The sequence below is a fragment of the Poecilia latipinna genome, unplaced genomic scaffold (assembly GCF_001443285.1).
Source record: "Poecilia latipinna isolate Pla-1442-1.1 unplaced genomic scaffold, P_latipinna-1.0 Scaffold2037, whole genome shotgun sequence".
Classification (NCBI taxonomy): Eukaryota; Metazoa; Chordata; class Actinopteri; order Cyprinodontiformes; family Poeciliidae; genus Poecilia; species Poecilia latipinna.
Genome location: NW_015114653.1, coordinates 1 through 61,207, shown reverse-complemented (window position 1 = coordinate 61,207; position 61,207 = coordinate 1). Strand labels below are relative to the sequence as shown.

Below are 61,207 nucleotides of genomic sequence, written 5' to 3'. Positions count from 1 at the left end.
ATTCATGAAGGCTTATTCATGTTCATGACAGGTTTTTATGACAGTGTCATATCAGTCTTATTCAACCCCCTTCAAATAGTGTTACCCTGTTTTCTCATGATGAGAGAATTTTGACCTAAACTGTATGAATCAGAGGTAGAAACATTAAAATGATGTTTGTGTGACCAGAATGAACAGCAATATCCTTTTATCCTTTTTATAAAACATTTTAGACTCAAAAATAGGCAATCCAATCTTTATTATTTACTCATATAAAAAATGCAAGTGTAAATTTCAAATACAGATCATCTCTGATTTGCAGCTTTTGAGTTAAATACAACATAATACTATGAAATACAAAAAGAGAAAGGATACAAGCATTGCTAAATATTGCAAACTTTTGGAATTATAAATAATTTTACCGCTATATAAAATATATTGAAAGATGATGAACATCTTCACATTCTCTAATTTGGAGAAATTTTCAGCTCATCTCATTTACCAAAACTTAGTTAAACTTAAAACTGAGACTCAAATTAAGCCTGAAATGCTGAGCAAAAAACAAATGTAGTAAATTCATAGATGAACAAAAAGAAATTTCAACATGGAATAAATGATGGACTCATGTTCAATCAGCATACAGAACTATGGGTGAATCAGAATACAAGAATTAAAAAGATTTAAACAATGAAAAGCAGATTGGTTTATTACAGCTTATAGGATAGAAGTCACACAATAACAGCTAAAAGTAGTAAAGGAACACATGATACAACAATATCTACTACATTACGTTGCACATCTTAGCTGATATGCTTCTGTTTACATCTTTTACATCATTGGGTTTCCAATGAATTGCAGTCACTAGGGGAAAAAACACCAATATAGGAACCCCTGAAGTGATTCAGCTTCCCTTTCCTTAATTAAAGTAAGGGTTTGTCTGGCCTCGGGTCTGAGCGTAAGGGTTTGAGGCTCGGTTCTGGGAATAAGGGTTGCTCTTGGGTTGCATCTCCTCATAAGCGTGGTTTTTGGGTCGATTCTGGGAGAACGAGTACATGTCATCTTGGTTGTTGTTGAATCGCTGCAGCAGAGAAGAAGAGACATCATAATTTGTGAGTGAATAAAGCACAGATGTTTGTGTTGTCGAGCAGAGGTGTACCCACCGAGTTCATCCTTGAAGGAATCAAGTTTTGTCGACTGTTGCTTGGAGTCATCTCCAGGTTGGTCCTGCTTTCCCAGTTGCTGTTGGCTGTGGCTCGTGGGATTCGAGGGGCCCCAGAATTCGCCAGGCTGTTTGTTGGCTCTTTAACTGAAGCGGAAAAGTCGTTGCTGTTGCCATTGCTGTAGGATAGTGGGGCCTTGGCAACAGAATGACTTTGGTAGGGTTTCCCAATGTCTTCCTCATTTCTCTTGGAGCTTTTCTTCTTGGATCTGAAAGAAACAATAACACAGAAAACTGCAACAATGTCTCTCCTGTTGTGTTTAAAATTGCATATCTAGCATAGCTTGCAGTCTATTGCAAAAATATGAATGCAGTTTTAGAGAAAAAAGGTGATTGTAGAAGTCGCTAAGGTCGATAAATGAACAGAGTTCAAACTTACTTTTTTGCTACCAATGGCAAAGCGATCAATGTAGCGATCACCAGAGCGCCGAGGATACAGCAAACGATCACAACGATCAACAACGTGTCTAGCAAACAGAGAAGCAGTCACTAATTAGTCTCAGTCTTTTTACGATCTTGATACAACAGGATCACATTTTAGAGATCATTCTGTCTCAAAATTGAAAATTTGATTTTAAAGATTTTATTATAGCTTTAGAGGGAAAATTCACTGGGCTAAAATCTAATTTTCTTTAGTAGATGTTTTATGTGTCTCATAGTTTTTTAAATAAAGGCTTTTGTAGCTGCACTGTGGGGCTAAGACATGCAGCTAATGGCTGTGGTCCAGCATTAGAACCAGTGTTGAAGACTATTTTCTGTTTAACACTTAGAAAAATATTCCCCAGTTTCTCAGTCATTGACCCAATTCTGAATTGTTTTTCCACTTAAAATGACAGAAATAATTTGCTTTACACGTGACTTATTGCATGGTGAATTGTAATTGTATGCTTATTGTAATTCCTCCCCTCAAGCAAACATAAAAATTAACATCATCATGAACATGCTTTGGTTTTCACTACTGTATACTCACTGTCCTTGCAGTTGAAGCCAGTCAAACCAAAGCCACAACTGAAAAAAACAACAACATAGTTTAACTTAAAACCGTTGGACTTGCAGAAAACAGTAAACCAGACAGTTAGGTCGATGCACTTACTTTATACATTCATTGTTCACAGGTTTCTGACCACTGGGACATGCTAAAATACAGAAAATTACACTACAGTTAGAGCTCAGAAAAAACATTTAAACTTTCTTGATCGTTAAATGTCCTTACCCAAGCATAATCTGTCAGTGTAATCTGTGTCAATAAAGCCATCACCACAGGTGCACTGGAAAGTGCCCTCTGCAGAACTGCACTTTGAAGATGAAGTGTCACATGGATTGGAATCACAAAGGTTTTTGACTTTTGAATGAAATAGAAAAAAAGGTTGATGGCATCAGAAAACTTTATAACATAACATGCACATACATCAGATTTAAAATCTTGACAGAAATTATAACATGTATATTTTGTCCATGCAGTGGTGCCATGCTTGTCAAGAATATTAAAAATAAGTTTGTAGTAACAAAAAAAAATCTGACAAAACTAAACCATAATGATAGAAAATAAAATAATAGAAAAATAAAAAGAAGAATAAATTAAGTTGCAAAACAAAAATGGGAACTAGTCTTAACACCACATATTTCTGAATAATATAACACAGATATTCTGGAAGATAAGTGTAATGAATGTGCTACATATAGAATAAGAGAAAGGAGAAAGGTAAAGCCTAGAGCACCCAGAATAACAAGATATTTGTATAAAACCCACCGATAAAGGTTCCTTCCAGTGCACATCCTGTGCAGGCGACATCTTTCATGGTTTCTGTTACAGTTTCTTGCGTGATTTCAGCAGTTGGTTCATATATGATTTCTACTGATGCTTCAACGTTTCCTGACTGTCTCTGTGCCCTCGCATTAGCGTTTTGTTCCCTATTTGAAAAAATGTCATAATTAAGGAATATTGCACTAAGCAGAGAATTGGTGTCATACTGTAAATATTCACTATTGTATAGAAAATACTATTTTGACTCTGAAACTTACCTTAGCTCCAGCACTATAGCTCTAATGTATCCATTTTTTGCACCTGTGAACTGTCCGTCAATCTGTGTATTAAAAATATCATTTTAGTGAACAGTGTTCTGTTTGTTTTTGGGCTCAAAGAACAAATTGTCTTTTAAGTTAATCTTAAGTGCAATACAGGTGACATCAACATTACTCCCCAATATATTTTTTAAGTATGACATTTGGGCCAAAATGAAATATAGGGAAAGATAAATGAGTGCTTACCTCTTCAATAATTCTTTTGGCAGTCTCATTAAATATTTGTGATGTTTTGTCTGCCATTTTCTCATCATATGGTGTCCCCAACTGTAGCAGTCCAGGGAAAACCTTGGCTATTTGGAAAAACAAGATCACTGTGATGAAGTTTCACAAGAATCCCACAAACACAAGTAGAAATGTTCAAGCAGTTTGAATTTACAAATGAGAGCTTATCAATTAAATATAATAATAATAAAAAAACAGTTAAATTAACTGTTAGCCTAATGACTAGATGACAACAAAATTGTTTTAAGAAAAATAATTATATTACCTTTTAATGTCTTTGAATATAGTCCAAGTCAAACAATGCTACTACCACCACTGCTACGACTGAAACTAATAAATGAAATGCTGAAACTAAACCTGAAACTAAATATAACTTGAAACTATATAATTAAAAGGATTAACTTTACATTGATCAACATACTGCTAAATATTAGGGTTCGAAATGGTTAATTAGCATCTACATTGTTTTTGTGATGATATAAACAAAGACATTTAAAATGCTGAATTTGGTGGTTTATCTTTGTTTCAGATTTTGCTAAACCACAGAATAAATATACAAGGTACGTATTGAAGTTTTTAATGGAAGCAAATTTCCACCACTTGAAAAAAAAACTGAAGATAGCAATGTAGATGATGAAATTTTGATATTCAGGGTAATAATTATGCTTTCAAAAGTTTTAATTTTGAAATTTATAGGCAGGATTTTCTAAAATATTAGTTTCCATCGTGAGTTATAATTTTGAGCAAGGTTTAAAAATGATATTATTGACAATATTAGTGAAATCTTAAGTTTAAAAGTAACAATTTCAGATTTCCATGTTATACTTATGAGTTTAAAAGTCACCATTTTGGTGTAAAATGTACAGTCATATTTTTGAGGTTCATAGTCATTACTATGAGTTTAAAAGTCATATTTTTGACAGTTTTTTATGTTCAGTTTGAGAATTAAATTTGATTTGGGCTTTTAAAGACATAGTAATGACATTCAGTCATAAATATGAGATTAAATATTCAGTAAATTTGTCCTTATTAATAGTATCATTAATTGATCAGCTGACAGACCATATGATATTTCTTCTTTTTTTTCTCAAGTGAATGAAAACTCTGTTGAAAGGCTTTAAATATGGAGCTAAATTCATCTCATAAAGATTCACAACACATGCAATAATATTTGTACGCATACAATAAGATCCACAAGGCTTCAAGGAGATTTGTAAGAGTATCACATAATTCACAAATATATACACAATAATTAAATGTGTGCCTCAAAATTCGCATAAATAGTTTGTCAACTTAACGTTTCAAATTGCACAAGTAGTAAGAAAATACACATATAAATCTGAAAATATGCATGCACAAATTGCCAGCTGTGGACGGATCAGTCAACACAAGTGCATGGATCAGCCTTCCTCTGCTTTCGACTTTTGATACTTTCTAACAAAGTGAGAATGATGTGTTCAAGGCTGGTGAAAAGTTGGGATATTTAAGCATTAGAATTGTGATGTTCCGCTCAAAGCAGAAGAAAACCTCAGACATCTGAGCATTACCAGATTTACTGGAAATATATTTTTGACTTCACCCCGAAGTCCAAACGCATTATATTAAGGACATGCACTTTCATTAAAGTTACTGTATTATAAAAAAATATTCCAGACTGCACTGCTGAAATACAATAGTTTCTTCTTCTTTTCCTGGAAAAATAAAAAGTCCCTGGAGACTACCGAGAGGAGCAGCGAAATATTCTAGGGAAAAATCCTTCAGGGGCTTGTTCTCATTGTGAAGAAATAGAAAGGGCTATGTGAATGCATATTTTTCAGATTTGTAGTTTACTACCACTTGTGCAGTTTGAAACAAAATTTGACAAAATGTTTACACATATGTGAATACTGAGATACACAATTATGCATTGTGTTAAGCACATTTGTGAATTATGTGTATAACACATCTGGTACGCTTGTGGATCTCATTGTACACATACAAATATCGTAAACGTTGTGAATCTTTCTGAGACTAATTTAGCTCCATATATAAAAAGTCCTCAGATTGACCAGCAGGGGGCAGCTATTTGGCTATCAAAATTATGTCAATCTCTGAGTCTTTTTTTTATAACAGACAATAGAGCAAATCTAGATAATTACTTCTTTAACCTGTTTTTCAAAGTCAAATTAAACATATTCAAACATATTCAAATTTCTAATGATTTACTGAAAAGCCATTTTAGAAATACCATTAGTCCTTTTGGTGACATTCTGCATAAAGATTGTTCACCTTGTCTATCTGCACATATTTCTACACTTAGTTTAAAAAAAGCCCCATATTCCCATGTTGCTTTACTCTCATGTACTCACCTCTTTGACAGTCACCCTGATAAACGTCACCAGGCAGACACAAGCAAGTGAAAGTCTCGTCAAAACGTTCCTCACAGGTGCTTCCACCACCACATGGGTTTGAAGCACAAGCACCTTGATAATGTGACAAGAAACACAAACACACAATGGAGGTATTTTAATGTTTAGCTATGGTTTCTAAATTATTTATATTTTTGTAAAGTAGCTGAATTACTTGAAGGCTTTGGAGGTTCAGTCACTGGTGCTGTGGAGGGAGCGTTCGTTTGGGAAGATCCTGTATTCGGTGAAACACTCGAACCCTCTGTAGGTGGAGTTCCTGTTGGTGGAGTAGTTGTTGAAGATGGTGCAGGTGTTGGAGCTTTTGTTGTTGTGGTTGGAGTTATAGTTGTGGTTGGAGCTTTAGTTGTTGTGGTTGAAGTTATAGTTGTGGTTGGAGCTTTAGTTGTTGTAGTTGTAGTTTTCGTGGTTGTAGGTAGTGGTGTTGTGGTAGGTGGTGAATTGGTCGTTGTTGCTGCTGTGGAAACAAATGTTAGTTTTTCATTAGTTCTGAGTTATAAAACATATGCTGCCGTTGCTATCAATCTGTTATTATTTAAAGAAAATGCTTCAGTTTAACTAACGATGCATAATTTCTATGTTTCCTAACTAATTGATAACAAATTCAGCTGAATCATTTAGGAGGTTACTGGTTTTTTGTCTCTGTTATGTTTCTTCCACAGCAACTAAGTATAAAACTCTCAGTATTGCTTTTGGTAATAAAACATGTTCTGAATGAAAAATCCAAATACGATTATAGTCACTGAAATAACTGCAGCAGAAGCTGTATCATCTTTAAAGAGCAAACCCTTTCAGATTTTCAGACACTGTCTATTTTTAAAATAAATATAGTTGTTCGTACATTAAACCTGTAAATTGCTTTAACATAATTAGGCAAACTCAACTTATTGTTAATTTTTATCCTTAAATAAATTGAAATTCCTTCTGTTTGAGACCATTGCTTAAATAAAAAAATAACCATGGATGTGTTCGACATGTTTATAGGGGTTATTTCAGTTACAATCTTAAAAATGAGATAAATATTTTGTAATAGATATAATTTATCTGTTAAACTGTTGCTTCACCTGCTTTGCTGTCTTCATAGACTACAGCTGTTTCTGCTTTAATGAAAGAACAGACACTATTTTAACATCGTGAGCACAAAATAATCAAGCTAGTACAGAAAAAGATGTTTCCCTTGACAGCTACTTCTAACCAAAATAATTTAAGGATAGTTTATAAAAGAAGTACTACTTACCAACAGTGGCTACAGCAACACAAAGGAGGAATGTCACAATCAATGTTTTAGCCATTGTACTAAAAAAAGGCGATTTTTTTCCACAAAAATACTAAAAGCAGTACAACCTATGTGTGGATGACACCTTAAAGCTTAGGAGCCTAAGATGAATGAGAAATCATGCCTGAGAGTGAAGTTTTAATCTTTAGCCACGCCTCCTGGGGCGTCACCGGCCACTAAATGTCTTCCAGAAAAAACCCCAGAGGCAATGCTTTTTTCAAACTGTTATTTCCTTATTGCTATCCAATATCATAAACTGTCTCTGGCACAAATTTTCGGAAGAGCTGAAAGTGTGTCACAGGTCAAACACATGGGCTGTTAGGACAACAAAACAGCAACAAACAGTCCACCAAGTTCTTTATATTCACTTAAAAGTGGATGAAAATAAAATAAAAGTCTTCTCACTTTATTGATATCTTTTGTTGTTTATTTTTTGTCTTCAGGAGCTTCAAATAATGTTTCATTAAAGCCAAAACAGCTGCAGTTTGTAAGGATTTATACCTGAGGCAGGTGAAGGGACAGGAATCTGTAGTTGGGTTTTTATAGTTGAAAGAATTTTTAGAACCATATATTCTAAAAAATAAACCATAAAGTCATAGCTTACCGAAAATTACAAGATTCCTGGCTATAAATATGTGCTCTCATGAATTTATATTTAATAAAAATGAATATTCCTCTGACTGGCCATCTTACCTGAGAGTATGACTCAAAGTAGAGATTCAAAAATGTGCAATTTGTAATGAACCTCAGAGAAGAGATGATGCATCAGAATAACCGTTAAAAGACTCTATATATATATATATATATATATATATATATAAAATCCCAATTCAGCACAGGTAAAATGTTTCAACAAGTTTCTCTACATAAGTTTTGAAGGTGATCATCCAAGACATTCAAATATGTTTACATACATATTTTTGAACCACCTCTACTTTATTACACTAAAGAGAGCTCACTATTTTCCTTGGGTTTTTTTTTCCAAAATGCTACACAACCTCTAGTTTATTGCATGTGTAGTTTTGTTAGACATACTGTTAGGTACATATGTTCATCTACTTGTTAGCATAAATACAGAATCAGCTGAACTTCTTTCTTTTAGGAATCTGGATGTGGTAAAGACGACGAAGGGAAATTCAAAAAGAGGAAGAAGTAGAAGTTCTGCAGAAACATGTCAAACCTTCTAATGCAGAACAAATACCTTGATAGATTAGCTAAACCTGCCCTGTGACTATTTATCCCTCATTGATTGCCCTTGATGTTGCAAAGAGCTTGGAGAATGTTGTACAATCAAACCCAAAGAGACAATATAACAACACTGGTTACTAAAAACTCTGACTTTTGAGGGTAGTTTTGTTTTTCTTGCTGTTTCACTCCTTTTCACACACATATCTCTGACTTTGACTTTATAGGTTACAGAAAGACGTTAATAATAAACCAGAGGGACAAAGATTACATTCCTTGTCAGTTTAATGCTTTTATAACTCTCCCATCTGTCCTTCCTGAACACTCACATGTTTTGAAGCTTGATTTATTTAATAATCTACATCAGAAAACAATCACAAATCATCACTAATATATTTTTCTCACAAGTCTTAAAATATTGTCGCTGAAGGACATTTTGACCCACTTACTTCCTGTATCATCACAGACGTTTAGTTTACCAGTAAAACAGGGTGGGACTATGTACCACCTGACCTTAGATCTTAAGACGGGTTATATTGTGAAAGGAGGCAATCACAGGCATAAACAGATAAAAATATACTTAAATAAAATGTGTATGAAGTTAGAATGAACTCACTTAAACTATTGTTTACTGGGAATATGTGTGAACACAAAGTGGGAAATGAAGGTTTTAATGGAACCTGAAGAACGGCTGCATTGCTGCTCTTGAACAGAAATCGCTTTGCATTGACTTTGATTCTCTTTGCACTGATACAATCTTCAACTCACTGATACCATATTCAACTCTTACACCATTTCTACGTCATCTTGGGTGATGGTGGAAAAAGAGATGACTTTTTTTCCACCCATTCAGATACTCATTTACGTCATCATCACAAAATTACTTTTATAGTTGAAGGTATTTCACGTATCATGCTGACCACACTGAAGGTTTATCCTTGACAAGGTTGCCTGTCTGTTCCACGCAGCTTTCAAAAGGGGATGAATTGTAAACATCACAAACTGACAGGATTAAAATATGAAAATACGGAAAAATTAGGAGTATGAACTACTTAAAGGGAGTTTCTAGATTCTCATTAATTGCTAATTGTGTGAGGAACAAAAATTAGCAAACTAAACTCTACTTTGGTGTAAAGAACACCAATAAAGAACATTTGGTTTTACTGGTCATATATTATTTGATTTGCCTGTTTGTATAAATCATATTCTGGGTGTAATACGTCAGAAATATTTTTTGTAAAGCTAAGTAGTGGAGCTTTTACATGTTAAAAACAATAAATAACGGTAAACCATGGTGTCCTGCAAGGCTCTAATTTAGGTCCAAAGCACTTTAAACTCCCCCAAGGTACTGAAGGATGGATATGATTAATTATCACAGTTGTGTTGGGGGTAGACTGCTCTACCTTTCTGAGTCTCCTAAATATGCAAAACTGTCTGATGAACATTTTAATCCATAACTCTTGTCATGCTGGTATTGGCATATTTCTGTTGTTGCACAGTTTTATTGTGCATAGTTTTTTACTGTGCACATTTTGTACTTTTTTTTTTTAAACTAACCTTCTCTTTTGCATATTCCTTTGGACCGGTGTACGTTACTTTTAATAACTGCACAGTATTTATGTTGAAATTTTGCTCTTTATTTTAATCTTCATTCTGTTTTTTATATATATTCTTATCTTTGTATTAACTTACATGCTTTGGCTGCCTGTCACTTTGCTGCTGTTGCACTGGAATCTCCCCACTGAGGGACAATAAGGGATATTTATATTCTATTCTACTATGGCTTTTCTAAATATGTTAGAGAATCATTATGAGCTTAATCTGAACAAAACTGAAGTTTTATTTGTTATCATGGACTCAGCCACTGAATGAAGGAGTTAGATCCTTATCTTATCTTTTCATTTTATAACTTTAACAATTTTGTAAGTGTTTTATCTTTTGAAGGACACAGAGATTCACTGTTTCTCTGTCATGCCACTGTAGACACTTACACGGTACAAACCCGACCAAAAAGTGTTCTGATTTCTTTGAGATTAAGGAAATTCATTACTCTGATGTTCAAAAAGCCATTAACAGCTTAAGTAATTCTCTCGCAAAGGATATGTATAATTTAGATGCTATGTTTTTTTTTTTAAATACAGTAACATTTTAGTAGAACCTTTAACTCATATAGCTAACATTTCCATCAGAACAGGACAATTTCCTGATGCATGGAAAAAAGCTTTGGTGAAACCGATTTTTAAATCAGGAAGTCCACATGAAATCAGCAACTACAGGCCAATAAGTCTGGTTCCGGTTATGTCAAAAGTGCTGGAGAAAATTATTCTGGAACAACTATTACTGCATTTAGAAAGTAACAATCTTCTGCATCCGCTTCAGGTTGCTTTCAGATGTCAACATTCCACAGAGACCGCTGCTTGAAAAGGTTAAACAATCACTTGACAAGGGACAAATTACTGGTGCAGTTTTTCTTGATTTGAAAAAGGCCTTTGATACGGTGAATCACAATTTACTGATCTCAAGGCTTTCATAATTTATGACGTTCTGAGACAATGACCGTCTCAGAACGGTCATTGTCTTGGTTTAAATCATATTTGGAAGATCGTGAACAGTGTGTTGTCATTAATAACAGTAAATCTGTCTTCTGCAAAATTGTAACAGGGATTCCACAAGGAACCATCTTAGGTCTGGTCCTTTTTAGTTTGTATGTTAATAGTCTTCCTGAAATTTGTCCTGAAGTCAATCTGTAAATGTATGCTGATGACACCATTGTTTATACATCAGACAAAAGCGGTATTGTTGTTAATGAAATACTTCAGAACAGTCTGCAGAGATTATCAACATGGCTAAAGGATTCTTGCTTAACTCTCAATACAAAGAAAACAAAGTGCATTTGCTTTTCAATCAAGAAAACATCATTACAGTCCTTGAATATTCAGATCAATGGGGACCCTATTGAACAAGTATCACAAGAATAATTCTGGATGCTCAGTTAAATTTTAGGAGCCATGTTGATACAATCTGCAAAACTGTTAGATCGAATATAAATTGTTTTAAAATTATTAGACATTGTTTGACACTTCACTGTGCAGAGATGTTTTTGAACTCACTGATCCTCTCACATTTTACCTACGGAGCTACTGTCTGGTCTCAGACTAATCAAACTATACTCAAACCATTAGCAAGTCTCTATAATCGGGCCTTAAAGGTTATATATCAAAAGCCGATTAGATTCCATCACTGTCACATTTTGGTTAAATTTGGCATTTTGGATTTTACAAATTTTCTAAATTATAATGTATTAAAATTGATTTCTAAGTGTTTAAATGGACTTGCACCTACATTATTAAGCGCTTGTATACAGAGACTGCAGGGCAATAGCAGATCTACCAGAGCGGCTTTGGATGGAAATTGTAAGGTCTCCTTTCGAAGAACCACTGTTGCTCAAAGTGCTCTGCCTGTGAGAGGATCTGCAGCTTGCAACTCACTTCCTGTTCATTTAAAGTCTGTAACCAGTTTTAGTATTGTCGAAAATCAAACAAAACTTTGGTTATGTCAAAAACAGAACTGTACCCATTTTTGATGTTTTACATTTTTCTGTTTGTATACATTATGTTGTGCTATTTTAAATGATTATGACTTCAATTTTTAGAGTTATGTTTTAAAAAGCCCAACTAGGGACAAGGGCTGCGAATTAGCTGTTGCTATTGCTCCATGATGCAAACATGGGACTACTGTTTTATTCAGTTTGTCTATGTCGATGTGTGTCTGTCCCTATCAAATAAACTTTATAATAATAAACACACTTTAACCATTAGTCCCAATAAAGTGAGGATTGTCTCTGATAAGAAAAGACGTCCCAGTAGAGTTCTGACAGACGAGGAACTGAATTGTTAGCTTCTATTGTGCTTGAAAGGGTTAAAAATCCACTTCTAGGGCTTCATAACTCCAAAAAGCCAGGGGTACAGTGGTACAGTGGTAAGAAGTGACTGGCCTACCAAATGTTTTCTAATAGCACATCAACTTCTCATTCAGGAGGTTAAAGAAGGAACATGAACAACATTTAAAGCTCTGTAGACATCACTTTTTACCCAGACTCCTTCTTATTAGCAAATCATGAACTTTGATCTTAAGTGATTCAAATTAAGCTTTCAAAACTTTAGATGCTGACAGTCTGTTGTTTTGGGTTCAGTTCTTTAATGACTTCCAGGATGAGTTGTCAATGCTCTTTTGGAGTAACTTTGGTAGGTTGGCTAGTCCTAGGAATGTTCTTCACTGTTCCTTGTTTTCTGAATTTCTGGATAATGGTTTTCACTGGTGGATGTTGGAGATCAAAAATCTTAGAAATGACTTGTAACCCTTTCAGACTGATGGATGTCAATGCCTTTCCTTTGCATGTGTTCTTGGATGTCTTTAGATGGGGGCACGATGTATTGGTTTTTGAGATCTTTTAGCCTACTTCATGTTGTCAGGCTGGTTCTATTTAAATTATTTCTCAACTTTACAAGTTTGACAATACCCAATTTGGGAATGAATCTGACTAATTAAGATCCGTTTTCTCAGAACTGTTTTAACACAGTTAATTCATGATTTAACAAGGGGGGAAATCATGTTTTCCTTTCAACAACTATTTTCTGTTATATAAATTAACTCATCCTTTAAAGAATGCTTTCTGTACTTATGCTGGTTTTCTTTGAAAAATATATTTTTTGATGATCAGAAACATTTCTGGTTGACAGTCAAGGGAAAAACTGACGACTTCTTTATGGAACCATAAATTTTTCATAGCACCATATTTATCTTCTCACAACACAGTCAATACTACTGTTAGACAGCTTCAACAATGTGTGGCCTTGTGGTTCACCGCAGTTTAACACTACAGTAAAACATTAAATCTGAACTTTTCTTATCCTAAAACCCTAAAGTTGTGCATATCAGTTTTCCAAGAGTCATTGCACTGTGTTTATATGAATGATTTATTAGGTTGTTTTGCTATGGAAACCTGTAGACTAGTGGTTGTACTCTTCATGTACAACAGACCAACTACTTAGAAATTATATTGAGGATATTTGGGACATGGTTCATGTTGCCTTAAACATGAGTAATGACTCTTTACCATTACTGGCAATGTGTCTTTTACATCACTTTAGATGTTACACCAGTGAGAAAATAAAATATGTTACACTTCAGAGGAAACATGTTTCCCAGTTTTGTGTCCAGAACTTTCAGCAACATTTTTTACCCTCAGGTTTTATTACAGGTCTGGTGGAGTGTCAACACGAGAGCAATCGCACAGCAATAACTGCCCCTCCTGACAAGTGGAAGTCCAAAGTCACATCTATTTACGTGCTCTCCTTATAATGCCGCCCAGCAGCTCTGTTCCTGGCAGCGGGGCAGCTGCATGACGACAGCAGTGATTAACCTAAGAACACCATGTTTGTGAAGAGGGAGGGAGGCAGATAACAGGTGAGCGAAAACTGTCCGGATTCGTCTTCTTCCTGAAGGCCTTTGACCCGGACGTCAGAGCCTCTGTAGTGAGAGAAGAAACATGAGACGTAGATTGAGAGGTTAATAAAATGACTAATTTGCTTGTATGAGCCCAAAATGGGTTTGGTCAATAACTAGTTGTGTCACCATTGATGGTAACAACTACCATCAAATCTTTTCTATTGCTGGCAATGAGTCTTTTACGTCACTTTAGAGGACATTCGGTCTACATTACTGTGTATTAATTTGGCCAAGTCGGAAGGAGGTTAGGACAAACTTATTTCTGTCTGAACTTTGACTAGGCCCTTCCAAGAAGATCATTTAGTTTTTATATTGCATTTAAAGGTGAACTATCTAATCATAAAGTTATGTCCAAGCATATTGACAGTTCTATTCAAGTAAATTCAGTTTATTTATAGCACCACCTCACAACATGCCGCTAAATCCTAATTATCAAACAGCACATGGACTTCAATTCGTTGTGCTACTAGAGTTTGCTTAATCTGACTGTAGTGATTATCGGAGAATTTCTTTTGGATTGTCTTGTTGAGAGAAGAACTCACAATTCAAAAGTCAAGACTATGTGAATGGGGATTTCTTTGCTTTCTCCAAGCAAAGAAATCACAGATCATTACACTGACGCCACCATGTTTCACTGAAGGTATGGTGTTATTTTTATGAAAAGCTGTTAGTTTTATTCCAGATGCAAGAAATACACTTTCCAAAAATAAGTCCACAGAATATTTTTTCAAAACCATTTGGAATCATTAAAAAATTATTTTTGGCTGTTGTTTTGGTATACCAAAAAAAAAAAAATAATTAAATTAAACACCAAAAAAAAAAAAAAAATTAAATACCAAAAGAAAAAGAAAAATTATTTTTATTTTTTCACCTTTTTTAAACTCCTATGGAGGCTATGTTGAGGTGTCTTTTTCAATCTTGAACACTAATTTTAATAAAGGCATGTGAGGCCTGCACTGTGTTGGATTTTATGTCTGGATTCTTTATGATCTCCTGTATGAGTTGATGATGATGGACTGATGTGAAGGTTCACCACTATTTCATGTTTTCTCTATTTTTAAATCTACTCTCATTCAAAAGACGTTTATGACCTGGCCCTGACTTTAAAAATATAAACTTTTTTTTTTTCTTATACTTTTTTTTTTTTTTTTTTGATTGAGGCATGATGTTTTGCTTTTTAAAAATTGTTTAGCAAACGTTTCTCAGTTATTTCAAAATTCCTCCTTTTGTATTAACTCAGACTGTTTGTGAAATTGTTTTTATGATCTGAAACATTTAAGGATGGTTTTAAACTTCTCATAGAAGGAATCTCTACTAGGGTCAATTTTTACTGCTTGAACTGCTTATTGTAAATCAGTAGAGTTATTAATATTAGTACAGGAAGCAGGAAAATTTAGTTCATTTTAACCTACAGTTATATTGGCGGTAATATAGTTGGACATGTGGTAGACAGCAATAAAACTTATCACCACGATTCCATTTGACTAATTTAGAACATGCATCAACGAGTCAGTCTGTGTAAGGAATATGATAATTTATTAAAACGACACAGTGAATATAGGTGGAGGGGAGGAGACACAATTGCTCGGTAAACAGACTAAAAACATTTTATTCACTCTTTCAGGCACTGTGTTCATAGAGACTGCATAGACACAAGAGGTTGGACTTTATTCCGTTACCATGAGAACTGCTTGAAAAACGTATTTCTAAAACACTAAAGTGAAGCAAAAAGTAGCATTCTTGCATTAAACTGCAGCAATTAACCACCGTTACTGAGTCCACTTATGCAATCTGCAAAATCGGCACTTAAATTGATTAATTTTAAAAGTTTTTTTTTTTTTTTTTCATTTAAGCTTACCCTGTTGTTCAGATTATGGTGAACATGGTAATAAAACAGCGCCATCTTATGGTAGTAAAGTTTAATGCATGAAGGGATACAGTGGAAAAGCTCCAGACTGTTTTTAATGACACATAATCTGTATTTTACAGGTTTTAACACAAAAACATTTGGCAAATTTGGTAGTTTGTGTAATAGTTCTTTGTTTTCAGCTGGTCTTGAGAATAAAAAGGACTAGAGACACTTATGGAGTGAGACCTGCATCTGTCCAAAGTATCTATTTGGGGGGTGGGAGGGAGATGTTTTTATTAATTTCCATTTATTTTATGGTGAGCTCCAAAACTTTGAGGCTGGACGGCCTCCTTACCATAACCTTAATCTTTAGCTTCCTCAGATTTAAGTTGTGCCTCTTTCTGGACCACTTTACATTTTAATAAAGTTAAATAACTTTAAACCTAAATCTTCTCAGGGATATTAATTTCCAGTTCAAATTTATCTGAATGCGTTCAGCATTTATCTGAAAGCGGTTTTTTTTTAACGCTTTAATGATATGAGGTATAAATCAAACCGCTTATGGAGAAATAGGAAAAAAAAAAAAACACAGGCACAGCTTTAGTAACAAAAAGTTTTATTGACTTCTCTAATCCGTTCATCTCAATAACAGGTATAGCCTGGGAAATCATAACACAAGGGGACTAGAACGAATAAGACAAAGGAACTGCGGGGCATCTGCTACAAAAATTTGGTATTGAGGTGACAGAAAAAAATCCGTACAAAATTTTTTCATGCATACTGGAAAAACAAAACAGATTTTTAGTGTTTTTGTACATTTTTGTAAACAATATCCTTCTAGAGATCATATCAAAACACATTATGGCAAGTAACAAAAATAAGGGATATAATGAGAAGAATGAATGTTCTATGAGGCATCTATAATTCAACACTGCTTGGCGTGGATGGTATTTTTTATTTTTTACAGAAAACAAAAATAATACATTTGCATTTTTGATGAGTTGTTTGCTCTAAAATTGTAAACACAGGCAGTGTTAAATGATTATACAATATGTCGAACCTATACTACAAATATGTCCACTACATACATAAAACGCGTGTCCCTGCTTTTTTTTTTTTTAACGCTTTAATGATATGAGGTATATTTAGGTCAATCTTTTTGTCTTTTTTTTCCCCTCTCCCCTCCATCTCATTCACTCATTTTTTTTTTTTGTTTTTGTCTCTTTGAAAGCATAGTGTGTTTGGAGTGAAGTTGCTGGTCAGTCAGTCTTTGTTCCGTGTGATCTGAGCAGCTTCGAAGTCTCCGGTGAAGCTGTGGCGCTCACAGACGTGGGAAAGGGAAGGGGAGGGGGCGACGGCTCACAGGAAATCAACTAAATTAAATATCAACCCTGGCTGCCGGACAGATTGGCTTTAGCCAAGGAAGACAAAGAAGGCCATTGTTTATTCTTGTGAGTGCAGGGCTGCATTTTGGGTTGGGGAGGAGGACTGAACTTAACTTTGTTTCTGGACTGCGTTTCTTTTGACTCAAGAAAAAAAAAAAGAAAAGAAAAAGAAAACAAAGAGGAGGGATTTGGTGTAGGTCCGTGATTAGTTGCCTAAAAGGATCTGCTACAGAGTTTGTTTGAGTGATGCTATTGGTAAATAAATAGAAGGGTTTGGGTATGCAACCAACATACCAATATAAGGGATCCAGCATGTCAGCCCGACTCTCAAAAACACTTAAATACAAAGAGGTACTCTCAAAATATTGAATAACAAAAATTATGGCAAATCATCTTTTTACAACAACACCCGAAAAACCGCAAAACAAAATAAAAAAAAAGAAGTCCCACCCATCCCATCCCCCATGTTCTACCCTTTAAAATAAAAAAAAGCAACAAAAATACGCTTAAATGCCCACGGCCGCCCTTTACAAATCACTCGGCCGACCCCCCGTTAACCCGCCCTCCCTCCCCATTCACAGTTTTCTCCTCTTAAAAAATAGCAATAACCATTAGCATAATAATCACGTATCACATATGCAAATTGAATGGGTTATTGTTGTTTCCAATGATTTGTTTAAAAAAGTGCTTGTTTGATTCCATTGACACATAAACAGGAACAGCAAGGAGTGGAGTAGAAAAGTGGTGACTTGTTTATAAGAAAGAAATAAAAAACTAAACAGCATGATGAAAAGATCACTGACGCTCGTCGCATCCTGCAGCTACTTCTGGATAGAAATGAGTCACCTGATGCTACAATACTCAGCGATGTTGAAACGTCTTTCTAAAAAAGCGTGCCACGTGAAACGCAGCCTGCTGCTACAGCTGATAGAAATTCATGTAGACGTGGCTCTCAGAAGAAATGCGAATGTCTTCACATTGAGACAACAGTACCATAATCTCGACAAAGCTATCCGCAGTACAAACCGAACATTACCGTGTATTGTAAATTTTGTTGTTCTGACAAGTAACAAAATAAAAAACTAAATAAGACAAGAAAAAAGCTTTGTAGTCTCAAAATATGCCTGTAAAAACTGTGCTAATTGCATCTCATAATACAAAGTCTTATTACACAATTTCGCCTATTTTCCTGAGTTTATATGTTTCTTGTAACAGACAATATATACTTTTTTTTGCCATTTGAATTCTGGGCCTTTCCCTGACACAATGTTATTATTATTGAAATCATCAACATTATTCATTACTTTACAATGGTATGATGATTGATAAAAATCACAAATAGATCAGAAAAAGGAGGAAAGAAATAAAACAAGCAAGTTCATAGCTACCCTCTAAACTTTTTTTTTTTTTAAATTACATTTAAATCTACGATACGTTCATATCAAAAATCACTACTCTTAAACAAAAACATAGGCGACTACATGATAAAAATGAGAATATCTTAAAAAATTGCATTTTGAGGCCATAGAAGACCCTCCCTGGTCATTTTGTATTAACATTTAATGGCAGTGTTCATAAAAACAAAAACATTGCTACAGGAACTAAATTGGAGCGAGTGCGGGGGCCGGGTGGACAGTGACCAAAACAAACAAAAAAACAAACTGGCCCCTCTTACAGGCTTCACCTCATCTGACCCTTATCTGAAACTTTGGCTTGTCGGGGTTTTTGATCCTGTACTCACTGGCTCACTGACATCAGCTAACAAGCTGGTATACCCTGAGAATTCTGACACCGGAGTCCGTATCCTGTGTTCCACCTCTGCTCCCGGGTCGCTGCCGTAGCTCAGAGGGGTCCGCCGGCCAGACTTGAATTGGGAGCCGAAGGCCTGGGCGAAGTTTTCGATCTGGTATGTGGTTTCTTTAGGGGGGTTAAGCGGAGACAGGTCGGGGTAGGTGGAGCCGTTGGAGGCCGCCGCGCTCCCTCCGGCCTTGGACTGAGGCCCCTTGGCACCCTCAGCCGTGGCGGTGAGCTCCTGGGGCGGTATGGTGAAGGTCCCCGGGGAGTGCTGCTTCTCCAGCTGCTCGGTCAGCTCCTGAGACGGAGTCAGCTGCTGGTGGCTGGTGGACTCCAGGGTGAGGTGGTAGCCCGCCTGAGAGGGAGACCCCACCAACATCCCATAGTGGGACTTAGAGGATGACGAAGAGGAAGCCGATGAAGGCGGGGCAATGGGCAGAGGGGAGGAAACCGCAGGCGGGTAGCCGCAATCCAGAGGCGAGGTGCTGTACGCGTGTTTGTCGGAGAACAGGGGCCCCGTGGGGCTGGAGCTGCTGGATAGAAGAGGGAAGGGACCCGTCGGGCCGAGGCTGGGGAAGGGTCCGCTATGGCTGGTGCGCTCCAAGGCCTGAAGGAGGAACTTCGAGTATTCGCTCATTACCGCCGTTTTGTCGCCGCCGTTGGGGGAGTCGTCTTCCAGCTCAGGGGTGACGGGCGCCGCTGGCTGGAGGTCCACGTGGTGCGGGTGGTCCGACAGGTCGAAGGTCACATCGTGGTGGGTTCCCTCTGGTTTATGGCTGTAATGGTCGAGCAGGCTTTGCAGCACCTCGTCTGGAATGCCTGATTTGTCGTGTTTGAGTTCCAGCGGAGAGGAGTCCAGCATGGCCAGGGTGGGCTCGGGCCCCAGGGAACCCTGGATCACGTTGTTACCCTGGGACGCCATGTGAAGCGAGCCGGCGCCGTAGTCGTTGTTGACCGCGTGGAGATAGCGCCGCTTTTTGACAAACTGCATTGCATCGTCGTAGTTGCTGCTGGTGGTGGGACCGGGTTTGCTGCCACCGGGTCCCTGGAGTAGAGCCATGTTGTCAAGGGCAGAACCCTCCACGTGATCCATGGCGTCCGGCTTCTGGCCCAACAGTTTCTGCCCATCAGCACCATCTTCCAGGGACAGGAGGCCCTTGTCTAGCCCTTTGCGTCCAGTTTTCTTGAAGACCAGTTTGGGGGTGCGCACCTGCATGGTGGGATCAGAGCCTGAGTGGTGCTCCATGCTGAAGTCCTGCAGGCCCATCCCCCCAGACGATGCTGCTGCTGGGGCATTCTTTTTCTTCTTGCGTTCGCCACCTTCACCGTTTTTGGACTTTGCCCTCTTTCGTCCGGAGGTGGTTGAGTTTCCCTGAGAGAGTGAATAGCTGCCTTGGCCTAGCTCTGCTTCACTGAGCTCCAGCATGCTTGGATCTAGACCCTTTTTTATGGCTTCTCCACAAGTCCGTTTGTGCTTCAGTAACCGGTCTGTTCTTGAGAAAAACTGAAAGAAACAAAATAAGACTAAGTTTAGACATGAAAACAAAAAATAATAATGGATAAAACTAAATGATTCAACAAACTAGCCTAAGAGGCATTGAAACTTAGCGTTTAATAGGGCAGTATTATGTGTTTCACTTCCACATAGTATCATTTTATAGCATAATCATAACCATGTTAACATCAGTGATAAAAATGCTGTATGTATTGAAAGAAATTTGACTTTGCAATTTAACGCCTTGAAATTTGGCCTCCAACAGGAAGTCATCACAACATGGCTCCTCTATTAACCCTTTAACATTGTTTTTTACCAACGCTGCACTGAGAAGTAGCTCGCATGATGAGCTCAGCTGATGCTCTAATCCACCAGGTGTTTGCCAATAGCTGCTGGCTAGTCTGAAGGAGCTGAGTGGGAAAGTCGTGTTTTGTACAGATCAATGGTTGCAATGGGAGATTAAAGGATTTCTTAAACATGCATAAAATAATCAAAGTATGTTTTTGATAAGGGAACAGCATTTTTTAAATGAATAAAAGTAGATTTTACGTAATACTGAGCCTGTAAAAACAGAAAATATGGAAGTATATTACCTGTTGGCATGTATCGCAGCGGTACGGCTTCTCGCCACTGTGTGTCCTTTTGTGTCGCTCCATGTGGTACTTCTGGATAAAGCGCATGTTACACTGGTCACAGCTGAAAGGTTTTTCTCCTGTGAATGAAAACAGCAGCAGTGTCAGAATCAGTTACTTCAGCCAAGATCACGGCATGAAGCGATACATCTCACTAAATTAAATAACTGACTCACCGCTGTGAATTTTCTCATGCCGCTGAAGAAGGTATTTCTGAATGAAGCTCATGTTACATTGACTACAACGGAAAGGCCTCTCACCTGTACAAGCAAGAACAAAAACATTTGCACACAACATAAAATAACAGGCTAAAACTAAAGAAAATAGGATGTGTTTTTGCAAAGAGAATTGAAATTACACACGTATTTTCGTATAACTCAAACTGGGATTTTTTTTAAAAGCGATAGGTGCAACATTTGATTTGTAGTCTTGGCAGATTTTTTGGCCTGTAAGATTTAAATATAAAATCAGCACATTATTTGATTTAAAATTGTCAATTTAGATAGGCAATTTACAAAATTTCATAAGTTCAACAAAAGATTTCACAAAAACACACTGAATTGAATTTAAAAAAAATGTCAAAAGAAGCTTAAAATATTTTTTGTAAAATAAAGGAAAAACCATCCATCTTCAATATCTTGTTTCTGATTAGATTAATTTTATTACATGTGTATTGCATGTAATAAATCCCATAGAGATGTATATCCATTACTTTTGAATAAATTAAGTACTATTATCTATACCATAAAACTTGAGTAAACATGTTGGTAGTGCAAATATATTACAAAAGTTTGATATTTAGCATATTCAATAGATCCAAACAAACACTGGTAAAAATCTGCTTTGTGCACAATTGCTAGTAAGTAGCTAAACATGCAACTTCCAATTGATTCTTGATTAAACTATTCTTTTGCCTGTAGATAATAATTTGTGTTTTATATGTAAAAGCCTAATTATACATTAAAGATTAATCTAAAAATATGCAACTGTTGTTGCTGCCTAAAGATAATCTTAATTTATTAGAAAGTCACATATTAGGATCCTAGACATTTTACCAGACTCAAATTTGCATATTTATGTCAATTTTTGTTATATTAAGCAAACATCATGAATAAATACACACCAACTGAAAAATAAACTGACCATCACCAAAATAAACAAAATATCAATTAGAGCTGATTTGGAATATATTCAAACATACCGGTGGTCAACGACTTTGGCACAGAGCTGCACATAATGTCAAAAATAAAAGAGTGACTAATCCTTTAAATCTTTTATGAGGTCAGATTCAAATAATCAAATGAAGATTTCCCAGCAAAGAGTGACTAACATGGAGAGAAACACGTGAGTAACCATTGAGTCATCACTGCATGTCTGGTTCCAAGAGACTGCTACGGAGTCTTATCGCAGAAATACAAAGTGTTATGAGCAGACAGCTTGTTTTATATGATCAAATTCTGTTATTATGGTCCTAACCAGTTTACTATCAAATCCTTTGATAGAAAAGGGTGTGTCGCTCAGGCCGAGCAGCCTCTAACAGATCAGAGACAGTGACTCAATTTCATTCATCTGCTGCTCAGCTGAATGTTTTCTCTGCACTTCCTGTATCTTTTAATTAAAAGACCTGATAAATATTGCAGTGTAAGAATTTAGATGGTATAAAGAAGAGAAAGTCTCACCTGTGTGTATGAGCACATGTCTACGTAAGTGGTAGGAGCTGCGGAAGGCAGCGTTACAGTGCTCACAGATATGTGGTTTTGAGTTTGGGGAAAGGCAGGCTCCATCCCCATCCAACATCATAGCCTAGAGAAAATACAAAAACATTGTTGTTTTTTTTCTTCTTCTTCTTGTAAATATTTTCATTTTTTTAATTTAATACACTCAATAATGAATATGAATGGTTCATGGAACAAGTAAAAGAAATCATGAATAAAAACAAGCAGAAAGAAGTTTAGACTTTTATCTGAAATTAGCTATTCAGCTTAGAAGGCTATTACAGGAATATTCCAAATAAACAAAAAAAGTACACAACAAACATCAGCTTATTAAAATGATTTTCACATTTCTTTTAAATGCAGAAATAGTTTTAAATTGTTTTATCTCAATGTTCAGGTTGTTCCATAAAGTGACGCCTTTAATTGAAATGCATCTTTCCACCATCGTCGTTCTGAGTCTAAATTTTTGTTTGAAAATCTCAGTTCCTTCTCAGTTAAGCTTTAATTGCGTTAAGGGATTAACCTTTGACGGATCGTTGCGTTTCCTCCGTGCTTTGCCTCCTTGCCCATCCCCATTGCTCCTCCGGCCTCTCCTACCTGAGGACTCTTTTGGCTCTTTACCTGGTCTTCCAGGCATCTGAAAAAAGAAACAAAAACAGACATGTTTTTGATTTGTTTTTTTAAAAGAAAGCACATTTAAACTACTCCTGAATAGAAAACAAGAATCTCAGAAGATAAAATTATTATTTAAAGCCAGAGCTGCTGCTGCTGCTTACCTGTTCTCCCAAGGAGCGAACATTGCTGAGGCTAAGGTCATGCAGTAGCATGTTCTGGTGATTTTGGTGCTGGTTGCCGAACGACATGTCGGGCATGTCAGTGCTGCTCTTCCCTGTGCCCCCTCCAGGACAGTTGACCCCTACCCCTCCGCCCCCGCTGTAGAGGGGCATCCGATAGTCCAGCTCGCTCAGCCGCTCCTGCTTAATGCCCATGCTGTGGAGGAAGCCGCCTGTGCTGGCAGCGACGGGGCCTTGGTGTTCCGGTGGCGAGTCTCGCTCTTTTTTCAGGATCATCTCTTGGGGAAGCTCACCGATGACCGACTGCGATGCCAGCCGCGTGAAGCTGGTGACCGGCGGCAAGTGGCTGAACATAAGCATACCTGGAGCGAAATTGGGGTCCATGCCTCCATTGCGCAGAAACTCATTGCCTAACTTGTCTTGAATAATACTCATGGTGTTGATTTACTTTGTGCCAGGGGGGAGAAGGAGGGTAATTAATCTAGTGAGGAATGCAGGGGGAGACCATTCTGGAAAAGAAGAGACAAAAAAAAAAAAAAAAGACTTAATAAAAACAGATATGAGAAGTATAGAGAACAAAACTGAATTTTGATTAGCTGAGCTCTTAGCACCTCAAAGTGTAAGCATTTCGGTTATTTAAAGGAAGTACGTAAAAAGTAAAGTCCTCTGTTTTGTGAAAAAAATGAGAATAAGTCAAAACAGGCAGATCACTTTTGTGACAAAAAAAAAAAACAATGTCAAGAAAGTGACCTATTGGCAAATCTCAGATATTTTTAACTCCTAATCTCAACTGCAATCTCTTTTGCTTAAACCACTGAAACACACCCGATCATGACTGGAGCAAAGTCACAATTAGAGACGCACCACGACGCCAGCTAGTGATTTAAATCAGATGATTTTCAGCTTGATTAGCTCTTGATTAGCCCTTGATTAGCAACTTAACCAACCAGTCAGCAGGATACTAAAAATCTGATATTTTATCAAGCAGAGATGCCAAAAGCTTTTTAAAAATTAAGTCTTTTTTTTTTTTGTGTGTGTGTTTCTTTGCCACCCCCCCCCAACACCCTGTGGTCAGTTCCTGTTTGCAAGAGAGATCAAGACTTTAAGAAAATAATAAGTCTGAATAGAATAGAGCAAAGTTAAGGCATGGTTCTCTAGGGGCTACACACAGACTACTGTTTTGGTAAAGCTGCTCATGCTAACTGCTAATAAGAGGTTAATGTAGCCTAAAATGTCCAGTTTTCTCTTTAAAATGTAGTGTCTCATGCTCTTTTTAATAATAGCCACTCACGGGAGGTAAGGTAGATGAAATGTTAATTGTAGTTATTAAAGACAAATGTTTTATTGGAGGGTTAAAGAGCTACAAAAACCATAGATTGAAAATTACAGATCTCTAAATAAGACATCTCAGGCAACATAATATAAGGACAAACATGTTGTTATGACTGTGTATTATTGCAGTGTAACCAATATAGACCTGAACCTTCTTCTGGCATAGACTTCCAGAGCAGTGAATTTAACTGGCCAGGGATATTATTGGCAAGGACATCATAAATGAAATTAAATATGGTTGCCTAACAAGTAACCCTTTGCTACAGTGATAATCACACAATTTGATACTGTGATGTCGGTTTAATTTATTGTGCAGCTCTTCATTTAAAACACTGATGAAAATAAAAATAAAGCTGAAACCTGCCGATAGGTTGCATGACCTTCATTGTGTAAATAGTAGATACCCAGGCCTGATCATCACAATGGAATAAACGCGAAACCTCAAAAATATTTACTAATGTATGTTTGTTTTTTAAATACATAGAACGTAAATGCTATGAAATAAGATCTAGCATAACCATACATATGGAAGTGGCACTATCGATCTACATTATGTGACAGTATAAAATGTCAAGCTTTGCACACAGAATAAATACATATGTATTTATTATTAAACAGTATCTTTAAAATAACGTCTCTTAATTAAAATGGCAAAGAGCAAGATAAAACATCCGAGTCGTTTAATCCATCTCGTATTGTTTCAAATTCAGCAGCGCATGTGATTTGGACCGTAGCCAAAATATGATTGGTATTGATACGGCTTTTAAACACGCATCTCTTTTGATTTTTGCACTTTGAAAGAAGCAAAAACAAGTCACTTATAACTGAAAATAAAATATAAATGCAAAAGCTCAAGAGGCTGACTAGATAACGCTCGCAGTTTAATCGCTTCAGCCCACTTTCCCTAAAACAAAACAATATTTAGGTCAAATCTGGGGATACATTTCGGGGTTATATTAGACAGGCGCATTCCGCTCGCATTGAGTGAGACGTGTAAGTAAACACGTAGAGAGGAAAAGTCGACGTAAGAATTTATTGTTTAGTCTAGACCTGCTGACCATTTGGCTACGCGACGCCGCACTGAACAGAAAACGGATGAGCTTTTGTGATGCATAATAGTTAGCAGCTAGTTAGCATAGTTAGCGTGCTACAATGAGACAATCAAAGCATCTCTACGTCCTCAACCAAAACAACCTAATCCAGTCGCCCCCAAAACCAATTTATATCGCTCGAATGAACCAGGGCTAACTTTAAAAATAAATACAACACATATATGTCTAAATGTAGTCTATAAAACCAATTTAAAATCACCATTGTAATGTTTTAGCATGTTACCTGGAGTTGCTATTAAGCTAGCTAAAGCTAAAATAGGACTCGTAATTTAATGCGATTCACACGTTTATTAACCCATTGAGAAAACAATAGTATACAAGTCAGAGATTAGCTGAACAAACCGGGGAAAAAAGTGGCTTATATTTTTTTTAAAAAATGGGTGAAATAGCACGTTTGCTTTGAAGTCATGTCTGCGGCACGTATTGCTCATTCTCCAATTCCCCAGCTTTGATGACGCCCGTGAAATCAAATCTGTCTGGCTGCGAGCAGCCCTGGCGCTCTATTTATTGATAGCTAACTTTAGCTGTAATTACCAGCGGATAAATCCAACCAAGCCCCGCTGCTCAGCGAAATATTCATTACCGATCGTGCTCCGAGTCGCTTTGAGCTCTAAAACACCGAGCGAAATAATACTACTCACTTCGGCAAGGGGGAGTTGTGTTTATAACAATCAAGCCGCCACGAGCTAGCAGGTTAGCTCCTTAGCTGCCCCGTCTGAAAGCCGCATTAGGGCCCATGCAACAGAAACAATGATGCTGCGACTCCGTGCATCTCCTGTTTGCGCTTAGCCATGCAATTGTTCGCCTAAATCTCGACAAAGGCGCCACGCTCGACACAAACAAAATTCAGTTTAGCCTCCCACTCACCTACACATGACCGCAGCTGGTTTCAAACGTGCCTATATTCTCTCCGTATTCGCCGCTGAGGGTTTTTTATTGCCAAAACATTGTTCTCCGGCGGTCGCTGCTTTCTTCCATCTTGTCCCGGAGCGGGGAATTATGGGTGCAGAGGACGGGTCGTGAGAGGAGACAGGCGAATGCTGTGGAGGTCTGAGGTGTTCACGGAACAGTTTAACACAGAGAAAAAAAGTGTCTTATTTTTAAGACTATTTCAGTTTGGTAATGTGAAATCAGATAAACTGCATCAATTTTTGTAACTAATCAGCTCAGTTTTGTCATCAAGTTCTCAAATTAACTCAAAAGGAGTTAACTCGGTTTCTAAGAAAAAAACAAAATGTATTAAAATTATGAAAGCATGGCTCAGTGGTTTATTGTAAAAAAAAAAAAAAAAACGTTTGGTAAAATGGCAGATACTGTTTGATAAAGTGGAACAGTTTCAAGAATGTAGTAACTCCAATGTATTAAGATAAAGATTTCAAATGATCGGTCATTCTACAACATTGTGTTTGTCTTTTGAAGATAGATTTTGTAATATTTTATTTTCCTGGTCTGCCCTGTAAAATAAAACTCTATAACTCTTTGGCATGTCTTCCTTCCACTTCCACTGCTTCCCAACTAACTTTCCCTATTTGTTATTCATTTATTATCCTTGCGTTTTTTTCTCTTCACCTTATTGTTTGCATTTAGGTTGCAATTTTGTGAACATACATTTAATTGTGTCAAATAAATAATTTAGAAGAATGCAAATATTAGACGAAACCTGCAGGTGCATGTCTGATTTATTAAACTGATTAAGCTTTTGCACCACTGTCACTTTGTCCAACTTGTTTCTTAAAAACAGATAACAGTAACATGCCACTTTTTCCAGTCTTGACCTTCCTCTTCCCTTTCGCACTGCAAGAAGCTCCACTCAAAACTTGAGAACTAACAACTTTTAAATTGAAGGAAATTTTTACCATTCTTTCCCTCCGTATTTAGTGTTTCCGTAATTCTTTGACTTGGTTTAAAAATAATATTTGCATACTATGGACAGCATCCTGCATGAGTGATCTTTTGTCAGGGAATGCACATGTATTTCTTTATAGTCTATAAGATAAATCAATGTACTTTATGTGCAAGTAACTTTATTTTCCCCATACTTAGGATGGATGCTGGAATTTTGATTGTTTTGTGGCATCCTGTAATGGAGTCAAATCCAAGGTTTCTTAGTTTATGAATTATTTCCTTTAAAAGAGTTTAGTGAGAAAATGTGAAAACCCCTCTTATATGCTGTCTCGAGTTTCACTGATTCATCATTCACATTGTTTATACTTGAACAATCATACTGAGAAAAAATTGCCCCTTGGCTGTGTTCCTATAGGCCGATAACCTGTGCAGGGTGGACTTAATTTTCCATCAGATATTCCTGACTTGTAAAAAGTCATGTGTAAAACCATAATGACAAAGTTATGTTATTACATTACATTCAATTGCATTATGCAAACAAGGCTAGCTTGAGTTCAGTGGGTGTGGAATTTCAGAAATGGCTTCTTCATTCATGCAGTACATCTAAATGTCTGAAAGTATAATTTCATTTTTGTAGCTTGCTAAATACATTCAATCACTTTTAAAATGTTTGAAAAAAGTAATAGCTGTACCAAGCAAAATATAAGTGTATCTTGTTGTAGAGGGAGGGTTTAATATTTCTCCTGGTTCATTTTCTTGTTTTTTTCTTTTCTTGTAGATTAATAATGTTTCATATAAGTGTTGGATATGAAACAATCGAAAACAATACAGAAATGCAGCAAAACTACTTATCCTTGTCTTTGACGATTTCTCAGAAGTGTGATGCAAAAACAACAAAAAACACTAACACTGAGTAAAAAAACAAAACAAAGCCATTATATCATTTTAATTCCAAATTTTATTTTAAAAAATACCGTCACAGTAAACTAGTTTATTTATCTGATAATAAATATTTTAAACTTTTCAAGAGCAGCTTTGTCATTTTTTTGAAGCAATAATTGCCTCAGGTTTACTTCTACTGCACCAACACTAGGGGGTACTAAACAGCCGTAAATAAGCAGCTGGCGACAGTAAGCTGTAATTTCTTAGTTGTGCAGTAGCTTGAACTTATCTGCTGGATATAATAAAAGAAAAATAAATAAATGCACAGATCAAGGCGCATCCATTCAGATGCTCCTTGATCTGAATGGATCTGAATGGATCAAGGCACATAACAAAAAGGATGCCACTAGAACACCGTTGTGCCATAAGTGCGCACTAAATTTTTCCTCTTGCTCATTGGAGTGGAACTGTTTTTGAATACCACGCACAGCTTTGGTTTTCAGCCCTAAGCCCTTCCCTCAGAGGAAGAAGAAACACAAAGTTGGCACTTGGAAGAGACCTCTCTGCGTAAAAAGGAGCGAGCCTGGGTCGTGCGTTGCGCAGAATCGCTGCTCGCTTACGATTAAATTTACAGAAGAGAGGCGCATCTCCACCTCACAAGATGCGAGAATAGCGCGCTGAATGGTGCTGCCTGGTTTTGTGCACGGAGGACGAAAAGTTGCGCAAAAAGCCCAAGTCCTGCGCCAGGAGAACCCCGCTGTTTTCAGTTAGGCGCGTGGCACGATGTCGGCTCTACGGAGGAAATTCGGCGAGGACTATCAGGTGGTGAACACCAGCGGGAGCATGACTTTTTCTGCGCCGGTGAAGAGGAAGCGGCAGCGCTTCGTGGAGAAGAACGGCCGCTGCAACGTCCAGCACGGTAACCTTGGCGGGGAGACCAGCAGGTACCTGTCCGACCTCTTCACCACGCTGGTGGATCTCAAGTGGCGGTGGAACCTGCTCATCTTCATCCTCACCTACACGGTGGCGTGGCTGGTCATGGCTTCTATGTGGTGGGTGATCGCGTACATCCGCGGGGATCTGAGCAGCACCGGCCACGACCCGTCCTACACGCCGTGCGTCGCCAACGTCTACAACTTTCCCTCCGCGTTCCTCTTCTTCATCGAGACCGAGGCGACAATCGGCTACGGCTCCCGCTACATCACCGAAAAGTGCCCGGAGGGCATCATCCTCTTCCTCTTCCAGTCCCTGCTGGGCTCCATCGTGGACGCCTTCCTCATCGGCTGCATGTTCATTAAGATGTCGCAGCCGAAGAAGCGCGCGGAGACGCTCATGTTCAGCCAGGACGCCGTCATTTCGCAGCGGGACGGAAAGTTGTGCCTCATGTTCCGCGTGGGGAACCTGCGGAACAGCCACATGGTCTCCGCGCAGATCAGGTGCAAACTCATCAAGGTAGGCTGAGGCCGGAGACCAAGGTGCTCCTTTATGCGCAATCCTAACTATGGAGATGTCGTTATCAGAAGCAGAGACTAATTGTCCGTCACTTCATTTGCTGTGAGCGCTCATTAGACTCTCAGAGGACGCCACAAGTCATGCATTGAATTTCTATTCAGCTTGAAAAAAATTGACGAAATTCCCCGAGGGTCTATAATTTTATCATTAGATATATGATAATGGCTCACCATTCTACCCCCCGAAGATCTACGTCGGGGCTGAATTAATCACTGCATTGTGCAGCTTTTCTTCCTCTTTGTTCCAGAACTGCTGAGTGTGCTGCCTGATGGAGTCAGGGTCACCAGAAACAATGTCCCCACCATTAGGTGTCAGTCTGACTGACTTCTTTCCCTCTGCAGCTCCTCCAGAGTCACCATGGCTTCTCTTTGCAGCTGTAATTAGGGCTGCATTAAATTTGCAGTCCTAAAAACATCTAATACAGAATATCAATACATGTTACAATGATTATATGACTTGTTTTCATTATTAATATCTTAGAGTTTACTGCTAATGTAAACAACAGAAGTTTATTAAGGAGAAATCCTTATTTTTATTCCAACAACATAGTTTTATTGAAAAGCTTGCAGCTGTATACAGCAGAAATGTTGTGATGCATTGTTCAGCCTCAGTTGTAATGTGAAAAAAAAAAGTGAATAAGCTCAAAGTGCATAAATACTTTTGCAAGGCACTCGATATCCAGGTGTCCACATCAGATAATTACACCCAAACTGTGACTTTTGATTAAGAGATTGGTTGAATCAGGATCTGTATACACTGGGCGAGTGGCAGGGAATGCAAACCTCTAGGTTATACTTTTTCTTGAACATAAAGCCCCTGCACAGATCTGAAGCACAGAGAGCTGACAGTGAGAATGCATTTTATGAAACACTGTCAGTTCTAAAAAAAAAAAAAGCCAGAGGATAAAAGCAAAGCTGAGGCGGCTTCTGGTGGCTGTGATAGAAGAGAGGAGGAACACACATGACAAACAACTTCAAACTGACAAAACAGACAAACTCCAGCAACAAAACAGGGTTTTTTGCATCTTTTGCTGTCAGCGGGGAGATGCGTTTTGCATTTCTCCACAGTAATATTTTGTATTTGTGCTAAAAAAGTGAAGCCTATGCACCAAAATATCACACGGCATGGACTTCCAACGTAGCTCCGCTGTTCAAACCGCTAAAAGATGTCTGCATTACTGCGTATCTGTGACAGGTAGAGTTAGTGGTGCGTTCACATTTAATCTGATGTGACAGGCTACATTCTCCACGTCGGAGGAAGAGTTTTCAGTTAGAAGTGCTCCCACAGGATTTTACGTTTATTCTCTGTAGAGCTTACATGATATAATTTATACACCAGTACCTCTTGTCACTGCAGATTTAAAAGCTTTGATTAGTTAACTGTTTGTGGTTATGGAATCAGCTTCTTCTGAGATGACTTACATTTCATTTTCTTATAATTTCTTCTCAAATTAATAATCTGGAAAGGTGAAGAAAAATATGGTCTCTTGATTGCGCTTAACAACCCATCAAAGAGGGACTAATCAGGGGGAAAAAATGCACAATCATCACCTTTTTTCCTCCACAGAGGACAGTAGTAAGTCTTGGACTGTTTTATGTTCTGTTATCATTCTCTCTGATTCAATTTGTTACTGTTTTAAACAGGAAAGGCAGAATCATACATCATGTTGACATTATCTCTGTGGATTTACTATGTAAGAAGATTGTTGGGACAGTTTTAGCTTTTGTTTTCTTCATTGGGCGAACACTTAATAACTGCTGTAGTGTTAGATTCACAAGCAGAGATCTCCATCTATTCCATCTTCCCTTTACCTTTTAGCTTTAATAAACCTGTATGATAAATTACTGTAGGAACTTTAATTGTTGCTTCTTTTTGTTCTCCCTGACTTTACTCTAGTTTAAAATGTCCTTGACATTGATTCAGATACAGATTTGTTAGATATATATGAAACATCTTATTGGGATTCAAGCCAGTAATTAGATCATGATCTCTTATGTGGTCATTAAATTATCTTTTTGAGCCAATTTATGTGTGTAAATATCATTATCTAAATTACATCCTGAAGCGCTACATTCGGTAGTGCCTACAGGACAACCTGTAAAAAAATTCCCAATGTGTTATCCTCATCTTTTTTATAGTACCTTTTTATATCCACACAGCCATAAAACACTGTGATTCTGCTGTTTAAAACAGTGTGTAACATTAAGATGAATCATCCTCAGATTAAAGTCTAAAGCGGCCCCTGAACGATGAGTTGCAAATTATGAGAAAAGTTTTGTACACCTTGAACTTTTACAAATTTAATCACTTTACCAAAAACTTTGATATATTTTTGGAGAGGATAATTGGTCAGAGAGCAACATCAAACAGTTCATTACTGTTGGCCATCTGAAACGTGTGGAATTATTTACTATTCATCCCCTTTCACTCTAAAACCACTAAATAAAACCAAGCACTGTTGCTTTCTGGGATCATCCTAATTAGTACATAGTTGGAGCAATTTAAACTCAGTATAAACCGAGCTGTTCTATAAAGGCCTCAGAAGTTTATTACAGAATATTGGAGAACAAACAGCATCACTAGGACATAGGAACCCAGCAGAGACATCAGTGAGAAAGACATGGAGGCTTATATGGTGTTTTCACACCAGAAAGTCCAACAGACTCTGGTCAATTGGGGCCCTTAGTTGAATCATTTGTTACATTTCCAGCTGATGAGGTTCACTTTCACACTGCACCCAAACCCTTTGAAAAGACCTGTTCACCCCCTCACCTGTAGTGGCGCTGCACCAAGAACCACTGAAGGAAATGACATGAAAACATGAGTACAACTTCCTATTACAAAAAATGGAGTGGTGTCAGATTTCAGTGGTTGTAGGATTTCTTGATTGTTGTTGGTAAAAGACCACAAGCGGTTTTTCCCTCTAGCTCTAGACTCGTGCATTTGTTTTGGTTATATTTACCCAAAATGCCCTGTGGGGTAGTTTGTTTCTTACTGTTGGAGCGCTCTCCAGTCACATATGTATTCAAACCGCACCAAAATTCACTTTTTGGTCTACATCAGAGTTCAGTTGCACATTTATAATTCTACCCAAACAAACCAGACTTTCTAAGTAAATGAAGTAGAGTTCGGTTAAATAGGACCAAACAGGTGTCAATGCAACATCAGTACAGGGATAGGTTAAAAAACAATACCTCAAACTTTGAAGATCTCACTGAGCTCTGTTCATCATCTGACTATGAAGAGTTTGCCACAACTGCAAAGTTGTGGCAAGTAAATCATTAGTAAGAGAAGCAGCTCAAGAATAAAGCCATAAGCAACCTGTTTTAAAATTTTGCCTAAAATCCTGCAGGAAAGACACAGGTGGAAGAAGGTGCTCTTGTCTGTTAAGATCAAAATCAAACTTTTTTGACTGTAAATGTTATGTGTGGTGGCAAACTACAAGTAGACGTCAACCTTGACTGACCTTCTTGCAAAGTAACACATGGAGGTGGCAGTACTGAAAATGTTGGATGCAAGAACAGCCAAAGTTTTAGTCACTAGATGTGAATGTCACTGCAAAACCCACATTCACTAAAAAGTTTGCAGCAGTGACTACAGCAAAAGATGCAGTCACTGCAAAGTGTTGTATCTCCAAGACTGCAGACCAAAGCTGGCCTCATTTTTCAGATTTTATTTATAATAAAATGAGACAACCATGAACAATTTCCCTTTGAGTTCACAATGATCCATGATTTTATACTGGCACATCATGTAACACCCCAATAAAACTTCCCTGAAGTCTGTGGTTGTAAAAGATCAGAATTCATCACCAGGAAGTACAACACAATCACTTTTAGAAACAGTGCATTAGTTTGTGGTCTGGTAACTCATTTCAAAACTCCGTCTTGCAGAAATCAGAGCTGCTGCATTAATCCCAGTGAATGCTGCCTAACTGCTGCATGACCCGGTCGGTTACAGAGAAATAGGCTCAGGCACAGGCTGTAAATTCCTAAGAGGTCTGGATACTATGAATTTCTGAAAAAAAAAAAAAAAAAAAGGTAGAAGGAACACATTTTGGTACAACATATAACTCTAAACCCATACAACCATTAGTGAAAGGAGAAATACATATTTCTGATGCATCTGTTATTGAATGGGCGTCGAAGTTAGCCTTGATTTAATTAATTTTATCTAAATAACATTATTAAAATTTTAATTAACTCCTGCAGAACGACCCGGTTAGTATTTCTGCCTCACTGAGAAATGATATTACTGGTTCAAATCTTTGCTTTCTATGCGCAGCCTGCACCATCTCTGACTCCATGATGGTTAACTGTTCATTCTAAAGAACAACTGGTCTGAAGTGTGTTCATACATGGCTGTGCAGTTCGAGCTTCAACAGTATTGATGACCTTCATATCATTAATTATACAAAGGTTATATTAAAAATTAATGATAAAAAATCCTATAGATCTCTGAAAAATGTCAGAGTAATTGTCCTTCATTACCTATCCTGTGCTTTCCTGTAGTATATGATTCTGATTCTACATTATTAATACAAATATGATAAAAGAAAAAAAAATATCCAACTGTGAAATGGACACCTCTCCTTAGAGTCTTCCTTTCTAGTAAATTATATTTTATACCTAATTCATCTTAAACAACTCCACAAATAGAAGTTACAGTTATCTTTATTTAATTTTTTTTTGTAAGATTTGGTGACAGGCGGCTTTTACTTGCTGGTTGTTAGACACGGAAGGTGAAGAGCGTAGAGGCGTCAGAATGACATCTTCAGCACATTCAGTTTACACACTGAGCCACACAGCAGAACACACTGTCTGCTTTCTAACTGTTAGCATAACCATGGCATGTTAATCAGTTAGGCAAGACAGAAAGGCCTAAACTGTTTAAACAAGCAGCTACCATTTTTATGGAGAAGATGTCAAACAAAGGTAGCTTGATCTAAACAACTTTTATGCAAATAGAAACTTATTTTGAACCATGAAGAGGTGATGCACGGTGGTGACAACATCAGGCTGTGCAGCGTTTTCTTTTCAGCAGCTTGTATGGAATTAGCCTGTCAGAAGCTGGTAAAGACCTGACAATACATGGAATAATAGGAAAGACTCTTGAAATATGAAGTTTTTGAAAGAATAAATCTAAAACATTTAAACCTTTTGACTTACAGTATTTTGCAGATAGCTAATCTGAACTGTAGCCATGTGCTTTCACAGTTTACTCATTTTTAATTCTGAACACATGGGAAGGGTGTATACTATGAAATACTATAAACATAGATTATCACTCGTTTTGAAAATGTGAAAAATATTTTAATGACTAAATTGACAAGAATGTATTACCTCAACCGAAAAGAATAGGGATGGTTGTGTCTTTTAAGTGAGAATTAATTTGAATTAAACAATATTTTATGTTTATTAGATTCTAATTTTTAAGTTAATCACCAGCAGAGTGCATGTTCCATGCCTTTTCCATGCATGGGGTCTTAAAGAGATAAAAGTCCTTGAATCTTCATTAATATTGATGCAGCTACTGTTAATAAAACGGCAGAACGCAGAGGTGCATTGAGCTGTGCAGCATTGGTGGGATATGTCTGCTGTTAGACCCCTGCATGGAAGAAGAGACAAAGGAGAAAGGCAGTAAGCAGTGGCAAACAGAACTAAAATCCAGAGAAAGAGAGTGACAGCTGGGTGGTGCTCATCAGTGTCAGCAGAAGCTCTCTCAGTGGGTTGCAAAGGCAGCAGGAGATGGGAGACAGACATGCAGGAAGACAAGTCCACATTACTTGCAACATCTGGCACTGCCAAGCACAGGAGGACAAGCAGAAGAAAACCACCTACACACGACCAGGCTTCAATCTCACTTAGGAAATGTTGCAAATGACGTCTCAGATGAGACGTGAACATTTGATTTATGGCCTCGAAGCCGAGCTATAAATCTGTTGACTAAACGTCAGCGGGTTTCCAATGTCAAAGCCAAGGACGACTCTGAAACAACACACTTCTTAAGCTTTTGATGGTTCTTTACATCAGTATATAACGCGACAGCGGTCAGAACCACTGGTGCTCTGTTCCAGGTGGAAGTGAGTCACTGGGGATTGGCTCTGACTCTCAGGTGGCCCAGTAAATTAAACACTCCCTCCATATCAGCAGCTCTTTCAGAGGCCATTAATTCCTCCCCCTGTGGCACTGAGTGTGTAGCAGCAGGAGGAGGCTTTCACCTTGTTAGACCTTTCAGTGTCAAATATGTTTATCCTTGCTTAGCAGAAGTATATGGTTATAATTTAGCCACAATGCTTTAGTGTAAGTCAGTGCATCTAAAATAAAAGATTTTAGATATGACATCCTAGGGAACTTGTTTTTCATTTTCATTCATTTTCAGTGTAGATTATTGAAAACATATAATGTGTAACAGATGTTGCTTTGAAATGTGAGTAAACTGGAACAGCACAGCTAGCTGGAAGAGGAAGTTAGAAAAGTAGCATCAAAGTATCAAAGTGATTTATTTATTTATTTTTTTTATTATTATTATTTTTTTACCACAGCATCATTCAGTCAGTCACTGTAAGAATCAATGACAGGATCTGAGGTTTTTATTGAATTATTGAGCACATTTATTAAACAAAACGTCCAAACCGAAACGTTTAAGCATGGTGCTTTACTTCATTGAGGTTTACAAGCATACAGCTCCCCATCACCTAGGCAATGGCCTAGTCAGTGTCTAAGCTCCAGACATTGACTAGGCCATTGTAAAATAATTATGATGTTTGTTTTTTATTATTGTCCTGTCAGATTACCAAATGACAGCCAAGCTTTAGCAGACGCACAGATAGTTTCATATTTGATTTTAGGATCATTTGGCAGACTGTGGACATTTGTTGCTGACTGGAAACATGGCCAAACATGTCCTTTCATCTTTCCAAAGGGCATTTTTCCAGAGTTTTGGTGATTTTTTTAATGTTTTGCAAACCTGATTAGCGGTTTATGCTTTTCCTTCCAAACTCTACAAATGACATCATGTGTCCCAGAAAAGACAAGGCGACTCCTTACAGGCATGGGTGTGTTCTGTTGTTTTTGTGGTTGTACTCATCTCAGTTTTAGTTAAAAAATTATATTAAGCTCTGCAGAACAGATGCAGCTGCAGGAAGCGGTCTGGAAGAATGTTTGCTTTTATTTTGTACTGTTGATTATCTTTGTGTAAAATAAGAAAAGCAGCATCCAAAAAGATTCTCAAATATTTTCAAATATTGTGGATTAAAATATTAGAATCTCCCAAAATCAACATCATCTGCGCTTTCCTAAATAATTTAAAGGCATACTCATTTTGATAAAAGCAAACTTCTAAATTTGAAGACATTGTTTTTAATTATGAAAATCTCTTTCTTTGCTATGATTCAGAAAATATTAAGTATCTTGGTAATCAAAGCTGACAAAAAACTGGGAAAATATCCCACTGATTTAATATCAGACAATGAGAAAAAAAATGGCTATTTGCATGAAACTGTACACTGCCTAATATAGTGACCGAAAGTACTTTCTGAAATATACGTATCAATTACTTGGAGATATTCAACCTAGATTTGAAAGACTACATTTTAAAGCAAGCCAAGCTCCAGAGATTAATGAATTTAGCAGCTTCACAGTGGCTAAAGACTTCACACTCACTCACAGATTTCCTCTCTGGAGAGTTTGCTCAGAGTGGAAGATTTACACATTACATTCTCCAGACTGGGCTTGTATGTGACTGTCTCTGTCAGTTTTAAGAAGGATAGCATTGTTCTGCGTCCAAAAACCGAGCGTGCAATATTTTCCTACCACCCTCTGTCCTGTCAGAGACACCAAATTTGAGCCGTATTCTATATTTCCTAAAATAACACACCTTGGGGATTGATACGCAATCAGATCATTTATTCTTGTGGCTTTTTCTAGCTTTTCTTAGCCTTGCATTAATCATATTAAGCAGCTGCCGGCCTTGCTCTCTGAGTTTCTGATCTAAATTTAGTGGACATGTAACATCGGCTGCATGTCTGCGCATTACTGAAGAAATAAACACTGATGCTGCATGATGGGTGACACTTTCCATCGTGAAGGCGAGCCAGGAATCTGTGGGCACAGACGTCTTCCCGTGAAATGTCACACCCTTCTGTCCTCAACATCACTGTGAATACAAATGACAGCCTGTTTGCCATCTGTGGACCGAGTGGCTACTTACTAAGGAAGCCAGAAAGACAAATAAAGTTAACGTTGAGCAACAGGAAGAGGTTCTTGATGATAGACAAGTAGCTAATCTCACAGTGTTACAGAATAAAATTAGCCTGTAACAGCAGAGGACTCAGTTACTAGTACAATTATAAAAGTTCAGAATAAATCTACTGCTGACAATTTTAAATACCAGACCTGTAAAAACAGTTGGTTGGATGGATGGATGGATTTATGTGTGGATGGATGGATGGACAGGTGGTTGGTTGGTTGAATGGACTGGATGGACAGATGGATGGATTCTGGAAATATAAGTATTTTCTGGACTTTGTACTCTTTCTCCATAATTATCCAGAGTTTGAAAATACATAGATGGAGTTCACCACCTTACGCCACACAGAGGAATAAAACCTGATGATCATCATCAGATTGTCATGGTTTCCATTTATCTGCTCTGATGTTGCAGCTGATTTGTGTTTAAACGTAGTTTTTCTAAAACACAGGTCTCGCTGTCTATGTATTTTTAACTCATGACATGAATTACCAGTAAATAGATGTGACTGCACAGTTTATCGTCTCATACGTCTGTCATTCAGTCTGAATATCTTCGTTGACAAATTAATTTGTCACTAAAGTCACAACATAGGCTTATAATGTTGTCTAATGTCTGAGAGAGAGATGGAAAACAAGGAAGACAAATGTTTTCACACCTTTATTAACACTGCAAACTGCCAATCATCGACAGCAAAGGTTTACTGCTGCTGCAGCTCCTGGATGAATTGTTACAGTCCATCCACTTCTTTCAACAAAAAGATTTTTGTTGCCTTATCCATCGAAACCCCAGATTAGATGTGATGTTTCTCAATTTATGAATGTTGCTGGCCTGTTAAAGCTAACTGAGTGCAGGGAAAATCTGTCTTTTTCTCTCTATTTTCATCCTCCTCTCTTCAGTAAGAGGGTTGTGATGGAAACAATCCTAGGCAGCTGCAGCGTCTTTACGTTTATTGGCGTCATGCCATCTGCTACTGAACAATAAAATAACTTCCTGCACAATTCGTCTCTGTCCCTAAATACAGAAGGAAATTACCTTTTCATAGCAATTACATGCAGCCTTTAACACTTCCCTCCTCACCTGTCAGTTAGGGTAAAAATATGAATAAATAGAATAAAATACAGGCATGCAGCAACAGTAGCTTTGAATAAAAACTGTCCCCTAAAGTGCTGTTGTTTACCAGACATTGTCTGTCTGTCAGAGTAGCCTTGAATTATGAATAGCTGTCACCCATAGGGTTATAAAACAAAGAAAGCAAAAGGAAGTACTTTGAATTTTGAATTTTGGAAGAGCTCATTCAACCGTCTTTAAGGCCTCTTAATTATTCCCCTCATCTGTGAGGTCTCATTAGGACTTAAAGTGATGTTATTTAAATCACTGTTGTAAATCAGAAGCTTGTAGCAGGAGACAGTTAGATGCTGGCACAGATCGTAGCGGGAGCTAACATCCGTATCCTTCTCTCTGGGGTACAGCCAATCAGTGCAAAGGAAAATAAATGGAACTTCAGGATCGGTTGCTTTGCAAAAAGCATCCAATAGCGTGTCAAAAAGCATTTTGCTTTGGCAGCTCAGCTTCCCAAGCTGCATTTTCTTCTGTATATGCTAGATATGCTGCACAAAAATAACCTTAAATGGGGAAAATTTCCTCGAATAATTTGGAGTTACATTCCACAGAAAAATCCATAAATAGGTGAAAGTGCAAACACTGAAATAAGTATGTGGGGATCCACTGCTTTGTGTAAAAGCATTGATGTAGAATATTTCTGACAGGAGGAATTTTAGTGAATGTTTATGTTTGAGCTTCACGTTGGGATTTTCCATGGATTTTATCAACATTCACCCTTTTCATAAAACTTGAATTTGGCTGGTGTAGCTAAGAGCCGCTAGTTAAGTTCTTGTCTTATGATTAGCATAAACGTCATATTAATTGGGGGCTTTTAACCAGTTATTATTATTTTTTTTTTTAAAAGGAAGGTAAAAATACAACAAAAAACAAATGCTTATGTCATGGCGGTCAATATAGCTAAATTTTTGTCTCGTTCAACAAAAACTAATTTCTCTTTGGAAAGCAAAAACTCACATGAAAGTTGTAGCGATATTTATGTTCATGATGAGTGTCTGTACTTCTTACCCAAACTGTGTGTTCAATCAGCTAATTTCTGGTGACATTTACTGCTGTCTGAATAATCCTAAAAAAACAAAAAACGATCTCTTGGCAAACAAAAATGTCAATTCTTCTCCCAAACGTGTGAATCATTTGTGCTTCCAGTCTAGACAGACCCCAGAGGGAGAGTTTCTGCCTCTGGACCAGTGCGAGCTGGACGTGGGTTTTGGCACCGGAGCGGACCAGCTTTTCTTGGTGTCACCTCTCACCATCTGCCACGAGATCAACACCAACAGCCCGTTCTTTGATCTCTCCCAGCGCTCGCTCATGAACGAGCAGTTTGAGATAGTAGTTATTCTAGAGGGCATTGTCGAAACCACAGGTGAGCGCAAAATCTCACGTTCTCATTTCTGCCTTTTTTGCTGTAACATTTGGATAACCGCTCCTGGTGCCTAATCTTTTGTTTCATCGTTTTTTAGCCTGTGGCACAGATCCCTTTCTCAGTTGTAGGAAATATTGAACTGAATGTTTAATTTCATGGTTTTAATTATTCAGTAGCACAAGCTTTTACCCATCATGGCTGTATTTTTCATGTCTTCCCCCTGAAGCAGTTCGCTATTCATTTCCCCTCGTTTTTTGCTCTCTCAACTTACATACTTTTCTTGGGGCTCTTTTCTGTACTTTCATCTTTTCTTGTTTACTTTTGAAAACCTCCCTTGCTCTGTAACTTCTCTTTGTAGGTATGACATGCCAAGCGAGAACATCTTACACGGAGGATGAGGTCCTGTGGGGCCATCGATTCCTTCCTGTCATGTCTCTAGAAGAAGGATTCTTCAGAGTGGACTACTCCCAGTTCCACAACACCTTTGAGGTTCCCACGCCTCCCTACAGTGTCAAAGAGCAGGAGGAGAAATCCTCTCTCACGTCCCCGAATCCCGTTGCCATTGCTCCCACTCTCCCCTCGCCTCTGCTGGGCAACAGAGTGGGCCGCCGGGAAAGGCTCCTCTCGGCTGACCACGCGGAGCACCCGGAGGATCAGGCCTCCAGGCTGCCCAGCAAGCTCCAGCGGATGAGCTCCACCAAGGAGGAGCACCTGTGGAGGGCGCTGAAGACGGGGACAGCCTTGCCCGGTGGTAAAGCCTCCAGCACTGGAGACCTTTCGCTCAGCATCCAGCGGTTCAGGTCCAGCTCCATCCCGGCTGTGAGGCACGGACAGCCTGAGGAGCAAGTCAAGTTGCTGTCCCTCGATCTTGATGCCGATGAGGGGGATCTGGCGAAACACAGACAGCCAACAGCAATTAGCACCATCGGCGCTGCGACGCCAGCACCACTCTCTTTCCCCTCGATGGGGAGTCGGCCAGAGGACAATCTACCCGCAAAACTGCGCAAAATGAACGCTGACCGCTGAGAAAAACTCAAAATAAATCTCAAACAGGCTTCAAGGGCATTGCATAGAAACAAAGACTACTGTGACCTAGATTCCCCCCTGCAGTTTTTGTTCTTTACTGTTCACTTAATGCAATCTCTTTACTAAGATTGCCACAAATAGGACAATGCCAATAAGCCATCCATCCGCTCAAACTGTGAGTCAGTTTTGATAGATCACCATCTGTGCCCCCCACAGACTTCTAACACTTATCTGTGTGCTTGTTTTTTTTTTCTACATGGTTATATCACATGTTCTCTGATCTTCATAAACTGCTGTATGTTTTTCTAACTGAAAAAGCAACAAAGGGATGAATAAATAAATAGAAATTACTATTTGCCAAACCTTCCCCAAACCACTGCTGTTCCAGGCACAACTTAGGAAAAAAAGGAACATGATAAAGTATTGAATAAGAATTTTTTTTTGTAATTTTGTAATAATTTACTATAATAATGTAGATTATTGTGGTATATAATTTACACTATAATTTAATAGTGTAAATTTACACTAGCTTATAGTGTAAATCATACACTATGAATCACACTATAAGTATGATTTACTTATAGTGTAAATCATACACTATAAGCTAGTGTACATTTATTTTCAGTTGTTTTTTATATTATCTGGCTTTCTTTGTTTATTATTATTATTATTTTTTTTGTATTTAGCCATTAGCTATAGCCTAACTCAGGATATGTAGCCATTACTAGTTGAACTCATGATTATGTAGGAGCTACACAGGGAGAAACCAGAACTTTATTGGCAAATTGTTGGTTTAATTACAAACTAGTGATGAACGGGACTCAATGTGCTTGATCAGTTTGGTCTGTTCTACTCAGTGGCCTGTGTAAAGGGCTAACATTTGCGCTGAATGGCTAAGGCTAAGTCTATGTTTGCTAGTGTTACGTTTAAAATTCTTGCAGAATACAAAGGTTCGAGCATTTCAGAAAATAGTTTTAGCTATTGCTTAAAACTCTGCATGTGTCACTTATTTCATGATCATAACCTTGCAATTTAAAACAAATAGGCCTCATTTATGCTAACGTTAGCATAAATAGCTGGATAGCATAAAATGGGTTTTAAAGGCTCATCATGTTTCCAGCACATTGTGTGTCATAATGGGACTTTTTCTGCTTTTTTAACACTGTGAAAATTACACCCTGAGTGGTTATGACATACCATAAAACTCACAACTCATAAATGTGAACCCTACTGTGACTCAGAGTGCACAAGTAAATAAAACTTAATGAAACCAGTCTAAAGATTTTAATGTAGGAAACAAAGAATCAACTAGAATCAAATTGCATTTTGTTTTAAAAAGAAGAAAATCAGCTTGCCATAAACTGAACATGTACCACATATCCTGGTGCTACATTGAGTGAGGTGTGGTGTGACTGACTCATTCAGTTTACTAAATCAGATCATTTTACATCTCCATAAAAGAGAAAAACAATATAGATATAGTGAACGCATTGAGGTACTATACTCACTGTTAATATAAAGATACTGTAAGCAACCACTGTACATTTATTAATGGTGGATATTATTTATACTTAGGACTTACATCTTCTGAGTTCCATTTCAGAAAAATTTGCTGAAACGCCCGATAAACTGGGAATTGTGATTTGGAATATTTGACATCCCTGAGCTACTTGCAGTCACAAAAAAATGGCTGCCACACACACAAAAAAAATATAGTGAATTTTGCACAAATAAACAGTTTGATTTCTGTTTATTGTATCTCAATAATCCAGTGGCATTAATGTACACCCTCTGTTTGCGAACATGTTCTTTTAGAATATGAATGCACAGGCTGTAAAATGGAGAGGAATACTGTATTATTGTTGTGTCTTGCTAATAGTTGTTAGCCTTGTCATAAAATGAAAGCTAAATGCATATAAAATATATTCTTTAATGGAGAGTTTATTTTGTCAGTCAGCTTTTATTTATTTATTTCAGTACTTATTTGAATTTATTTATTCATTTTATAATGGTGTTTTATTTTGCCACACTTTTTTTGTTAAACTACTCTGTCTATGTCATGAGCTTTTATTGTTTTAACTCCGTTATTATTTAGGTTATTTTTATTCCATGTTACTATCTGTGTGGTGGGTCTGGTCAAGGTAAAATAAGTAAATAGATAAGCAAATAAAATTGATTGACAAAATAAGCTCCCCAATAAAAATATTTTTATTTACATTGACTTTTGTTTATTTTTATTTTTTAAATGGGGACATTTACCTATTTGATGGAAAAATTTGAAAACATTTATCAATAACAGTATTTATTTTTGAACAAAGCAGCTCTTCATAATTTTGACCTTTTTTTAAAAAATGTTTTTAAAATCGAAACTTTCACATTGTACAATCAAATAGCATTCAAAAGACACCGTGAAAAGCTTTTTTTAAGTGATGTATTTAAAATAGAGCTGAAACCTTAAATACTTTGATGGTTTTTATTTTTTTGTTGTGTTTTGTGTAAATTGAACACTTTTCCTACTAATACATTTCAGTGGTTTCAAAGCTTTTGGCTGGTGGGAAAATGAAAACAAAGATATGTTGGCTTAGATCCTTTTAAACTTTGGCACTATTTTCTATATTTCTACAATTGCTGCTCTATTTAGACATGGTTTTGTTTGGGTAACTTGTCAACAGCACAGTAAACAGACGGGGTGGCACAGTTCATCATGTGATCCGTCTCATTTTGGTTTGGTTCAAAACAGTGATAAGATATCAGGTCAAGTCATGATGATACAGTCAATGTATTTATTAACTTTTTCTACATATGTTATCATTCAAAGTCTTGACTTAAGCTTTTTGGTGGTGCAGTACACCATCATGTTAGCATGTTAGAATACATTTGGGGGAAATCAGTATCTAATCTATTGCTGATTTTCAAAGTTTGCTCAATTTCAAATAAAAGCATAGTCTCCACACCTTTGGTTATCTCATTTCATTTAGAAAGACACAAAATCAATGAAAAAATCGAAAATAAATGTAATAAAGCGGAAAAAAATACTTAATCCTATACAACCCAATCGGAATATTGGTCCCACAATTTTTTTTTAAAATTGCATCTAGATCAATCTATGTACCATTTACAGATGCTTTTGACCACAACTTAATATGTGTATGAATGTCCCTGATGTCTCAAATAGCTGAGATATTAGATCTGAACAGGAATGAGCTCCAAGAATATCAGCTAGAGGCTCATAAAGAAGGCGGCAGCTACCAAAGCGATTATTGGGAAATGGAAGAAATATTTTTCTTCATGCAAGATGTTGGCATATGGGGTGAGAAAGTTCAATGGTCTGCCACATTTAAATAAGAGGAGTTTGTTAATAATCTAAAGGTAGATGGGACCGTAGTCACTAAGAACAATGCAGAATGTGACGGGATTGAAGTTTTTCAAGCCCCTGCAACAGAAGCCACATGTAGAGTACAGTCCCATCTCCAGGTTAGGTTTCCCAGTGAACATCTAAATGGTTGAGAGAAAGCTTGGGAGAAAATCCTCTTTTAAGACACAGGAGCAAAACCTACGTTTGTGCTCTGATGTGAAACTCATAACTTTCATGGATCAGTCATCCAGTGTGACTATACCTTGGCGAAGTCAGTCTCAAGACCTTGGTCTAAATGAATGTAGAGCAATCTGATACGTCTAGTTACTGAACAGCTGGCAAGAAACCTAAAGGATTTAGAGTTTCTGTAAAGAGGAGTGGTTCAAAATCTCCTGAAATAATCACAAACCTTTTTACCAGCTTCAGAAAATGTCTTAGTGTTGTGTTTGCAGTTTGTCAATAACGGTTCCTCCACTGAGTGTTAAGCCTTTGATGGGGGAGTCAGATACTTTTTACCTCAATGGCAAACTTATTTTAATTCATTTTTAGGATGACATTTCCATTACTACACCTGAAGGGGGTTATATACTTTTTTCTTTCATTGTGAACTGCTTTACTACAAAGTGTAGGAATGCAGGGATGCGTACCACTACAAATATAAGGTAAAACTTTATATTACAGCTCCTAAACAATAGTTTCTCTGAATAAACAGTAAGCACCTTTTTCATACATCTAAAGCAGCCATCATATTTCTGTGTGACTGCAGTGTGTTTGGTGAAATTGTTCAATATCCAAAGCTCTTTCAGCCTGCAGAATGCATCAACAACAGCTCATATTTCATCTTGGATGGCTAAATTACAAATCATCAAATATTAAAGCCTTGCATGTGAGTCTGAGGCTTTTCCTCTCTTTTTAAAGGAAGTTCTAAGAGGGCACAATGTCTAAGTATAAGAAACTCCAGAATAAAATCCCCTGGTGGCTGATAACCTCCTGGCTGTAAGGTTAACTAACTTCTCTTCTCCTTCTTCTTTCTTGAAATCAAACCCCTTGACCTTCCCCTGCATCTCCAGATCCGGCTAATTATCGCGCCTTCAAGCCGACATAAGTCACGGTGTTGACTGGCTCATTCTGGGTCTGGCGCTGCCTTGATTATGGCTATCAGGATGAGAGGCAATTTTCCAGACATTACACATCTGAGGACATCCAGTGCTAATTAGTCATACAGCAGAGAATAGCTGAAAAAATAAATTGATTATGCAACTTGTTGACAGTACAAAATGACCTCCATCCAGCTTAAGTTTAAAAGTGACTCAGATAAATGATGTGGGAAGAATAAATCACAGATCATTTCTCACTTAAAATAATAGCACATAATGATGGAGTTAAAGATTTAATATGTGTTCAAAATGCATTTTTGGATTAAACTGTGTTGCATGCATGAAGACTAGGCAGCATTTAAACTGTGCAGTTAAACAGAAAAACAACAGTTAAAGTGAACGTGTCTGAACAGAGACGGTTCATGCAACAGTGTCGCCCTGGGCGAATCCTCCATTCTGCTACTGAGAATGTGACAAGAACTGTAATTATTTAACCGTTTAGAAATATTCCACAAGTTTAAAGTATCATTAGAGAGTAAAGGTACTCAAATATAAGTATTCAAGGGCCACAAATTTATATTTCTTAACCCTTTCATGCATGAATTATGATCCTTTGAATCAGGATTTTTTTTTCCATTTTTTTTATTTTTTTATTTTCTTAAGGCATAAAAATTGGTAGGAAAAAAAATTACTTATTTTTGTTTTTAGGCGATCAATTGTAATTTTCTCCAAATACAAAGTTATTTGAAAAATACATCAGTAGTATTGTTCTTTAGAGGTTATCTGATGTCACAATATTTTTTTACCTGCTAGACTCGTCTACAGTAGAAGGAGGGACCGGGTAGGTTGGCAGGCTTTTTTTGTCTGTCGGCCATATTGGATTTAACAAAAATAATTTCTTGCATTTGCAGCTGATGGCCAGTAGTTGATAGTATTTTTTATGATGCATTAGTGTCAACTTCAGTGGTCTGTGTGCATTTATAACATAAAAATCCACAAGAAGCACAAGAAAATGGCTTTTAGATAGCTGTCCACTGCAGTGACCACTATGCATGAAAGGGTTAATGAATCAAAGGTCAGTTTATAGCTTGATAAGGTCGTAGTTAATTTATTTTTTATTTTTTTTAAACTCAGAATTAAAGAAAATGTCTCTTAAAATGCAGTTTCAAAGTGGGAATTCTTATCATAACCATACCCTCAAGGCAAATTTAACTGAGACACCCTGGGTGAGGAGCCATATTGCCCGTGTCAGAAATAGTGGTTTAATAACAAAAACATCTGGATACAGACTAAAAATGAACTGGTTCTTTGTATATTAATAACTATGTGCATAATCAGAATGACAAACATTAAATGAACCTTCTACTCCCTGATATTTCTAGAGCATTTTCAATATTCAATATAAACAGGCTAGACAGCCTCATATAGGGGCTGCCCTTGAGTTGAGCTGCGAGGAGCTCGTGGTTTATGGGGTTTACTTCATACAGCACATTTTTATGTCACAACATAATGTTTCTCTGCCACATTAATTTCATTACTGCGACTACGCAGCACCACTTTATACTCAATCGTTTGCACCGTAAAATTGTATGCAAATAGGTTGTTTATCCAAGAGTAAATGTATGAGTGGCATCTGGCGGGTTGTGGCAGTAAACAGGATGGCAGTTGTCATGTGGGGGAAGACATCGGAACAAGCCGTGTCAGCGTTAAACTGCAAACAAACGTGTGCAGCCAGGAAGAAACTTGGGCTCTTCCAAAAGAAAAGTATTAAAGTGCTTTTCGCCCAGTTTTGTATGTATTATTTTAAAACAGTACAGTTATGCTTACATGTTAGACCAGATATTCGACAACTGAGCAAAATTTCTTTATTATGTTTTTGACAGAATACCTTGAAAGTAGGACAGAAGCTAAACAAGGTCTCTGAATTCAAATAATTAGGTGTTATGTTTGACTGAAATTTTAAACTTTTAAAAAAATATTAAAAAGTTATTGACAGGTGCACTGATTGCAGTTTTCTGGACGACTGCAGATGCCTGACCTGCCGATTTTTTTTGTCTGAAATGTTGCTAAATGTAGCAAGAAAGGCACTGAGTTGGCAACAGTGGGGTGATGATCGTTAACCGCAAACATGCAGACATGACACGGTGGGCCAAATCTCTCTCACAGCAGAGCAAAAGAGGACTGTGGTCGATTTTTAGACCTTTGATGATCTAAATGTAGATAAGATCGTTGGATAAGATCGGTTTCAGATGGAAGTATCAGCTGATCACTGATTCAATTTAGTACATCTTAGACACATAAAAATCTACCCAGACTTCAAATGTGTATCTAAATACAGTGACAATCTCACATTTCCTTTGCTGTATGACTTTCAGTGATGTAGAACAGCTTTAAGGCCTCAGGAGCCCTGATACGAACCTCTGAGATTAGAAAACGTCTTTTTTTAACAGAAATCATACTTCTGAGTTCTGTACATGAATGAATGTAAGAATAATCAATTCTCTCTCTCCCCCAGCTGCAAGAACAAAATGAGATTCTCTCTTTCCATCCATCTCGACACATTTTCTTGGCAGAACTTCTTATTGTGTGGCGTCTGACAGCTATTGTGTCGTCGGTTAGAAAGTTGAAGTGATGGTGGATCCGACACTGAAATTCTGCAGTGAGAGACCTGAAGACTGCACTGGAGTTCCCGTGAAGTACGAAAGTCCGCACTGGAACAAGCCTTTTTCCTGTTCTTGTCACCTACAAATAAAAAGACACATCTCATTGTTCCTCCAGCACATGTGTTGACCTCTAACAGAGAACAATCTTTATCGTTTAAAGAAATATCTTCACAGGTTTCATCCGTGATCAGCTGAAATCCTCCAGTACTTTCCTCATTGTTTCACGCTTTACAAACAGCCTGCATTTACTTTCACTTCAGTCTGGAGTTGCGCTTGCCTCCACCGTAGGGGTAGATGTGGGTGTGGAGCGTGACTCTGCGCTCTGCGAGTTCTGCTTGTTTATCTTGTGCACAGGGAAACACATCAGGCATCTCTCAGGGGGGGAGCACTGTGATCAGATAACACATCCACGTTGACCAGATGCTCATACATAGTCAATGAGCACGGAAAAATAAAAAAGGCGTTTCTCTACAACGCCATTAGGTTTGTGAGCTACATTTTCCCGTGAATTGAGACCTCATCTAGGATGAGCTGCGTTTTAACCTCTTGGCCCAGATTCAGTCATTTACAGGTTTGAAGCAGCGATGAATGCATCTACCTGTGGGTGCTGCTTATATCACCTGAAAGGTGTTGGAGAAGTGATTAAACAAATGAAGTTGAAGGTTTGGATCCTCACTAAATAGGGGGTATTTGTACTGCAACTGCACTTCTGCTGTTTATACACATAAAAAGGAGTAAAAAAAAAAATCACACTTACAAAGGGCAAAAATAGCATCCAAATGCTCTGAAAAGATCCTCTTGAAGCTGAAATGTTCCTAAACAGCTCAATGTTTTATTCAGCACAAAACGTCCAAATGAGGAGCGAGTGAAACAGATTTTGAAAGATTGTCTTTTGATCACAAGAAGGAATCATTTATTCTCAGTGTCATCCGTGTGTTGCGCCCACAGGGCTCACCGTGGGCAACACGCGGTAAACAGTGCTTGGCTCTCCTCTCCCCTGCAGAATCTCAATCGTTTTCTTTCTTTGCTTTCTCTAAGAATCACTCAATACATCAGCTCGAAAGCTTTTTATTGCAGTGACGTCCTTTTACCGAGAACTGCAGACTGTTGAGAGGAATCATTTATATTGGTAACTATAGAAAAAGTCTGAAAATGGCTTTTTTCAGAGATGTTTTTATATATTTCTTTTTATCTTCACAACACTTGATAGAACTCCAGTCTCAGTTCCTTTTATTGTTTCCTACATAAAGTTTTTCCTTTGCAATACAATGGTTACTTCTTTAGTCCATAAACTAAACAGTATCACTAAAAATAAGAATCTACAATAATGTTTTTGCAAGAAAAACATCATGTGATGTTTTTTTTTATGTACTTTTAGTACTTGGAATGTAGTTTATGCTGGTTTTAATTAAACCAGCATTGCACAAATGCTGAATTTGCTCACATTAACTGAAAAAGGCCACAAGACTGCAGCAGCTTATGAGTAAAATATGGGGTTTAAAAAAAATACTGAAAAGAATATGAAACCAACTGTTCCACAGTATGGAAATGGTCTATATGTTAAAGACAATCACAACAACTGTTCATGTGCCCAGGTCTGGGTGTCAAAGAGTTCAGCCAGAAATGAGTCCAAAAAATGGTAAAAACAACAACAACAACAAAAAAGGGACCTCATGATCTCATGATCGAAGGATTGATAAAGAAAAATGGAAAAAAGACCAGTGGTATGAAACACCAGAGAGAATCTGACAAGGTACCAGGGACCTTAAAGGTACACATGCACAAAGACTCGTAAAGAAACTCTCAAGTTAATATAAACAGGAAACAAAAGGAAGACAAATCTAAAGAAACAAAAGCTAAAATACAAACAATGGGAGTGAAAGAACTTACAGCTAAGATAAACTAAAATGGCAAAATAAGAAAAATCCATAAGGAAATGATCAAGACAGAAACATAAATCAAACTAAATCATATTGATCATAACACTTCTTGATAATGACGAGGAAGAGGATTTCTGTGTAGTCAGAAAACACTGCAGAAATTAAAAGTGCTTCAGGAAAATGAGAGACCGTCTGTCAAAAAGTAAAAAATAAAGCAGATGAGGACCAAAAATTGAAAATAACCCAGTAAATTCGTTAAGGACAGGCTGAAACTCAGGAAGTTCTGTTTTTATAAGAGCCTGAACATACAAGAAACTCTGTCGTTTCAGAACAATTAAATTATTTTCTTTCCAAACATACAGATATGAAATTGTTAATAATAATTAATATTATTATTGTTTTAATCTCTAAATTTCTAGTTCTCCTGTGCCTCCAGTAAGAATCAGACAGGCTGGACTCAGCAACATATGCATTCATTTAAGCCTAGCACAGGACTGGACAGTCAACGTCATATTAGCTGAGGGGCTAATATGACACAGACCCAGTGGATTCATCTGGCTTCTGCTCACATCCACGCCGCATCCTCCTGGCAGAACGACCGTTGCACAGTGTTGATGTCTTTCTGTGTCGCTTGCTTCACACGCATTCTGACGCTGCACTTCTCGGCAGCTGTTTGAATATTTTTCAACCCAAGTCCAGCTGTTAAAGGGCAGGAGGCGGGTCACCAGTCCATCTCTGAGCAAGAAGATGGACTGGTGGACACTCTCATAGCAGAGTGTATCCATCTTGTAACAGATATGGACAATTTAGAGTATGCAACTGACCAAACAGTCATGCTTCTTTGCTGCGGGAAGAAATCAAAGTATTCTGAGAGAACATCCAAACTCCATGAAGAGTTCAAACCCAGGGCCTTGTTGCTGCCGTTGTGCAGCCCACAATATTAACATGTTCCCTGCTTTAAAAATACACATTAATAGTGTCTTAGAAAGTATAAAAGCAAATCAACAGTATGTTTTTTTCTAACCACGTTGTGCTTCCCAGGACAGTCCTGATTGAAATCTGCTCCTCTGTCACTTCATTACGTCGTGACAGAATCTGATTACATGCCCTCCTTGGCATCCTAATCGGGTTTTCCTGCTCAGAGCTCTTTCAAAACCCCGAATTACAATCCAACCGCAGAACACGCAAAATCACTCATTGCACATTAGCGCTTGATGCACCTCCGGAGGGGAGCGTTTCTGTCTTTCTTTCTTGGCTTTAAATAGACGCAGTCCTGAATTGTTAAAGACTTGTGGTGAAGAGTTAGCGAAGCACACACAATCATTTATGGTTAAACTGCTACACGAGTTCAAACTGACGAGCACGTTCGACTCTTGTGAGCAGTGTGCTTGTCTAATAAATACTTGATTGATCTTTTATTAAGTGATAAGGATTCCTTTGGGAAGACTTTCATTTTTAAGCGAATGATGTCATCTCTAATCCACGACGATGGGTTTAGCTTAAAGCTAGGCATATTGATAAAAGCTCTGATGGTAAAAAGATTTTACAGTTTTTATTATAATATATATATATAAAGCATATTTATATGATGAAAAGATGTTTTTTTCACCTCTGGAAGCTGTAAACAAACATGCTCCAAGGTGCATTTTGCTTTGCTCTTATATTCATACTGCTGAATTCTGTTCTGTGTCTCTCCCACACACCAAACCTTGATTCAAATGAGACCTTCGGATAGTGACAAGGACATTATTCACCTACCCTCTTTGTCTTTAACATGTGGAGAAAAACACACCTACAGCACCTTCGTTAAGTAGCACTAAAACCTTTGATCTCCCAGAAAAAGGCCTTGCTCTACTTTGCGCTGCTCAGTCTCCATCAGATTAATCTATCTCTCCCCCCTCTGGATTACCCAAGTAACAGATCCAGTAAGTACCACGTGGGATAATTTAGTAAACTTCAAAGAGAGGCTCAACAAAGACAACTTGTTCACGTCCTAGAAAATTTACATATTTTTCAAAAAATCTGCATATTTTCTGGGACACAGAGGTGTCTTAGTCCCTCTTGTTGATTTCTATCCTACATATGAGATATTTGTCTCAGCGGTGGGATAATCTATGATAGCTAATAAGTTTGATTGATGAATGATTTTGGATTCAAAGGTAAAGGTATCTTTACTTTGAAAGCCTGTGGTGGGTGAAAGTATTGGAAGTAATACCTTGTGCACATTGCTTCGTTTTGTAACACAGTGTAAAAAATGAAAATTTGATATTTCAGGACGTCTCGTTGATCCTTGGATACAATTTCCAGATGCCTGGAGGTGCTGAGTTCATCTTTCCAAATAAATGCATGCATGTATGAACAGCACAGAAATGTTCAGCCATTGTAGAGTTCAGGAACAATGTAGGTTTAGGTGCAAAATGTGGATATCGACCTCAGAACAAAAATAAAAAACACTTTGTGAAGACGCTGGCTGAAGCTGATGAGCAATTATTGTCTACAGTGAAACAGCCGATAAGCCGCTCATTACCTTGAAAGCAACAGGAAAGTCATATAAAAGTTTGAAAATGTACTTGGAAGCAAATTTTTGGAGACATTTCTTGTGATGTGATGAACCTGAAGTGGAAGTGCTTAGCTATAATGACCATTGTTATGTATGGAGGACGCAGGGAAGCCTGCAAGCCTGAGAAGACCATCCTAACTGTGATTTTGTTCAAGAGTGGCTCAAGAGCAGCAAAGTTGGCATTCTGATCAAGTTTGAAGTCATTTTCCTGATACGTATGCAGAATTACACTTCGAACACAGGTAGTAAAAGGTAAAAAGGATTTATTTACAATGATGAACAGAGCAGCTGGATCTGGAGACGTCTGGAGGAGGAGAGTTACGCTGGGATCGTAAGAACAGGGATGTGAGTCGAGAACCGGTACTTGTAGAGAACTTTGTCTGATATCTCTGTTTTCTGGCAGGTCTCAGCTGAATGTTGGTGTTAATTCTCTCTTTGCTTTGTCCAGGTGTGACCCTTCAAAACAAAACGTGTCCAACACAAACTGAATTTGCCAAGCGAATAGAATTATCTCAATCTGTGCTGTGACAGGTCATTGAATCGTGGATGTGTCTTGCCGACTAAATTTGATAAATAATTAAAACTTTTATAATATCCAGATGCCGGGAAGTGTTTCCCAGGAGAGCTGAGATCACATTAGAGGCTGCTGATGTGAGTTTGTGAAGAAGACGCAGCAGCTAGAGCTTTCTCAAGGATCTACAGAAGAAAAAAACAGTTTGTATGTTTTGTACCTCGGTGGCCCATGTCTATTTGAAGAAGGAAATTGCATCTTTTCATTCAATATTCATATCGTAAAGCTGAACATTCAGATGTCAGTGGTTCTAATTATTTATACCCTCATAGTGTACATGCGCTAGTAGCACTCTATATTTACAGCATTTTAGTTACTTTATGCTATTATCACAATGATTCCTTGGTTATTTATTTTGAAAACCTAAAAAAATAGTAAAAAAAAATACATACATTGAATTTGTTTAACAAAGTGCTGTTTGTAAAATTACAGCAAAAAATTAACAGCAATAATTTGGATTATTTTTCCTGTTGTAGAAGAGAAAACTGGGAGCTTATTTATCAAAATGTTGAAGTAGCAGCACGGAACAAGTTTGATTCATATTATCAACTCCTACTGTTAGCATGACAAGCCGTAGCCATGAAGTTGCATCTGGTTTTGGCAGGAAAACAAACAAATGTAAGCAAAGTCCTTAGTGGGGGTGATTGATGAGAATAATAACTCATTCTTAGGGAAACCTCAGCGCTGCTGAGACCACGTTTCCCCCAAAATGTAAGACAAAATACACAAAACAGACAAAAAGCAGAATGGTCACAAGAGACCACACACTCCAGCTGAAAAAATGGCTTTTAATATGTGAAAATAATGTGGATCTTTAAAACATCTTATTTAAATAATGAATGCATCACAACGAGGCTTTTATTTAACTTGACAGTAAGTTGATGAGGGTAATTCACTGATTTGGATCGGATGTGTTGGAGCAGAAAAGGGGTAACTTTGGTTCAGTTTAAGAGCTTTAGCATTACAAATAACTGAAAAGTACATTGTTGCATGGCGAATAAAAATCTTCTGTCTGTATCCAACATGACCGACTATAGCTGACTTTTATTTAGAACGATCTTAATGAGAGCTAACAGTCTCAACAGGACAATAAGGTATTTACCTAAACATAATTTATGAGAGAGAGAGCCATGCAGGCCAAACTGCTTCAAATTCTGAGGTATTAATTATCAAAGTGATCCCAAAATTATCTATTTTAATTGTTAATTAATTTCTTGCAGCTACATTCAACATTTTGGATCCTGGAGGAAATGAATTTATTTGACAGGCTTTGACTGGTGTTTGCCAAGCAGCCAATCCAGGAGTAGCATTTATTTTGGTTGGTGCGGATTGGCTGAATCCAAAAGTGGGACTAAGGAAAACAATTGATGTTAGCTTCTGTGCTATGGGGTGTAAAAATGGCTCCCATTGTGGTTATTAATGCCTATGAAGGTGTATTTGATGTTTAAACTACTGAAATTTGCAGTTGTGAGTGTTGCTACATGCAGCAGTGACTGCATGTCAGTGATTTCTTTACCTCTTAGTTTCTTTTGTTAGATTCTGCAGCCAGGAGGGGAAACCAGATCCCATTCTGGCCTTGAAGAGCAAAGAATAAAGCTGGGAGAGGAGCTGGATTTACTGCCACTCGGTCTTTCAGCAGCATGTGTGGTGCATGGTGCTTGATTCACCTGGTGCTGTGTGAAGTGAACTAAAGTGATTTTTAGAATGAAGTGTTTTTAATTGTAAGGAATATTGAGTGTTTTTGATCTGGCTTGTGGTGGGGTGGGAGGTGTGACTGTGGAGTTTGGTTTTCTTTCATCCCTGATTTAATTTTGTCCCTCCACATCCCCACTTCCTTCCAGGTTTTATTTCTTTAATTCAAAGTTGCTTTGCTTTCAAATAAAAGATCATTTCTTACATTACTCCCTTTACCACTTCATTCCTCGAAACTCATGGTTATAAATCCATTGATAATAGCTCTGGAAAATACTTTAGAGCAAAACAGTAAAGGGAAAAAACATCACATCAAGAAAGGAGAAAAATGAAAACAGTAAATCAGAATGCAGCACAGAACGCTTTATGTAAGCATTTGGTGATAAAACATAAGTTATTAAATTTCCCATACCATAAACTAACATCCAATTTTTTATGCTTATTATTTAAACACAAAAATCAATTGTATTGTGTGCATTTGCTTCCAATGTATCTGAGTAATTACTACGTGAAACCGCCATTGGTGCTTGTTTTATTGACAACTATAGTATGTAGAACCTCAGAAATCTTCACAGAACACTTTTATTGGTTCAGAAGTTTTCAGATCAGTGTCAGATTTCCTGTTTTTCTTCAGCTAAATCACTAAGCTGAAGGCATGAAAGCAAACCAAGCAGGAGAAGTGATTTTAGACAGTCTGTGTGTCTTTCAGTGGTTTTATACACACTATGGCTAAATGTGTTTAGCAGCCAACTGCCAGCAGATAACAGATTTGTCATCTGTGTAGCAGTATAGTGATAAATTTGTCTCACACATTTGCCAATTTCATGGGAAAAATAAAGAATAAAAAAAGAAAAAAGCAGCTGAGCAAACAAGCTCTCCAATCTGGCAAACACATTAATGTTGAGTGCAAATGTCCCCGACTGGCCACAAAGCCGGTGTGTCCTCTGGGAAAATGATGCAGCGCTCACCAGGACATGAGTTGTGCAGAGGCTAAATGCTCTCTTCTGTTTTTATGGAATGCTTGCCAGGTTGATTTACAGCATCTGGGTGAGGTTAATCACATGGATGGTTCGGGAGACGAAATTGTAAGTGAGGAAGTGAGTCATTTGCTCCCCCATTGCTGACCTTTGTTCCCTCGTTTTACTCCGCAAGCAGATTTTTGGGGCTTTTCAGGGTAAAAGCTCGCAGTACCGCAGTGAAATTACAAAGAAAATGTCGTTCGGTCAGCACGTCAGGTGGAACCCTTTGGTGCAGCTGTGACTTATCTGGCTATTCACTCTGGCTCCAGTATCCTGAATCAGTTGGGACAAGTTCCAATCAATTAGCTCTGCATTATGTTCCAGCCCAAGCCGCTGTGGGAGTCACTGAGACAACAATTACTGTACCTCTCATCCACACTCTGGAGAACTAACCAGCAGGAAAAATGAGCCAATTCAACCAAATCCCACCAGAATAAATACGTCTATTCTTTTCTTCAATAAAAAAAAAAAAAAAAATCGATTAATTTGTACTTGATATAGCTTTATCATATCTTCATATTGGACATTATAGAGCAAATGTGTCTCTGTTTTAATAGGGGCTGTATAAAAGAAAAATCCCTGAAGACTAATTACAGCTGAAAGCTATAAAGCGCAGAGTAATGGTGAAACAGGCTCTATGTTTGCCCTTGTGTTCACCTCATACTGTATCTGCTGCAGAAGTCACACCAAGTCCATTACAGGGGACTTAATAAACCTGTAAAGGGCATTAAAAGTTTGTCCTCGAGGGAGCCAAGGCAGCCTCTGAACGCAGTAAAGTAGGTATCGTTATCTACTAACTCCAGGATTTGAGGAAATATGTTCTGTTTTCCTGTTATGTGTCTGTCGTGCCAGTCGGTTTTCAGGAAAAACAGCCATATGTGCAGCAAGAAAGAAGACAGTGTGACATCTGTGATGCTGTTGAGTTAAATCAGAGACTTTCTGGAGAAAGGTACTTCGCCATCTGGCTCTGTTGGACTGTTGGGAAATTATTTCAAAGGGAAGGTTTGTACGATTAGCACTCAGGAGAAGCTTTGCTTGGATTCAAGGTGTAGCTTGTATTGCACAATTCATTTTCATAGTCAGCTGCTTTCCTCAAAGGCATTTTTTTTATAAGAAAAAAAATGCTGCCTGTGCCCCGCAGGTCAGAGGCAGTTTTTAGGATGAGCAGTATGGCTGTCCACCTGGGGCAGCATGACCTGGAGGGAGGCACAAGGCAAAAAGTACACCTGTCTGTCGTGTCTTTTACCTGTTTGCTGCTGCCCTGTTCAGCCAATTGGATTATTTTTTTTCTCTGTTGTGCACAAAGTGAAGATTGGAAGAAAATACTAAGCATGGCATCTGGTTATTCACAGCTTGTGGATAAGCACTAAGAGCCAATTATTTGTCTTCAATAAGACATTTAACCATCTCTAGTTTAAAATCTAACACTTTTAGCAATTCAGCACTAAGCAGATTTTAAATTTCACTTGTGAGGACAAATTTAAAAAAATGCATTTTCACTATATTTGATTAAAAGAGGCATAAAAAGCATTTAGAAACAATGGGAGGGAACAAACAGATATATACAAAAACACCCAGTTGAACATCCACACACACTGATTGGTTACAACCAACCCAGGTTTCTCCCAATCGCTGACATTTACCCAACATTTACCCAGCAATAAAAAGAAGTTAACAGTATTTTGAGTGTACATGGCCTGGTAATATCCCACTGTTTTAGGTTTAAAGCTTACACATAAACAGAACAGATGGTTTAACTGGAGACCAGAGTTGGAACAGTTTGAATGAGCTTTGTGTGAATACAGGTAATGCGCGACGCAAATAAGGAGGAAGGATTTCACCAAAATCCGATCACAAAAATATGTTTATTGTTTCCATGAGCTTCATTAAGATCCAGTGTGATTAAACAACGAGGCTAATGGAATTAATAAGTTGAATGGCGTTAGGACTGTCTTCAGGCCACAAGTGATTTTCAAAAATACCCAAAGATCAAAAAGTTTAAAGGCGACATTTAAACTGCTCACGCCTGCTTTGGAAATGATAAAGTTTTTTTGTTGTTTTGTTTTTGCAGCAGCAGTTTCTATTATTAATCTTTTCTTTGTATTGTACCCAAAATACTTATTGCCTCAAGCATGTACAGATCACATCTATGCTTCAGTTCTTAATGCTCAGCCATTAAGCAGCCTTCATTTCCGTTATGATTAACAGCTTCCTTTCAGTGTCCTAATAGAAAAACAACCTATGTATGCCAAGATGCTGAAAACCATCAGCTCAGCGGAAATCCATTCAAAGAAAATCACTACCTGGAGTTATATGTTACATTCCTGAGGCGTTTATTAGATATTCTGTCAACTAAAAATCAGTAAATTCAGTCATTAACTCAACATCTTCATGTCAAAACTGAGCAACTTAAGACTTGATGAAAGGTTTAAATACAGCAAGTGTCTTATTGGGAGGAACACAGGCGATACTCATTCAAAAGGATAATTTAAACATACAGACTGATGGAATTCACATAGCTATGTTAAACACACACACACGCACACACACACACACACACACACACACACACACACATATATAATTATACTTAAGCAGCTGCACCTGTGACAATTTATAATTGTCTGCCACCTTTCTGAATTATTTTGTCCTTGTTTCAACAGGCCCTGTTGGTTATGGTGCTGAAAAATGTTGCCGGTTTGATAATAAAGACAAATTCAACATTTGGTTAATTAAAATTAAGACAGTTTGAACATCTGGTGCTTCTATAAGTGGTGTTTTTTTCTACTTAATACACAAATTATTTTAAATGAGTCTCCATGTTGTGGCTTTTGAACACATCAGTGATTTTGTCAACTTAAATATTACTGATGGAACTGTTGACATAAAACTCACTAGATGTTGGCAACAACCCAAGAAAAAATAAAAAAATAAAAAAATAAAAACTGAACCCACAAATGAAAGTAAAAATAATTATACAGGAAGAAAAGCATTGAACACAGAAACAGAAATTCTGAAATACCTTTGTGAAAAGAAAGCATTTGTTTGGAGCTGATTTCTCTTATTTAGAGAAACTTCTCACATTTTGCTCAGGTGTGATTTTGACCCTTTCCATGGAAACTGCCTTCAAATCTTAAGTTTTCTATTACATGCTTTGATCTTCAGTTTTCTCCATAGATTGTAAATTGGATACAAGTCAGGTGATCCTATCAGTTTTACCTTCTGTTACTGAAACCAATTAAGAGTTTCCCAGCCTGTGTGTGTAGGACTTTTGTCTTTCTTGGGAGAAGATTTTATCTCCAGATTATTACCAACGATGTCTGATACATTTCACTCCTTCAGTCCTGCAGCACCATATGCTGTAAATCAGCCCAGGCTGATGTTCCCACCTGCACTCTCAGCCTTTGGCATGATGTTTCTGATGTGATGTACAAAAAAATGATGTGTGCCAAAGAGTCCAGCTTAATAAAACTCTATAGTAGTTTAGTAATGATAAACCTTTGATAGCTGCACTTCATTAAAGTAATTAATGGCTAATTTGTTTAGATTTCTTTGGTTATTACCAACATCTGGTGGCTTTCATGTCAATGTAGACATATGTACTGTAAAAAATATTAACATGTTTAATTCTTATTTTACCAGCTGTATTAATTAAGCATCAACTTGAGTCTAAGTATCAAATTTTCTTAAATATTAACGTAGGAAAAATAGTCCTACTAGCTGTGTTTTTCTTATGCAAATACAAATGTATTAATCAAAAAAGCTATGTCCAAGAAAAAACATAATGGCTAAATTCATAAATATTGGAATTGAAGAAAATCCCTAAAATGAACATAAAGAGTGAAAGCCCAGCCCTATTGACTGACTTGCTGATTTTCCTGGAAATGCAGATACCTAGCTGCTGTTTGTGAACGTGGAGACGGAGCATCTCCTGTTTTCTCTCATCAGTATTCACAGCGACGCTTGTGTCATGAAATGCACTTGATACAATTTGCTATGCTCTAATTAACCATAGAGGGGAAAAACATAAAATCATTGCACTGAATATTGTTGCCATGATAAGTAAACATCCCTCAAAGTTTCTTTATTTAACGGTGACCATCCACTCAGATGTTGCAACATATAACTGACTAGTGTTTTTGCAGCTTTGGGGAAGCAAAATGAAAAAAAAGGTCTTGAATTAAACTCATTCATTGAGCTGAGAGGATCCATAATGAATGCTGAATTGACGATATGCTTAAAAAATTGTTGCAGGACGAAAACAAACAAACAAAAAAAAACTCTGCAGCTTTCTTTAATGAACACACTGAGGTTCAAGAGACTAAGCAAAGATTTCACAAAGAGCTTTATATTGAGAATGAAGGTTATTATTGCTCTGTGCCC

The 61,207-nt window shown here is 37.5% G+C and overlaps 3 protein-coding genes across 5 annotated transcripts in view; 1 reads left to right on the top strand and 2 right to left on the bottom strand.

Moving 5' to 3' along the window:
* muc13b (mucin 13b, cell surface associated) overlaps positions 1-7,272 on the bottom strand; it is a 10,153-nt gene extending 2,881 nt beyond the window's left edge. Inside the window, exons 1-12 of one of the 2 annotated variants that reach the window (XM_015016568.1) lie at positions 7,148-7,272; positions 6,068-6,367; positions 5,854-5,967; positions 3,467-3,573; positions 3,221-3,282; positions 2,949-3,109; positions 2,412-2,540; positions 2,292-2,334; positions 2,169-2,206; positions 1,578-1,665; positions 1,140-1,407; positions 222-1,057 (exon numbers count right to left, since the gene is read on the bottom strand). In XM_015016568.1, the coding sequence (XP_014872054.1) occupies positions 896-1,057; positions 1,140-1,407; positions 1,578-1,665; positions 2,169-2,206; positions 2,292-2,334; positions 2,412-2,540; positions 2,949-3,109; positions 3,221-3,282; positions 3,467-3,573; positions 5,854-5,967; positions 6,068-6,367; positions 7,148-7,202 (1,527 nt within the window). In that variant the 5' untranslated portion in view covers positions 7,203-7,272 and the 3' untranslated portion in view covers positions 222-895. Of the gene's footprint in view, positions 1-221; positions 1,058-1,139; positions 1,408-1,577; positions 1,666-2,168; positions 2,207-2,291; positions 2,335-2,411; positions 2,541-2,948; positions 3,110-3,220; positions 3,283-3,466; positions 3,574-5,853; positions 5,968-6,067; positions 6,368-7,147 lie in introns of those variants that run through there. The other variant, XM_015016569.1, reaches the window with a different exon arrangement.
* A 9,408-nt stretch (positions 7,273-16,680) lies between these two features.
* On the bottom strand, positions 16,681-27,008 carry znf281b (zinc finger protein 281b). 2 transcript variants are annotated; one of them, XM_015016571.1, is made up of 7 exons: positions 26,855-27,008; positions 23,526-24,052; positions 23,273-23,386; positions 22,714-22,837; positions 21,211-21,294; positions 20,996-21,114; positions 16,681-20,411 (listed from the first exon to the last, which is right to left on the bottom strand). In XM_015016571.1, exons 2-7 carry the CDS (start codon positions 23,976-23,978, stop codon positions 18,810-18,812), a joined length of 2,496 nt encoding a protein of 831 aa, XP_014872057.1. In that variant the 5' UTR covers positions 23,979-24,052; positions 26,855-27,008; the 3' UTR covers positions 16,681-18,809. The 2 variants fall into 2 exon arrangements, with proteins under 2 accessions (XP_014872057.1, XP_014872058.1); XM_015016572.1 differs by lacking the exon at positions 26,855-27,008 and adding an exon at positions 26,629-26,726.
* A 1,803-nt stretch (positions 27,009-28,811) lies between these two features.
* LOC106935868 (G protein-activated inward rectifier potassium channel 1-like) lies at positions 28,812-43,975 on the top strand. Its single transcript, XM_015016573.1, has 3 exons — positions 28,812-30,166; positions 40,745-40,961; positions 41,320-43,975. The coding sequence occupies exons 1-3, from the start codon at positions 29,498-29,500 to the stop codon at positions 41,985-41,987; spliced, it is 1,554 nt and encodes a 517-aa protein (XP_014872059.1). The 5' UTR covers positions 28,812-29,497; the 3' UTR covers positions 41,988-43,975.
* Positions 43,976-61,207: the final 17,232 nt, after the last annotated feature.

Bases quoted from the DNA above. Each gene is read 5' to 3' on its own strand.
- LOC106935868 (XM_015016573.1), top strand. From the start codon at position 29,498: ATGTCGGCTCTACGGAGGAAATTCGGCGAGGACTATCAGGTGGTGAAC. The intron at 30,167-40,744 runs GTAGGCTGAGGC...TTGTGCTTCCAG, and splicing joins TCAGGTGCAAACTCATCAAG to TCTAGACAGACCCCAGAGGG. The intron at 40,962-41,319 runs GTGAGCGCAAAA...TTCTCTTTGTAG, and splicing joins GGGCATTGTCGAAACCACAG to GTATGACATGCCAAGCGAGA.
- znf281b (XM_015016571.1), bottom strand. From the start codon at position 23,978: ATGAGTATTATTCAAGACAAGTTAGGCAATGAGTTTCTGCGCAATGGA. The intron at 21,295-22,713 runs GTGAGACTTTCT...TTGCTTGTACAG, and splicing joins ACATGTGCTCATACACACAG to GTGAGAGGCCTTTCCGTTGT. The intron at 20,412-20,995 runs GTAATATACTTC...TGTTTCTTTCAG, and splicing joins GCTGCGATACATGCCAACAG to TTTTTCTCAAGAACAGACCG.